Source organism: Plectropomus leopardus, chromosome 18 (assembly GCF_008729295.1).
Source record: "Plectropomus leopardus isolate mb chromosome 18, YSFRI_Pleo_2.0, whole genome shotgun sequence".
Classification (NCBI taxonomy): Eukaryota; Metazoa; Chordata; class Actinopteri; order Perciformes; family Serranidae; genus Plectropomus; species Plectropomus leopardus.
Genome location: NC_056480.1, coordinates 10,996,068 through 11,060,564, shown reverse-complemented (window position 1 = coordinate 11,060,564; position 64,497 = coordinate 10,996,068). Strand labels below are relative to the sequence as shown.

At 38.0% G+C, this 64,497-nt stretch overlaps 4 protein-coding genes across 6 annotated transcripts; 2 read left to right on the top strand and 2 right to left on the bottom strand.

The window, feature by feature from the left end:
• Positions 1–5,852: 5,852 nt before the first annotated feature.
• On the bottom strand, positions 5,853–8,656 carry LOC121958159 (G-protein coupled receptor 20). The gene is made up of 4 exons (XM_042507031.1): positions 8,471–8,656; positions 7,929–8,185; positions 7,690–7,822; positions 5,853–6,437 (listed from the first exon to the last, which is right to left on the bottom strand). The coding sequence occupies exons 1-4, from the start codon at positions 8,654–8,656 to the stop codon at positions 5,853–5,855; spliced, it is 1,161 nt and encodes a 386-aa protein (XP_042362965.1).
• A 6,618-nt stretch (positions 8,657–15,274) lies between these two features.
• Positions 15,275–18,933, top strand: cfap20 (cilia and flagella associated protein 20). The gene is made up of 6 exons (XM_042506915.1): positions 15,275–15,540; positions 17,744–17,823; positions 17,917–18,028; positions 18,170–18,358; positions 18,476–18,589; positions 18,760–18,933. Exons 1-6 carry the CDS (start codon positions 15,457–15,459, stop codon positions 18,763–18,765), a joined length of 585 nt encoding a protein of 194 aa, XP_042362849.1. The 5' UTR covers positions 15,275–15,456; the 3' UTR covers positions 18,766–18,933.
• Positions 18,934–20,384: 1,451 nt separating this feature from the next.
• Positions 20,385–38,044, bottom strand: LOC121958068 (diacylglycerol O-acyltransferase 1-like). The gene is given in 18 exon segments (XM_042506925.1): positions 20,385–22,138; positions 22,222–22,284; positions 22,558–22,645; positions 23,511–23,576; positions 23,660–23,772; positions 24,615–24,659; positions 24,847–24,888; positions 25,056–25,094; positions 25,208–25,311; positions 25,414–25,488; positions 26,025–26,153; positions 26,521–26,626; positions 27,183–27,235; positions 27,947–28,032; positions 29,123–29,163; positions 34,624–34,711; positions 37,610–37,801; positions 37,803–38,044. Coding segments are annotated over 18 exon segments (1,557 nt in total). The 5' UTR covers positions 37,883–38,044; the 3' UTR covers positions 20,385–21,991.
• Positions 38,045–40,762: 2,718 nt separating this feature from the next.
• Positions 40,763–58,333, top strand: zgc:63863 (uncharacterized protein LOC393372 homolog). Of its 3 annotated transcripts, none has more exons than XM_042506693.1 (10): positions 40,763–40,974; positions 42,116–42,170; positions 44,241–44,371; positions 44,484–44,564; positions 45,554–45,740; positions 45,863–45,964; positions 50,154–50,295; positions 51,115–51,299; positions 52,733–52,842; positions 53,760–58,333. In XM_042506693.1, exons 1-10 carry the CDS (start codon positions 40,905–40,907, stop codon positions 53,939–53,941), a joined length of 1,245 nt encoding a protein of 414 aa, XP_042362627.1. In that variant the 5' UTR covers positions 40,763–40,904; the 3' UTR covers positions 53,942–58,333. The 3 variants fall into 3 exon arrangements, with proteins under 3 accessions (XP_042362627.1, XP_042362630.1, XP_042362629.1); XM_042506696.1 differs by having other exon boundaries at positions 53,728–53,782; XM_042506695.1 differs by lacking the exon at positions 53,760–58,333 and adding an exon at positions 53,641–53,727.
• The last annotated feature ends 6,164 nt before the right edge of the window (positions 58,334–64,497 follow it).

Sequence of the window (64,497 nt, the reverse complement as noted above, 5' to 3'; positions counted from 1 at the left end):
TTAATTTTTTGATCTTTATTTGTGAACAAAAATGTTCAGTTGCAGCTTTTAAAATTGCAAATCAAGGGATTTCATTATTTAATTTCCAAAAGGTACATTTAAAACAAAGTGATTAGTGATTACTTTTCAAAGTAAAATATTTTAATGCTATTAATTCAGTAGTTTTTGAATTAAAAAAAAAGAGCATTTAGTAGCTGTTCAAATTAAAATGCTTATATCTCTTATTGTCTTTTACAGATGTTACAGAAGTGGACTGGACTGTTCACGTGTGTGTGAGAGCAGTCGTCTGCTCACATGTAAAGTTGGAGTGTGTTAAAAATGTCATCTCAGTGTTTGTTTTGGGTTCATGTTCTCTGTTCTTTGCAATCACCTGGTTTACACTCAACTCTGGAATCGATGGCTGCAATACCGGAGGTTATTTACGAGTCTTTATTGTCTCTGTTCTGGTGTTTTTAACTCAACTAGAAAAATGTCTTCTTCATTTTTTTGTATTTTGAAATTGAAGGCAGAGCCACACACAAGAGTTTGGCCTTTGCACTTTTGCAGTGGCAGCCATGTTGGCTCCACCGTCCTGATCATTGAGTGAATGTGGCGACGTGGTGATGCTGTTTCATGTTCTCAGCCAGCAGCTGTCAGTGGCAGCAGCACGACGGCCATACAGTTAGTCCAACCTGGCCAGACTCGGTGTGTGTGTGTGTGTGTGTCCGTGTGTGGCTCTGCCTCTGGTAAACTGTGTGGTGGTGACAGAGGAGAGAGATGCCTATACTTTGATCCTCACAGAGATTAAATCAAGAAGAATACTTAAAGAATGGGAAAGCAAGTATGCGCCGTGTACTATATATAATATGCCTTGTTATTGAAAAAAAAAAAAGATGTAAATATAAATATTTCTCTTTTAGTTTCTTCTTTTTTGCTGCTATAAAAAAGATGATTATTTTTGTTAGTAGTTTTGTTTTCTATATAAAGACTGTATATATCTTTATGTTCTGTAAATATGCTCGAGCCTTCATATGTAGGACTCTGGATGAACACTGTATGGAACGCACCTTTAAAATCTGTTCAGAATTAAACCAACAACGACTCATCTCATCATTTAATATTTTAAAACGTGACAGCAATTGAAAAATGAAAAAGGGACTCACAGCACATCAAAGTGCACATTAATACTTTCACATTTTATTCATCATACTTCATCAGAATTTGAATAGTGTGATTACAAGCATCCATCCTGTAGTGAAACTAAATTCTTATCACATTACACATAGCCTGACTTCTTAAAATATGCAGTAAATCAGGCTGTTCTGATTCACTGTTTGTATGTGATGCACTATAATTTGTGTATACTCCACACTTCTACTTACTGTTGTTATGTTATTATTATTATTTATTAATTTATTTTAATGAGTTCAGTTACAAAAAAGAAAACACCTTAAAGCTTCTTATGCAGAGTGAAGAGAAAAATGGTTTTAAAAACCTTAATGTAGTCATCAACAGTGTTGGAAGGAGTTCTCAAATCTTTGAAATAGGTATATTGGTATTACTAATGTACAGAGACACTCTGTTTCAAGTAAAAATCCTGCATTCAAAATCTTAGGTAAAATAAAGTTATGAGCATCAAAATAAAACCAACTTATAGCACTATAAGTAAAAATACTACTTACTGTATATGGGTAGGGTTGAAGTTTTTTCTTGATCTTAAATAATACATCAAAGGGTATTTGTTGATTATATTTTATATTTTGTATTTTGTTGACCTGAGTCAGCGATCCCCAGTCAATCTGAAGTAAAAAAGTACAACATTTCATTCTGGGATGTTTGAAAGTCGAAGTATTAAGTAGCAATAAATGGAAATACTGAAGTGATGGAGTCTACAAATATCTCAAAATTGTTGTTTGACCAGTTTGGACCTCACAGGGTCCTCATTCATAAGAAATTAGTCTGCTGTAATGTGTTAGGTACTGCAGGGGTTAAGTATAAACTCTTTAATTTCACATCTACGGAGACTTTGTTACATGTCATCATCCATGTGAATGCTGCTGAAGTAACCTGTTGGTCTGCAGTTTCAGGCCGACTTCAACTTTTCCTTTTTTTCTGGGGCAAAAACATCTTATCTCAGCATCTAGCTTCAGAGTTGTCGACTGGTTTCCCATGATGCTGTGTGGTCAGACCGCCGTGCGAGAAGAGGAAGATCAGAAAACTTTGTTCCTGCAGAATCAGATTTCTCTCTCGTACACTCAGGGTCACTGCCCCCCTCCCTCCCATACAGAGAGAGGGAACCTGAAACTGTGTGTGCGTGTGTGTGTGTGTGTGTGTGTGTGTGTGTGTGTGTGTGTGTGTCTTACCCAGACTCATCATGTGACTGCAGGACCAGCTGATGGTAAGTGTGTGTGTGTGTGTGTGTGTGTGTGTGTGTGTATGTGATGTACTTTTCCAGAGGTATAAAGTTGCAGGACCAGAGCGTCACTATAAGTGAACTATAATGACCTGCTGTGCCTCCCTTAAAGGGAAATACTGCTCAATTTAAGGCTGTGAATGACACTTAATTTCATATCTATTAAATCGAACAGCTTATCACCAACACTGAATCAGTAAAAAGAAAAACACCAAACAGTAAACCCTTTTCACACATATATGCAGCATCTTAGTTTATTTGACTCACGCTGAAGTCCTTGTTGTGTAAAAATTTGGATGAAATTTAGTTGAGGATTTAAGACAATATCTGTGTCAATGATTTCTGTTCCATTCTGGGATAAAATATTTGTCCTATTTGTCTTAAAAAAGTAGGTAGCATGATTGGACTCAAATGTAGACAAAAGATGAACAGCAGCAGGACAAAAATAAAGATTTATTTTACAAAAGATTACAGTTCCAAAATCGGGGAGGTGAAAACAGGCAACAGAACAGCAAACCAAAAATATGTACAAACTGACAAAGAGCAAAGGAACTGTGCAGGTATCAGGAGGAAGACACGAAGTAGGGAGAACAGGTGAAACTAATCAGGGCAGACAATCAAAAGTGGTGAGAAAACACAAAGGCAGGAAGAAAACAAGAGGAGATGTGAGTAACAAAATAAAACAAGAAACATTCAACATAAATGATGAAAAGAATGAATGAATGAATGAATGAAAAACATGACCTCATGAAGAGATCAGAGCAGATCCCAATGTTATTTGGAGTTTATCCTGAAAGATATCAACTTTCCTATATTTAATTCTGTATGAGCAGCAGCTTCATGCGCCTGAACAGCACAATTATCACGTTATCATCAGGTATGAGTTTGATTTGTTTCCACAGTCTGTTTTCATTTCATTTACTAACGTTGTACCCCCGTGAGACACTGCTGTGGTGAGACACTGTCCTCTGGTGGAACAGATCAGACGAGCTCTGCTGATCTGATTTACCTGATACTTATTTTTTTTTTTTTTTAACAATAATTTTGTTCCAGAAAATAAGCTGCTGTGATTTTTGGGTGTTTATGTCAGCTACACACACCTTTTCAGAGTGACAGTGAATGCAACAGTAGCATAAAGATGTGTCTTGGTAAATCCCCAAATTGAAATGAATTAGTAATAAATATAGTGTGAAGGATTCAGCCCAGAACAGAGAAAACAACTGTTTTCATGTTGGCCGTTGTAGTTAGTAGCCTCATCCAATAACTTGAATCTTAGTTAAAAAAAAAAAAAAGAAAAAAGAAAAACAACAACAAAAAACAACAACCCCTGAACAATAACCTCTGAATGAATTCTAGCCAGAAGTTAATGTTGCAAATGGGAGAAATTTCAGCTGGTGGTTGCAATCTTCAATCCTCGCCACTAGATGCCACTAAATTCAGCACACCAGTATTACTTTGTATGTATGTTCCGACAAACCTCACCTGACGTTCATTACCAGATGTTATATGAGCCCCACTAACGATCTTCGCCTATATTAGAAATATAAATAAAAAATTTGTTTAAACTCATAAGTAGTTTTGTTTTTTTTAATTCTCTTTAAAGTCAGTGTTATAGAGATGTAGGTTTTCTGTTAGATGCTGACGACACCGCTCCATTTAGACACTTGTACGATGATAAACACAGCTTCACTGTGTACTTGAGAAACGAACTGTTACAAGTGTTTATACTTCTGGAAAGAGCTTTGCTTCTACATAGCTTATTTAACATGTTGACTCAAGACTCTGGCCCATTGTGCTCTCTTTCTCTCCCTTGTTCTGCATTTTAATGTTCATCATTTTGAATGTTTTTAACCCTCACACTTTTCACAGCAACATTGGTCAAATATAGCTGGAGAAATGGACTGACATCACACAATGGAGTGTTTAAATGACACTTCTGCATTTTGGCATTTTTACCTTTATTGGACAGGTTTATGGTTACATGGTATAGTTTTAATTACTTTACAGTGAATATGTCCTAAATTATTATATATGTATTAAAAATAAGACAAAATCTGTTAGCAAATTTACATCAGCAGTCAACTTACTCACCTTGGCCACTTTATTAGGCAAAGCTTCATAATGCAAAGTAATCCAATACAAGATATCTGCCACGTTTTCTATCTTCATTTATGATAATGGAAAGTTTTTGTTAAAACGTTCCTTGAAGTGTTAAAGAATGTGTACGGGATTTAGTGATATCTAGTGGTGAGGATTACAGATTGCAGTCAACTTCATCTTCTTCCAGTTCATTGTTCAGGTTTTTTTTTTTTTTTACCAGGAGCTGAATTATCCGCAGAGGTCTCTTCCTCTACAAAACAAATGAACCAAGTGATTTAAACTGGTAAAATTTTATGCATAATTACAATGTCACTGCTTCCAGTAACAGGTGGGCGCCGTCCACAGACAAGTCGACAATTAAATAAAGCAGTTTCACACTAAAAAAAATTTCTAGAGCCAGTGTTTGGTTTGTCCGTTCAGGGCTACTGTAACATGGACAAGGGCCCACTCCCAGTTTAGAAATAAACTAATTCTAAGATAAAGAAACACAATTATTCTTATTTTAAGATAATTATAGAAATATACTTTTTATATCAAATGTCTTTTTTGCTAATGTATCCAAACACACCAGACCTTTAATTCAGCTGTATGTTTATTACTGAGGTTGTAACTGGACTGCATTGTGTTGAAATGTGTTTCTATCATTTTTCCTTCCATTAGTGAATTGACAAAACATTAGAAACGTCTCTCAATATAATGTAGTCCAGGTCAACAACAGTGCTAACTTCAACCTCTGTTATGTAATAACTCTCTAGTATCAAAATTGAACTTTATTATTTTTGTTAAGGTAAAATTCATTGTGGAGCTGTTGTAAAAGATTACATTTGTTTTTACAGGTGTAACTAATACAGTGGCCTAGACACCAGAATATTAACTCTTTACACGCTCTACAGTTTTATAATAAACCACCTCAAGTGAGTTTGCAGACCGAACTGTAATTTAAAGTTTTGCAATATGTTTGAGCCCAGTTTTGATGAGATTTTATTGCTGCTATCAACAATTTAATGTTGTCTCTTCCACAGTATGAGCACATCGGTTTCACAGCAAAAACATCCCTTTGTGGTCCAGTGTTTGTTATCACCAGTCTCAGGATAATATCCAAGTGAGGTTAGTTGGATGAAATGGAGAAATAACGAGATTGAAGAGAAAAAGGAGGCAGCCAATGACATGACATTTTATCTTTAGGAACATTTATTTTGATTTCTGAACTCTGACATCTGTCTTTGATTATTAACGTAGTTCTTTTCCAGCCTCTGAATCTTCCTCTGTATCTATTTATCCATCACTCTTGTTGGAGTCTTTCCCTCCAGGTGTTTCTCTGGATTGTTCCACTCACAGGTGTTGAGAGGGTCACCTGTATTCAAGTGGACTGTTCCATGTTGGCTGCAGAGAGGGGAGAGCTTGTGAGGGTGAGTGTGGCCACACTGTGAGCTATTGCCAGTGCTGTCCCCGGACATTTATTCACTGAATTTCTCTCCCCTTCTCCCCCACTTGTGTGTCCCGCCTCCCCGTCCCCCTCCCTCACACCCCTCCTCGTCCTCCACACTCTTTTGAAGCTGTCCGTCACAAAGCAGTAAACCACTGGATCCAAGCAGCTGTTCAGGCTGCTCAGGGTAACTGTAATATGATAAGCAAGAACATGCCCCGCCCCCTGCGCAAACCCCTCCCCTCTGACTTTGACGCGGAAGTAAACCAGCACCTGCCGGACGTGGAATGGCGTGAAGCAGATGGTGAAGACCACCAGGACGGTGGCCAGCAGCCTGACAGCACGCGCCCTCCTCGCCCTGCTCTGCTGGGGCATCAGGCCGTGACTGGAGGAGAGAAAACAAGCAACCCGCAGAGTGAAGCCCACCACAGCGAGCAGGGGGAGCACGAACTCCAGGATGGTGAGGTAGAAGAGGGCGGGAAGGAGCACACAGGAAGAGCTGAACTCCAACGCAGTGGTCTGCAGAAGGCAGGAGAGACCTCAAGTCTTAGTGCTCTTTCAGCTTTAAACACTCAACATTTTCACTAGTTACATAACATAATTTATAGAGCGCCTTTCAAAAGAAAGTGACAGTGTCCTTTTAAATAGAAACAAATTGTAAAGTAAATATGATTCAAAACCAAAAGATGAAAACAATATTGAATAATTACAACAAATACCATCTTTTCAGAGAAAGCCATAGGATGAAAGCAAGATTTAAAAGACAATATGGGTTTGTTTGCCTGAGATCCTCCTATACTCTAGCATCTATATAGTAAATAAGAGGGGACCCAGAATAGACCCCTGGGGAACCCCATAAGCTGTTCTCAGTTGTGAGCAGTTTCTGATTTTTCCTTCTGTGATTGTATGATTTGCAGGCATTTTAGAGGTCTGAAGAAGTAAAACAATCTTACCACCAGAGAAAATGTTGGCATTGAACAATTCTGCAAACCACAGGCACATTAAATGTACAGGTTATGATGCAGCGGATACATTGAAATTTTATGTTTCAACACACAAAAAAGTACTTGGTTTGTGTTTTGGATTAAAATACCCAGTTTGTGAAAAAAAACAAAACTTTTTTGACACTATCTCTTCCGACAGGTCTTAGCAACAAAGTTATACTGTTGAAGCTGTGGTTGGAAGTTCAGGATCTGCCAATTGTACCAAATACCGCTGAGAAGGCCTTTTGTTGGAAAAACCTTCAGCTCAAGTGATGCAGTGTGCATTACCAGTGACACCAACACCTTTTTGCACGGATTATGAAGTAAAGTGAAGTTGCCACAAGGACTGATACCATATCTGTTCAGGTAACAAAGTAAGAAGTACAGAGCAGCACAGGAGCTCGAATATTATCAGAAGAAACCTTATAGACGTTTTGTGCAAATCTATACTCTGTGACGGAGAAGTGATCACTGGATTTGAGAGATTTCCACAAAACTACAGCTCATAGTTGTATAAATTGGGGAAAAAAAGGGCGGGGAGATCAGAAAACAAAGCACCTCTGTATATCAGCTGACCCAAAGACTCAACTGTCATAATTCAACACTGTAATAACATGCAGAAGGAACAAAATGCAAGTCTTTAGCAGCACAAAATTGGTCCCAATGGCAAAAGGAGAGAAAAGACCAAACAGGAGCATGAGACAATAGAAAATATATTATTTTTAATCCACAATTTAAAGAACTATCTATGTATTTATCTGTTTGTGTTGTGTTTGTAGAGTCTTCACCTGGAAAGAGTAGGTGACCACTACTGCAATGAACCAAACTGTGGCGCTGACACACTTGGCTGTTCCCATAGTCCTGCACCGGTGGAGAGTACTGGACGCATGGACGACAGCGAGGTACCGATCTATACAGATACTGACAGATGAGGAATGAAGGGAAGTCTCAGAGGGGGGAAAAAAGGTTTTTGCTGTACATGCTATTAGTGTTCACTCATTTTAAATGTGACGGACTGGTTACCCACCTTGTGAGAAAAAGTATACTACAGTACATGTTAACAAAGTAGCTGAACGTATGAACGTAGGAGCAGGCCACACAGCGCCCCCCACTGTGGTACAGAGCAATGCGAGCAGGCAGTGACAGCGCCACCAGCAGGTCAGCCACAGCGAGGTTTATGGTGTAAACCACAGAGGCTGAGGAGTGGGTGGAGGCTCCACAGAAGACGTAGAGAGCCAGGCTGTTGAGAACCACACCGACCACCAACATCAGACAGTTACACACCTGCAGCAGGAAGAATGAAGCGTCAATGCTGTAAAAACAACTGTATTTATTTTACTTTGGTTGAATACAAAGTCAGTTGGGGTCACCAGGGTAAATTTCATTCAAGCCAATATAAATTCACAATATGCTTTTCAGTTCTTATTAACTGAGTCAATTTTTTTCTTGGAATTTAAGTATTTGATAAAAATCTAGTTTGCTGCATAAGTCTGACCCTTAACAGTGATGATAATAATCAAACCAGGGTTTATTTGGGTGGAAAAGTGGACTAACAGGATCTCATCTTACCATGAGAGAGATCCATACAGCGTAGAAGTCTTGGTACAGCTGCACATCCAGGTGGGCTAACCTGTGCAGGTATGGTGCCCCCCACCGCTGGTCCCACGTGCTACAGTTTGTTGGGTCAGGGGTCAGGAGAGGCCGGAGGGGCTCTGTGGTGGAGGGGGAGCTGATGTTGGTGAGAAGGCTCTCCATTGGTTGAAAAAGAGGAGTGAATGACCGGCTGGAGAAAAAAGACAAAAGAAGATACATGTGTGTAAAAACTTCATGCTTAACTTTTATGTCCACATGTATGAGAAGTCCTAAAAGTGTTTTGGGGTTTCTGAGCTTCTGAGATCGTGTTAACAGACTTTTCTTTGTGACAACTGAGCAAACTAAAATTGATGGTGAAGACCATGACTGTGTGATTTCTCATTCAACATGCCCTCGTTGACTCCCCCCGGCCCTTGCCCTCAGGGAAATAACCAATCTAAAATTGAATCTATACACATGTAAGTCAACCTAAACAGTTCTGTAATATATATTGGAAAAATTGAAGCTGATGAGCATTTCAGATTGCGAATTTACATTTTTTTTTTTCTTTTATCTATTATTTAATTGCTGTAGGAGCTAAGTCTAGTACTTGCAGCTACTGAGTTCTTTAACCCGGTCTGACCTGGCTGACGCGCCGGCTCCAGTGTTTCATCCAGAAAAAGATCTGAAGGCTCCAGCTGCAGTACAATCACAATATTTATTCATACCATAGTTCAATAAATGAAATAGTGAATAAATGTCCATTTTTCTGTTGTGACAAACCCAAAACACACAACTTAAACAAAACAAACCCTGAACAAAACAGCACAGACAACATTTGTGTGCAACACTCTCTGCTGTATCCTGATAGAAGCTGTTTTTGTTTCCACTCAGAAACAGTAATGGGACGGTGCCGTAAGAGCAGTAATGCCTCATCTGCATATGGGGCGATTTCGCGTTGTGTTTACTGAGTTAAATTGCTCTGATGTCATTATTAGCTTTTCTTAACTGTCAGTTATACGAGTCTTTATAGCAACAAAATGACTTTTGCTTAATTTGTGACTTTGTTATATTGAAGAAATTAATGTGGTAATTCTCTCAGACTCATTTGATTGTTTCCAGACGTGTGCCGCTGCTGTCTACATTAAACCATCTCTTAACAGGAATTTAATCTGATGACAAGAACTCCCATAATGTCTGCAGGAGACAGATACATCGGCCTTACACCCTGGAGTCAGCCGTAGATACTGTATTATAAATAGACTTAAACAGCTCAAGTCTAAAATGATGTGATGTGCTCCAACTGGCTTAAAAACAAATCAACATATTCTAGCTTGTTTCTGCAGAGACACGCGTACTAAAAACTAAAAGAAAGACTGATGACCTTTAGGGATGAAAAGTGGTCAACATCAGCAGAAGTTAATCCAGAGAGAGAGACTTCAGAAATCCTTGTCTTATAAACAACATCCTCTCGTACTGTAGAGATGACCAAATCCATCTTCATATGCGCTCTAAAAGGATGTGACACTTTCAACAAAGTTAAGTACGTGACCTCGTCTGTTACTTTAAACACAGCATTGATATGAACCGTGTCAGTGTGTGCTGCTATTTAACACACCGATGACACATGTTGTGTTGAACACGAGATATACGTTTGCCTCGAGAGAGTCACATATACTTGATGAATGTGACACGTCCTGTTTATAAGAGGAGAGGCTTTAAATGTGCAGATGCTGTTCACTTTTAAGAGGTAGGTGAATATACATCAAGCTAAAAATATACCAAGAATTTTCAGGGAACTCTGGATTGTCCTAAAGGATGCGAGGAGAGATGAAATGGTGAAAAATAAGACTTGCACGTGGATTTGTTGTGTAACTTTTAAGATGCAATGTCCAAAATATGTTGTATAATAGTTTAACAAAACATCACGACTCAAGAATTTTTTCTCAGGATTTTCACATGGTCTTCATCAGATGTTTGCTCAGTTGTTTTGGAGATGGATCTGTTGATATGCACGCTAAAAAACAATGGTTTGATTTTGTGAAACTATCTTGGAGTTTGAGAATAAGCTTCAGTGCTGATGCAGCAGTTTGATGATGTGTAAGAGTCATCTTGGCCTTTTATCCTTGTTATAGCTGCAGGAGAGCTATGCAAGGGTGTATGTTTTGTTGGGGGTCCTCTTCCAGAAATTTTTGAGCATCAGATACTTAATTTCCTTCATCCTGGTGTGTTTTATGCACCATTTTCTGGCCTTTTTCACCATTTTATGGGGTAAATGTCTTTTTTTTGTCAAACGATAGTCTTCTACTACTTTTGTGTTTTTACTGGGGGGACAAATGCACAGATACTACCTTTTGAAGGAGACGTGTCCTGACCGCTATCAAAAGTTACACCTATGGTGAACTGTGTTTAAGCATTAATCTGCTGTATTCTAGCTTTATAATTTACTGTCTTGTTTAGCTGTGGGTTTCAATATTTAAATAGAGAGAAATGGAAATTGATAAAATTCACCAACACACAGTACTTTTAATTTAAGTTTCATAGTTTCTACTTCACACAAAATGCAACTCTCCCTGTCACAGCCAAGTTGTGTTGGCATGTTTTGGATATTTAATTAAATAAAAGATAATTATATGATCAGCTTACCCTTGATGACAATGCTAATGAAATAATGATAGTAACAACTAATACTAATACTAACTTGTAATAAGATGTTCAATGAAATATCACCAGTTTGACACAAAAGTGTTTTTTTTTTCTTTTTAATTTTCAATCTGGACATGACAAATTCAGGCGAAGCACCAAATGGATTTCCCCTAAATCAGTGCTCTGCAGCTTATTGTTGAGCCTTTTTTGACAGACCCCAAAAATGTCTTTCCTGTCCTCATAAATACCAAAGATGGATGAGTTTCTATCTGTTAACACGTCCTGCAGAGGAAGGTCTTTCCACTCTTCATCATCGCACAGACAGTTGGATAAAACATGGCCGAGGGCCTGGATTAAAGACAGAAAAATACCGGGAACCTGCTATCTGGTTCCTGATTCAGACATCTCCTGTACATGTCATGTCCAATAAGACACTGTGTGCAGATTATTGTTACAGAGCAAATTTAATATGTGCAGAGATTGGATCATATAAAATCAATTATAAATTATCCAAAGCTTCCTTTAACCTAACCCTTAAATCAGTAAATCCCAACAGTTTTAGATAGAACAGTTAAATACGCTCAATGTGATCATTAATGAATGAATTAATGAATTAATTAATGAAATTTCTCATAATGTCTCATCCAAAATCAATAAGCTGCATAGGTGAGAGAAGCACTGCTGTGACTTCAGGGAGTTAGTAAAATTTCCCAACTGCTTTGGGAAATTTTACAGCAGTTGGCAAAGTGTTGTTGGGTGAAATAAGTATGTTTCATATTTCCTTAAAATATATATTATAATTATATAAATTATATATATTATAGAGGGACAATTGGGTTCATGGCATTCAGTCCCTTCAATATTAAAATGACCTTTTCTTGTCTGAAAAAACCCAAAAGTTTCTGAAACATACCTTGTGAAGTGAAAAGTCCCTTGCTCAGTAGATCCACTGACAAGGCTTTAAAGTTTTGATGTTTGTATCCTTATAATAAGTGAAAGAGTTGCTGGCTCTTCTTCTCTTTCTTCTCCCCGTGTCCTTTATTCTCTCTGTAGTTGTTTAGACGGAGAATGAGTTTTGAGTTTGGATTTGAACCTCTCTGGGCGGGATGATTCCTCGAGGAGAGCAGAGTGTGCAGAAAAACAGCTGGACCTCCTCCTTCATCTCTTTCTCGTTTCATCCCCCTATCCCTCTGAGGTACAATGTAGTAATGTAATGAAGTAAACACAAATGATAATAGAATACAGTAGAGAAGAGTCTTCCTTTTCTGTCATTTCCTTCAGTCATCATCTTCTTCCACCTCTCTTCTCATTGTTTTATCAACCTACCTTTTCTCTCCATCTTTCCACCCCTCTTTATCTCTCAATTTGTATCCCCCAAATTTTCCCAGTCTCTCTTTTGTTTCGTCCTCAGTTTATTTATGTATACTTAAAATAGCGATTTGGGAGGAAGGTACGTGGAGGCCAAACAGATCAACCGGCCCTGTAAAACATGATTTGGACCCTAAAAACTGAGTCAAACACAAGAAATATACAATCAAAGCAAGATTTGGTTGCTGAGGCAGGCGAAGATTGACAACAGGCAACAGAGGGGCAGTTTTGTGGTACTTCTCAAACACAATTTTATTTGGACTTGTCTTGGCCTCAGAGAAAAAAGAGGACTTGGGATTTTACTTCAAAACCAGTCTAGTCCACAACTATATTACACTACATATCACAAAATTGCCCTTAGTCCTTAATATTTGTTTGCTTATAGATAAAAAAAGGAAAACTCCCACACATAAAAATAATCTCTGCTTGCTTTTGGATTATTTTATTAAAACATTTCTTATGGTACACCTATATATATATATATATATATATATATTATAGACTGAGAATAACACAATCTGAAATAACAGCTGAGTAAGTCGATTTTTAAAAATGTGCAAAAATGTAGACACAGAAACATTATCTTGTCTTTGTGAAACAAAAGAAGAATAAACCGGAACAGACAATTAAATGTGTGTAGGTTGTCACTAAAGTTTATGTAAGGCTCTCCAGGGTGGTCCCACAGTGAACGTGTCTGCAGGAAAAAGAGATCTTTCCTTTTCTGTTTGTCTCTGTGTAAATACCTGACTCAATTAGAGAAGAGCAGGGGGAGAATAATGGCGGAGAAACAGCCAAAGAAATCTAAACCGTTTCTGTAGATGTTTTTAGAAAGCTGCCAGCCCGTGAACCAGTTTAATGAAATTTACACACACACTTCTAGGAAAAGAGAGAGAAACAAAGAGCACACGACGAGGGAGAGAGAGGGTATTTTACATTTATTTTAACAGCGACATACTATTTGGAGTAAAGCAGCACCTCATAAACCACAGTGACATAAACAGCTGGTGAGATGGACATCACTCCAGTGTGTATGTGTACATCCAGGCGCATGTGTGTGCAGCCGTGTACAGTACACATCAAATAAATTCAGATCTGGCCTGAATACTGGTGACATAATTCATCTTCCCTTCATATGAACTAGTAAGGGACTTTTGATTTATGTTACGTTGCTGGTGATGATGTCATTTTGCAATGGTCCTGGCTATTGTTTGATTGAGTGTTTCTTGGCGTGTTCAAATATTTGAAACCAGTGTCAGATCTATCCCGGACAGGCTTGTTTAAAGGCAGAGAGGAAGGATGTGTCCCGCTTGACACTTTAGTGGGATTTAGAGGGTGAAAGGAGTTATGAAATATAGTTACATGTAGGAAGTCTGTTTCTAGAGACAGTTGCTGTTCATGTGTTTTTCAATTTAAGGGGCACTCTAAAAATTTAACATATAGTAAAGTGTAGTATAGTACTACTGAAGTAACATTGCTTGATCATCTTGGACTGGACTTTAAACAGAAAACCTTTGATACAAATGGAGTTTACCAGTAAGGGTCAGATTAGATTTGATTAGACTTTGTTGTCCCAGTGGGAAATTTGCATACACAGTAAAAATACAACAATTAAAAACAGCAAATACCTTCATTCATCAGTTGCACATGCCCATCATGAAATAATGCACATATGTTACACAATACTTTGCTGAACAGCAAGAAAGAAATATAATTATACATTTTCAGTCTAGGTGGTGATGATGGCTTTAATAGACAGTGGGGCAAAGGGTTTTTTTTTTAGTTTTGAGTGTTTTTTGAGGTTGAAACCTCAGAAAGAACGATTGAGGAGGGATCCCTCTTCCAAGATAGACAGACTTGCATTAGATGTCATAAAAAAACAATAACATTTCAGAGATGAGGCCTTTCTTAAATATTTTAGTTAAATATAGGAAAGAGGATCGTTTCTTTTTTTCTCAAATTGCAATGCTGGCTGAGATGCAGGGCAATAATTCAAATAAGGAGATTAAAAGTGAAAAGGTTACTATGAATTGCAATTATATCCTTAAAGGGGCTGCACTTTTTTTATCTGGGGTGGCTGCAATGTGCCTTCTTATTTTTTTTTTAATGTATCATGACCCTACCTTGTAGTAACAAATATTTTTCCTTGAGCCTCCCTGACTGACTGAGGGGAAATGCATGACCTTTCCTCCACCATACATATTAATATTTAACAGTTTTTGGCTATGATAAATTTTCATATTTTTGATAAACTCCACTACCCCACTAAATATGACAATTTAAAGTTGAATGTCCCTCCTCTAAGCCGAATAAAAAGACATAACTGCCTACCCAGCGCCTAGATCATTATTTAAAGTGTCTCCCCCGTTTTGCATAATCCCCTTCATTCTCATAAATAACCAACAGTCCCTAAAACGAAAAATATTTGTTCCATTATTCACAAAATGACAGCTCCTTCTATAGCTTCCAGCTTGATTAATTGACAAACTTTAGATGAAAATATACGCTATGGTTTTATAATGAGGTTGTAAGCGTTTATTTAGTTATAAGTTCGTGTAAATATAGGTTAAAATGTTAAATATAGCGGACCATTAATACAAAACGTTCAGAAAAGTCAGGCTTTTTGTTGCCAAGGCGACCGAGTTGCGTCACCATTTAAGAACCGACGTGAACAGCGCTAAGAGACTCTGTTCCCTAGCAACACCAAAAATACCGAAGATGTGACTCTTTTTTATTTTTACGCCCCCAAGGAGAGACGTGTGGGAATACTACAATACACGACCAATCTCATTTTTATTTAACCGAAACGTTTCATTTTCCTGCAGCGGAACCGTTTATTTATTGTAGCACACGGAACCGGTAGCGTTGGGGACGGAAACTAAATCTGTAAACAAACGTAACACTCGTTAGCTAGCAACAGCTTTAGACAGTAAACACATGTGCAAAACGTCTGTGGACTGAGCGCAAACAAGATGTTTAAAAACACGTTTCAAAGCGGATTCTTGTCTATTTTGTACAGCATTGGCAGCAAACCACTTCAGATATGGGATAAAAAGGTGAGCAGCCATTCAGAATGAATGCTTTTGAAGCTAATCGAGTTTCCGTACCTAGCTGTGCTAAAGCTAATGTGTCTTGGGCATTAAAAGTGTCATTTCTGTTGTGGTGTGTTTGGGATGCACTGTTCAAATGACTGATTAGGCTTTTGTTAGTTACATGTGACACTCTTATTTTCGGTTTTATAAGTGGAGTTATGCTGCTTCTGCGAAGGAAAGGAGATAGAAACCAAGTCTAGATCCAAGTCTCTAAAGCGTTTTCAAGTTTCATCCCAGGTGATATCAAGGAAACTATCTATATATTTATAGTTTACGAGTTTGATATTTTCTGTTTTTTATATTTTAACTAAATAGGCTACGGGCTAGAGAGGTGATTAAAAGCACCAATATTGATCTGGATGATATTTCGGAGACTTGAGGCGTTGATAAAATATGGAAATTTGTATTACGGTGATGCTGCAAACGAAATATCCTATTCTGAAAGCCCGAGGCTCTCCTTGATTGTTAACCCTCTGAAACCTGCAATGGGCACTTTAACAGGGAAGGGTCCATAATAAGCAAGAAATTAGTAAAAACGTTAGAGTAACATTACCTGAAAATAAGACAAAAAATAAATAAATAAGTAAATAAAAAACGAAAACAAATTAGACAAAAATATATGTGTTTTTTCTGTAACATAGTTTTAAATATATACTTTTAATAATTAGAAATTTACCAGAAAAAAGTCTTGACATTTTTGCCTTATTTTTTCATTATATCAGAGAATATCTAATTTTATTTCTTTTTTTGTCACCTTTTATTAAGTTTTTGCAATGTGTGAGACATTTCAAGTTGCTAATTATATATTTTAAAATATATAATTAGTTAGTTAAAATGCTTATGAAAGGCATCTAAACGTAGCACAAGAAAACTGATGTCAATTCAGGTGTTAAAAGGTTAAATATAATATAGTATAAAAGGTGGTCCGAAAGGTGCTGTTGCCAAGCAGCAGCAGCTAAGAATAGAAACAAAGGAAGATATCATTTGTTTGAGGCAGTTTAAGGTTAGCTATCTTACAACACTTTGAAGATGTAAAAGAACCCGACAGTATTCACTTAGTTCATCGTCCTGACTCCCACATCAGCATCTGAGTTATAGCCTGACTGAGACATGATTATAGAGGCCAGTACCATATTTGAGAGAAATATATATCATCAGGCTTTCGCAATTTCAAAGTTATGTTTTGTCAAACCAACAATTATAAGAGCAGTTATTGCCATTAAAAGACTTGGGTCACAGACTTCCTCTAAAAATGTGTTTCTCAAAATAATAATATATAATCACATAAGTAGAAACAAAATAAGAAACACATTATAAGCCAGTAGTGTAATTTAAAATAAAGGGTAAAATATCACAGGAATGTGCTATGCTAAAATGTATGCTTAGCAGGACTGTAAATATATATGTACATACAGAGGTGCAAACAGGTTAGTTTAAAGAAAGGTTTAGTGACATTTAAGTATATAAAGCTGTCCTGAGTCTGGTGGTGTGGGACTGGATGCTGCGTTTCTGCCTGCCAGAAGGCAGCAGGTGGAACAGTTTGTGGCTGGGCTGATTTAGGTTCCTGATAATCCTGATGGCTTTCTTCCATCACTGACGGGTGTGAAGGTCCTTCATGGATGGCAGCACAGTCCTGAGTGATGGATTTGTAACATCAAGTGTGTTTTGAAGACTTAGACAAAGTCTCAGGTTTGCAAAGTAGTAATTGTAAAACTTTTTCTAAATGACCTCAAACACATCTTTGGCATGTCTGTACTGCAATTTCTTGTCATTTTTGGGTGACTTATACATCAAGACAGATGTCTCTGCAATAAAAAAATATTTCTCTGATGTTAAATGATGGTGACAGTCAGTGAGATACAGCTTGATTTCTCCATAGAAACTTGAAGAAAACAATATTTTGTTAGAATAAAAATTAGTGACTGTCCAGTTTACTTAGTGTGAAAGTCCATGATACCAGCTGGCTGTCCAAAATTGCATCTGAGGCACTCTGATTGTGGTTAAAAATCCTTTATTAATTCATGGCAGCCATTGCTTTTTATTCTTATGTGACTTCTTGCCCTATCCTGAAGAGCACCTGATTTTTTACAATCACTTACACATAGTGTCTTGACCCGGTGCAGCACTCCCTAATTTATTTTCTTTAAACAATATTTTGTGTTCACAGGTGAGAAACGGACACATCAAGAGAATCACAGACAATGACATCCACTCGTTGGTGTTGGAGGTTGAGGGGACAAATGTCAGGTGAGTTTGTGTCTGTTTTAGCTGAATCCTCATGCAGGCTCTACTCCCCTCACGCACCTCCCTTTATCTTTTTATTTCTTCTGCTCCCTGCAGTACCACATATATAACATGTCCCGCAGACCCCAAGAAGACATTGGGCATCAAGCTGCCATTTCTTGTCATGATCATCAAAAATCTCAAGAAGTATTTCACCTTTGAAGTCCAGGTAGGGAAGATAGTGGCCATTTCCATGTCTTGGTAACACAAACAAAACTGTAAACTCTATCGGTATATGCAAACAAAATACAGCACGTTTGTTAAGAGTCATGGTCACTGATGCTCCCTCCACGTCTTTTACAACGTTTAGGTGTTAGATGATAAAAACGTTCGCCGGCGGTTTCGGGCGAGTAACTATCAGAGCACGACCCGAGTGAAGCCGTTTATCTGCACCATGCCCATGAGGCTGGATGACGGCTGGAACCAGATTCAGTTCAACCTATCGGACTTCACCAGGAGAGCCTACGGGACCAATTACATCGAGACACTGCGTGTACAGGTTAGTGCACAGAGACGGACGAGACTGTCTCCAAATGCTACTTGCACGAGTGTGACTGTAGAAACTCTTTAGTGTGTATCCTCTTTCTGTTGCTAATGTCTCACGTTTTCCTCTCAGATCCACGCCAACTGTCGAATAAGGAGAGTGTATTTCTCAGACAGACTGTACTCTGAGGACGAGCTCCCAGCAGAGTTTAAACTCTACCTGCCAGTCCAGAACCAGAAAGCTAAGGTAAAACACACGCACGCAAACACACACACAACACACAACCACACAATAACAGTATTGCTACATGTTGGAATATTTTATCTTAATTGTGAGTCAAATAGGCGGTTTAGAAAGTGGATAGTTGGACTTTTAGACGTCTAAAACTCTTCCGTTTCTGCGTTTGTGTCTTGCAGCAGTAGAGATTCTCCCTCTGCACTGTTCTCCCAGACCTGATGTGGATTTTAGCTGTAAGATTTATCTCTATGTCGACTCACGAGGAACTTTAAAAACTTTGTAATGTAATTTTGGAACTTTGAGTTTTGAGTGCCGTCTTGTGTTGCGTTCTGCACAATAAAGTTTTTTATGGACTCATCTGTCCTCACAGTTTTCAGTGCACACTTTAGTTGTTTGAAAGTGACAGCGTCAGTTTAGAAAACCACACAGCCGCCACTGATATGAACTGTCAAATAACCAGAAAATCGCAGAAACTCTGCTGTTACCAGCATATGGATTGAAGTCTCAGTGCTTGTTTTTAAAAGTCCAAAGAAAAGAAGACAAGTCCATTCATCAAATATAAATAATCTTTATCAAATGACACAAATAATTTCAGGTGAATGGCTATGAAAATGATTTGCATTGCCAAAACATATCATTTTTGTTTCACTTTGGATTTCTGTGTATAGTATGAACAAGTAAGTAATACATTCATTTTACTACATATTGCATCAAACAATCATCCAAAACCAAAATTAACTCTTAAAGGACAGTTCAACTTAAAGCAGCACCCTCAGCATTTTCAACTCATATTCCAAGATCAGTAATAATATGGAAACAGGAAGTGCTAGACAAATATAAAACCAAAAAACCTGGGAGATGCAACATATTCTCAGAGGAATGTTCGATTGTCCCATTTCAAGCTGTGGTGATGATGCTTCTCATGTTAAACAGAAAATAAATCTCAAAAACAAATTAAATCATAATAATTAAATAATTTTTTCACAGGAGAGTCATACAAATAAGAGGGAATAAAATGTCTATTAGCAATTTTTGATTATTGAGTTCTGTTTATCATTGAATGTTAAAAGTATTTTCAAAAACAGTTTGACTCAAATAATTTTATTGTTTAGTGTTTACATTTTTCCCACAATTAAAAAGAGAATGCACTGAAACATGAATTTTGTGTTTTGCCAAGAAGCTGCTCAGACAGCAGCTCTCGTCATTGAGATCCAGGAATTGTCAGTTTAGTACTCAAGACATTGTTGCTACGCGTGCTGCTTCAGGAATAATCCTCACATGTTAACTCTAATTAAAAAAAAAAAAGGACAAATGGCATGAGATTCATCGCTGTTCAGTTAAGAAAGTTCATACATATTTTTTAGCGAAGTCACACATGACTGTTGAATAAGGCTCTCCAAAAATACTGCTAAAGGTTAGGGTTAGGGTTTAAACTACAGGCAGTAAGTCTTCAATTCCCAAATATTTTAAAACACCATGAATATAAATGCATAATGAATATTTTGGCTACATAGAATATAGTTAAGGAAATTTCATTCCTTTAAGTATTTGGCCGCTGTGGCTTTTTTCACATAATTTTTTGGTATCTACCATACATATTGAATTTTATGCATATATAAGCATTTCTTTTTTGAAAGAAGGCACTTATTCATTTTAATAAGGAATGCCAACACACAAACACACAGTCTTTTTGATGACCGGTGTTATAATTTGACAAGTGTTTTCCTTGAAAAGTGATTAATAAAGAAAGGGAGTAAATTTTAAAATGATAGGGCTCAGATTTATCATGTTCATTCAACTGTCATTGTGTATTCGGGAAGTAGATTAAACAAACAAAAAAATATAAAATAACACAAAGTCTGACTAATATATGGCAACATCCACAATGGCAACTTAACTTAAATCAGTTCAAACTAAGAAATAGTCTTTAGAATTTAAATACTGAAAAAAAACTTCTGGCAGGAAATGGCTGTTTGAAACTCTCATTTTTACCACTGCGGCTGCTGTCTTACTTTAAAATAAACTGAAATTGAGGCAACCCTTATACCACAACAAAATGTCAACATGCAAATTACAAAAAATACAAATAATTTTTACAAAACATATTTTGCTTACTCAACTGATATAACTTAAAGAATACATTTATAGAAATCTATTGCTTTAGTCAACAGCATGCAACGCTTTAAAGTGCAAATAACATTCATTGGTTCAAATCAGTAAATCAGCTACTGCATTAAATCATTTAAAAGAAAACAAAAATCATAATTTGGCACAACAGACACTTAAACTTATACAAAGTATAAGCTGATGAGTCAAATGCAGCACACAAAAAGACACTGACATCAAGACAAATACACCTGTAGCATGTACTGTTACACTAACGAGAGCTTGCATTAATGTTTGGAGATGAGCGACAGAAGAGAAGAGGCTGCCTGGAGGTCCACATGTGGTCACAAAAACGTCCTTTTACAGCTTCTCCTTCACTTATTAGCTTATTCTCCTCTATAATACTCAACAACTGCACTGCATCATAAAGAAAGGGGTACAGGATGTATTTAAAAAAGCTCAGTCCGGTCAATTCGAAGACCTGCAGACATCCTCAATTAGAATTTTTAAGTCCTAGCTTACGGAAGTTGTTAAGCTTCAAAATTTCTATATTGCCTTTTGGAAAAAAAAGTGATTTATAAGCTCATAATAAAAGAAACATTTTCAGATGCAGTGCAAGTGCAGTGGCAGGATCCTCTTCTGGCTTGTGCTCGCTCGGCAGTGGTTCACATTTGTTACGCATAAAGATCCGTGCATTTTCCACAACTCGAGGAGTGCTTGGTTATGCAGTGTTTCCACTTTAAAATTTAAGAAATTGCACATCATAAACCAACAATAGTAGTCACTCTAGGAAACCTCGACGCCACATTCACTTTTGTTTAGCAAAATCTACTCAAGATAAAAGTCATACTTCTAACAAATCTGACAGTCAGGGATCAAGTCCAATAACGGAGATCCAAGTGTGATTTCACCTTGGTTCCAGGATCATTTGTTTGAAGCTGAAACGTGCTGGCTACAGATATTAAGAGCAGGTGGTGACTGTGACACCCGACGTTTGTTAATACTGGAGGCTGACTACAGAAGGTCTGCTAAGTGGATTGCCTCTTTAAAGGGAGCACTTCTCATGCTGTTGGAAAATTTCCTCCAACTCATTTCTCTTTAGTGCAAAACTCAACAAGTCAAAAACAATTTTCCTGCTGTTGCTGCTTCTCACTGACAGATTCCTATTAGCAGAGTTTCCAAATAAAGTAACCTTAACTCACTCTACAGTCAGTCGTTTAGTTGTCCTGCAGGCTGGTGTGTGTGTACATGATTTGTACATGTTTATGTGTGTGACTTATTGAACATGTGTGTTCTTGTCCGGTACTATGTAGTGGTCCCGTAATGAATGACATAGTAGTCGTGGACGTACATCAACACAGCAACAGGCTGGCCAATGATGAGTGACATCCACACAGCAGCGTTGCCATAGTTTCCATTCAGGTATCGACCCACAAACCAAGCCAGTGGCACCTGAAGGGGTTAAAGTTTAGAGGTCAAAGTATGTCTACAGCAGAGGAGAGAAAGATTTGTGAATTAGATTCAGTGTGTCTTACCTGAGCTGCCATTCCCATGAAGGCCCAGAGTCTGAACATCTTCAGAGGAACACTCACCAGGTACTGAAGAGAAATACAATAAAGCAGACACTTAACTTTTTAAACATTTATTCAAAATGTGGGAAGCTACACGCTCATAGCTCAGATGCACTCTTTTTATTTTTAGCTTTAGGAATCAGAGTTTTGTCTGAGTGACTGACTTAGTAACCCAACATCACAACTGTCAGCTAACAACGGTCGATAACGGGCCATGAATTCAGTCAAAGATATAGCTGTTTTGAGGCTGAATTAGCGCATTTTAAGTGTTTTGTGTCACACTGAATGCTGTTAGTTTACCTCGTGGAAGAAGGCAGACACAAGGAAGACGGCGCACTGAGCAAAAAACTTGTTGATCCCCTTCCTCAACATCGGCTTATAGAAGTGTCTGTGCCACACAAAGACACAGGATTATCAATCGATCAATCAATAAATCAAATTTTATTTATATAGGACCTTTCAAACAAATCAAAGGCAATTCAAAGTGCTTTGCAGAATGATTGAAGAAACAAAAACAAGATCAACGTAGGAAATAAGCAAAAATGGGTCCTAAAAAATAGAATAAGTATAAACTATAAAATTGTGATAGTAGGACATTATATAAAAGGCAGACTAAAAAGATAGTTTTTTAGTTTTTTAGTTTCAGTATTTCCAGCTCGTCTCAGATCCTCTGGCAGGCTGTTCCTGTGTTTTGGAGCGTAATGGCTAAAAGCAGAACCAACAAAAGCTTTAGTTCTACTTATGAAACAGCTAAAAAAGAAGAGTCTGAGGATCTGAGGGGCTGCCGAGGTTCATAAACTAAAAGCATCTCTGAGATGAAGTCTGGTGCAAGGCCATGCAGTGACTTAAAAACTAATGAAAAAAATCTAAATCACTGAGAAAACTGACAGGAAGCTGGTGTTATGTTTTTAAAACAGGCGTAATGTGTACTCTCCTTCTGGTCTCGGTCAGAACTCGTGCTGCAGAATTCTGAATTAGCTGATTAATTGTATTCTTTAGTCGACCAGAAAAGGAGTGCATTAAAGTAGTCCAGCCTGCTAAAAGGGTAAATTAGTTTCTGTGTGTTGCTCAGAGAGAGAAATGGCCTGACATTGTAAATATTTTTAGGCAAATACACAGACACTCAACAAATTACTTGCATCTTTATCTCCTGACTCTGGCGGGATATACTCTCAAATTCACTCCTTGATTTCTTTTATTATTGTTGTTTATTTCATATAGACTACAATGTGAAAGAAAGTGTGTGTGCTCACCTCAGACACCACTTGTGAACTGGGATGTTCCAGTTGGACCAGAAATATGTGACAGTCTCTGAGTTCCTGCAATCAACAAAAATGGCACACTTTGAAAATCTGACATTAAGCTGACGGCTGATGAATGACTGAACGTTCCTTCAACTCACCACCAGTCTTTGTAGAACTCTCTGTCTCCAAACTGCAGCAGCTCTGCCACAAAGTTCATAGAAGAGTGGAAAAACCAATAGAAGAATATTAACCATATCAGATGGTTAGGGACCTGGGAGAGGAAGAGGACAGGGAGCAAGGAGTGAGGAAAAGAGGACCAGTGAGGAAAAGAGAAGGAGGACGGGGAGAGAAAGAGGGGTGAGAGGAAAGAAGAGGGTCAAGGGAGAAGTTAGGAGAGGAGGTGTCCGGGTTGCTATGGTTACTCTATTGTTGCCATGTTACTACCAGTTCTTCTATGAGACAATGTCAGAGTTCAATATTCAAGATTAGGAAGTGAAAGTTATTTTTCTTTCATTTTTCATTATGAGGTTTTGACATATGGCATAATCCAGAAACAGAATCACTTTTATCGGCCACATATGTGAACCAATACAATTAACTGGATACAGGTTTTTTTTGCATTGCATTGCTCTCAATGTACTTATACTTATACATACTTAAATAGATATTACAGCTGAGAACAAGGGGTAACAAATAAAGACTTACACCGTGATGATATACTGTATATTATTTTATCTAATTTAAATTTTTGTAATATTTTTTTAGTACTCCAATATGAGCAACAATAAAATAAAAGGTAATTGTCTATAAACAAGTCAAGTGTTGTGTAAGTTGTAAATTGTACAATTAATGCAAAGAAATACAAACTGAATGGTTTAAATGGACTAGATGGTTGAGTACAAAAACCCATTATGTTATAATCTGGAATGGGAGCAGTGGATGTTTTGGTGTAACACTGCATGCTCATTGACAGCGTGTGACTGACTGTTGAATTTTTTGGCAGTTTTCTTTGGTGCCTCCCAGAGCGGAGAAGTTTGAACATGTTGTGTTCAGGGTGTGAAGTGCTCTTTAATTGTACGTCCCGTGTTTAACACAGTACATCATGATACTCACAGCTAACTTAAGGAGACGCTCCACCATCCTAGAAAAGTCCATTTCCTGTCAGAGACGCAAATAATTAATTATTTTCATTAACAATGCCTTGCCCTTAAGACAAAATCAATTATAGTTTATATGCAGTGCAGTACAGCAGTGTGTGTGTGTGTGTGTGTGTGTGTGTGTGTGTGTGTGTGTGCGTGTGCGTGTGTGTGTGTGTGTGTGAGAGTGAGAGTGAGAGTGTGTGTACCTGGAATGGTTTCATTGAGTTCTGTACGGTGGGAACCATCCACTGAAAAACACAAATTAAAATTGAATTTGCATTATTTGAGTGGTAAAAAAACACATTTAAATAGGCAAATATTTCCAGGACTTTCTGTTTAACCTTGTGTTTCAACGTGTGTGTGCAGAGTTTATTCTGAAAGCTTGTCTGAGTGATCTTAGTCGTAATAATGTTACCTGCTGTATCAATCCCACTAACAGCTGCATTAAGAAAATCTACAAGCAAGAGAGAGACAGAAAAAGGTTAATATGCATGTGTTTGTGTTCTCAGTTTACATAAAGGACAAATATGTGTGTGTGTGCGTGTGCGCGCGCACGCTCCCTCTCACCATTTCAAAAAGTCTTCTCATCAGAAACCTTTTGCGTATTCGAGGTGAGCGAGGGAAGTTGAGCTGGTAGCAGAGAGTTGGAGCAAAGACAAAGTAGTACATGTCTAAAGACATACAAAAGAAACAATATGTTACGTGATTATCTATCATTATAATGTTTCATTTAAAAATAATGCTGTTTTTCTGTATGCGGACATCATAGTTACCTCTGTGGGTGAGGTTGCCTGGGTAGGAGACATGAGTATGAACTGCTGAACCGTTGGATTGTGCCACAGATGGACCTTAAAAAACGCAAATTCACAAGCTTGTTTTAAAAACGACCATTTCCATGTTTGTCTGCAACAACTCTTCAAACTACATTATAAATACAACACACAGTCAGCATGTAGGATTTCAAGGATTTTTGTGTGCCAGCTTCTACAGTGAGGAGATAAAGCTATTAAGTTGCATTTGGGATTAAATTACCTTCAAAACACACAACTTTGACCTGTGTCTGTGTGTGTGTGAGACAGTGGTTTATAGCTGAAAGCTGCACTTTGTCATGTCAACACTAGATGGCAGTAGCAACACAGCACTAAATGAAAAGAAACAGTATAATTCTGTTAATGTGCTATAATATTTGTGTGTGAATCCATTTTTTAAACCTTTATTTAACCTGATCTACTGGCCACTGAGCTCTGCTGCAGCATCTCGGGGGTTAAGTGCACTGCTTGAGAGCACCTCATACCTCCGCCCCCATGTGGTATTCTATGTGTGTGAGCCTACTCACAATCTAGATAACATTTCTTTGACAGTTTGCGTGTGTTGATGTACTTACATGAGTATGATCGTGTTAGTCTCTTGGCTTTCGCTTGTCTGATTTCTCTGCACCACCTGTTGGTGTCTTGGTAGGAGTACAGCTTGAGAAACAGCACTGTGTAGATGATAAGGGAGAGCACACCACCCACTGACACACAAACACACACACACGCATGCACAGATGCACACACGCACAAGCACACATGCACACACACACACGCGCACAAACACAAAGGGCCATTTAATAAGAGCAATAAATGACAGATTTAAGGAGCACTGTATCGCTCTCTCTCATTGTTAATGTTTACTGCAGTCATTCTGCTGTTTTCTGCTACTCAACAAGAAAAAGAAGTCATAGTCATGTGTTAGCCTTGTTATATTTATCTTTTAATAAAAAAATTAACATTATGCCCTCAATGTCAATAAAAAAGAAAGATATAAAATCTCAATATTTTTTAAAGCATTGTCACTATGTTAGAAATTCCAGTATCATGACAACATTATCTAGTGTGTACCTGGGGTCATGGAGGTCACAGTGAGCACAGTGGCTGAAGGGAAAATCAACAACGATGTCAGGTTAAAAAAGTGAAGAATCAGTCCCGTCATTTGGGAAATGGTGCCCTAGGAATGAAGAAAGCAAAAAGAGTCTTTTCACTGTAAAACATTTGACCTCTAACTGTAGATTTTCCTTTATCAAGAGAAACACAGCCTTTTTCACTATGCAAAACTAGATCTATTGTGTATTTTACAAATAAAATATTGCATTTGTAAGAGTTTTAGATCGTACGTAATCTAATCTGAACCAGGAGAGGTGTTCTTATCTGAGTTCAGAGCAGGTATAAAGAGGAGCGGTGCTGTGACACTGTGTTTACTGTGTAGACTCCAGGATGTGTAATAAACCCATTACAAGCAAACATCCTTGATGGGAAATCTCTGAATTGTAAATTAAAAACAAACCTACTCTCTCTCTGCAGTTCATCTAAAAGTGCAGCACTATTTTCCACAAAATCCTCAAACAAAGTTATATTATCACCCTCAGCGCTTTGTAGTTCAAACAAATGTGAAGTCAAAGGTTGTAGTAGTTTATAAGCAAATGTTGCAAAAGAAAACTAAAATTAGACAACATATGACCACAACAGTTGAGTGTAGGAAAATGTATGCAAATCGTTGTGCTCACCACAGCCAGGCGCCTCTCTGTGTACAAGGCTGCTAAGATGAACACATTCGACACTGAAACACAGAACAATCGACTGATTCATTCGCAGCAGCACAAAGATGTTAACCACAGCAGGTTGATTTTAGTTTATTTCTCAGTGTAGAGCCATTTAACATAAACAGACGGAGAAACTGGTGGTGAATACAGATAGTCCAAAATGATGGTTTCAGGTATTGAAATTACAGTCTAGAGTTTATGCTATAAAATAGCCTTTTATTCAGACTGATTGATTGTTACCCTGTAGAGTAGGTCAGCTCTTCTCCCTCCTGTGACCATTAAATGTTTATTCACCTCTGCATTGACTTGTTTTACTGTGTTGATAAGGTTAGTTGTTGCTGGAAAAGACATCATGTCAACCTTCTTTGGGTAAATGATCAATAACAGCTGTGCTCGGATAAACAGGACAGAAAGTCGTGCTTACAGTGCTTCTATGTGCTATCTTTGAGCATCTGGCTCATTAAATCTGCTGTATCAGATCTGCCATTTGGAACATGGAGAGGCTGTAAAACATGTTTTCAGACACGTTTTATTACAACAATAACACTTTGTGTTGATGTGATAGAGACTAGTGTTTCCTGATTTAAGTATGAGAAATACAGGTACAGCACTTGTTTGCTAAGTTCAACTTGAACATCAATCCTGAGATCACAGAAGGACAATTGACTGTGAGTAATTCAACATCTGTTTACATGACACTGAGGCAGTAAAAAAAAAGTGCTCCATACCGATGATGAGGCAAGGTGCCGGCCAACTATAGGGGTCCTTTAAGAAGAGAGACACTACTTGGATAGGGTCCACCAAAATACCATATCTAGACAAGAGAAGAGAGACGAGAAAGCATTGATTCTATCGGGCATCATTTAAAATGTCATGTTTTGATAAAAGGCTAAAACTGGTTATGTGATGTTTAATTTGAAAGGATACTTCACCCAGAAAATGACTGTTTGTAAAGCATTAGTTTTGCAGAGTTACTTTAAATTTGTGAAACGAAACATTGTTTTACTCACATGCCTTCACAGTGAAAGAAGAATCCAAAAAGGAGAACATTTTTGATGAATTAAAGATGTTTTTATGTAGTTTTGCTGTATTTAACTACAGCAAAACTATATAAAAACATCCATCTTCAATCTCTGACACAGAAGTACTTCCCAAACACATGCATTTTCACTTAAACCTTAATATTTAAAACACATATACATATGAGTAATGTTTCCAGGCAAGCTCGTGAATTTCAACTTTGGTTGTGAATTTCACTGAGCATTGATATTGACCGTTAATGCGAAAATGTGTTGACCCCTTTCATGCAGTCCATCAAGAGTTTTGTCCATTTTTGGATTCTTTATTTGAACATGCAAAACAAAAAAGTCATTTTGTGGGTGAAGTACTCCTTTAAGGTTTTAAGATTGTGGTGTGTGGTGAGATAAATGTTTGGTGTGGTTAATGTTATAGCAAAAATTACAAATATATATAACGACAGGATTATTTTTTTAAAAAGTAGTCGAAGCTCTAAGATTGTCAGGTAGCAAAGAAAGACCTTTCTATCTAATCTAATTAGAGTTTCTTGTATTTTGGAGAACACCTGGACACACCATGCTGCTGGCACTTATGTCTCAATTATTTGGGAATAAACAAATAACACCGTGAAGTGCAGGTGCTATAGCACTAAACTCACTTGTAGTTGTTTATTTAGAGTAATGCACTTTAAATTTTTGGTAACACAGCTCTGGCTCCTATTGAAAAAAGTGGCAAATTAATGTATTATAATGTAATTAATTAGGGGTAGTGGTAAAGTGGAAGATGAGAGGAGACAGCCCATTGTGTAATTGAATGGGAGTTGTAACAGCAGCTGCTAGTGTATTTACATCACTTAATTGTGTGTTCGTGTGTGGGTGCATACTCACTTTATAATGTTCTCTAGGAAGAGACGGGCATTACTTAGCACCTGAGAGAGAGGACAAAACATCCAACAGGAGATTATGAGCAGAGCTCACAGCATCAAGCAAAAATGTTGTTTTCTATGTGGCCATTCATTGACTCTGGCCTGTTTCAAACCCAAATAATATTTTTTTGCCCTCTGCTATAAATCTGTCTTATCACTTACTTTGCCCACAGCTCTGCTCATGATTAGTCTGCAGATTTCAATGTGTTTGTTGGGTGAGTTATTCAACAACAAGATCAGGATGTTTCCTTTTAAAAACAACAGTGACTTTAGAAGGAGTTAAAGAGTGACTGCCCAGAAAGTGCACAGATAAACACACACCTGTAGTGTGTGAAAGATGTTTTTTAATGCAGAGAAACCTACAGAAAGAGCAACACGAGTAATTAAAAGTTACAAATTGATATCTCCGTAATCTGTTCGAACTACTGCATTGAAAGGATCTGTTTCATTTAGCAACCTGCTCCTTGCACCTTGATAACTGTCACACCCTGCTGCTGCTCACTCTGTCAAAATGTGTCAAGTAAAATAAGTTTATCATTATATTGTGTATTAAAGTTCAAGGTCCAAGTCCAGCTCTATCCCTGCCATCAATTATCTGAGCTTTCTGAGATAACCCTAACCACCTGCTCAACATAGAGAGCCAACTCTGCATATGTACAGCTTGCATATGTTTTTAGATCATTTTAATGGCATGTTCAGTACAAGTTAAACAGACAATTAAGATAATGAGGACAGTGAGGGTTTGACGTGCGATAAGGTTATCCTGTACTGATCATCTGGCATTTTACACCTCAGCCCGCTGGCCTGCCAAGATCCTGCAGCAATGTGATTTTGATTCAACTATTTCTTTTGTCTAAACCAGTTACCTTTGCCTCAGTAACCTTCAGCCTGGACAAGAGTGGACAATCAACACCATTACAGGGACAGTGGCCTGTCCAGAGCATTTATAGAGAACATTGCAAAATCTGATTTTGTAATGATTCAGCTGTACAAATGTGTCTGTCTGTAAAAACTGTATATTGTCCCGGTCCAGAGAGAGGTCAGTGTGCAATGTCAGATATAGAGCAACACTCAGGTAGCTAGCAGGAATTTAGTGTCTTGCTCAAAGACACTTTAGCAGTGGGTATATTAATGCACAAAGACTGTCTGGTTAAAGATACATTTCTAAAAGGCTGCAAAATATGCAAAAAGTCATAATGCAATTATTTTGGATGGATATTGTGACATTGATATGTGTCGCAATTTTAGTAGGAATGGATATTTTTGCATTTGTTCCCTTATGTCTTGAATATTTGTAGGCCAATACTTGTAGGCCAAGGCATCTCTGTAGCACCACAGTGATGTTGTGACACATTTTACTTTTTATCAAAAGACTGGAGCTCCTGTGATTTGCATATTGCTCTGAGCCATATTGCGATTTTGATCATATTTAGTTGAATTATGCAGGGCTAATTTCTGTCCAGCTGTAATTGCAGCTAGAGAGTGTCTCTGCTGTTATCTGCCTTATAGTCAGTAATATCAATTGCATTGCTTAAACTCAGGAATGTTATCTTGTTGTATGACTAATTCCAAGATGAAAATCTTTCTGTTTGATTTGTTGAATCACATCTTTTAGCACCCAAAGATTAGAATATTTGTACTCTGAGTTGAACTCATTTTCTTATCTTGTGTTTTTTTTCTTATAATCATTTACAATTTTCACAATGATAAAACATTAATGATGAGACATTAAATTGTTTTTTTTCCCATGTTGAAGAGCAAAACGTCACTATTTATCAAATAATATCCAATCTCTACGTACCTTTTTTATTTACCTTTGAATAATCAGTAAGATGCTTATAAACAACAAAAGTGATTCTGTATTAACTAGGTGAAATAAGATGATAAAGTTTTAGTAATAAACTTAATTAAACATAGCTCAGTGTCCTTAGCTGTTGATAGAAGAGACATATCAGATTCAAGGGAGGTAAGTTTTAAAAATAGAGCTGCTGAAGCTGGCTGAACTTTAGGACCCTGACATACAAATCCTGAGAAATGATCTGGTGCAAACAAAGATGGAATGATCAAACATTTTGCATTGGTCCAGGTCTTCTGTCAAAGGTTTTTTTTTCAACTCACAGCAAGGATTATAGCTGACACGAACATGTTCTGCATCTACATAACCAGCCGGCAGTTTGTATTCATAATACAAATAATATTGTAGAAAGACCAACTAAACAAACCAGCCATTAATTCATCCCTGAGCGAATCTGTCTGTTTTGTCAGTCTTGATAAATGCTTGGAAACTGAGTGTGATAACAAATCTGCAGCTGGCTGTTAGGTCTTGCTTTGCTTTGCTCTGTTCTTGTGGTCATTTAAGCTGCTCACATGATCTGTTTGGCTGCACATTAAAGGGAACAAAGACATGAACCAGCTGCGACATCAATTGTTTGTACCACATCCTGAGTTTAGTTGTACTTGTCAAGAATCTTCTGCCAGATGTCATTCATATCTTACCACATCTTTCTATCATACAGGCTCGATTAACAAGGTACAGTATCTTAAGACTCTCATGTTTTTGTTGGTTCAGAGCACAGATGTTTTAGCACCAATTTAAATGAGCTTAACAATGTGTGTATGTCTTTAGTAGGAGCTTGAAACCTTGAAATAGGCAGGCTTATGCATACAGACCAAGGATAACTTTGATGCTGTATGTTATTGTCAGAAGCCATTACAAGTTGACAATGACTTGTGTAAGACAAAGGACATGAATGAGACCATTTTAGAAGTTAATGCCTCTCCATAAATCCACATGTTATGGAAATATCAGTGATGTATGCGGCTTACGCTTTTAGTCATCCTCCAAACAACTGGAGAAAGTCTTGTTCAACAAAACCAGTCATATATCACTCAAAAACAGGCGCTAGCACTTTTTAGAGAACTGAAAAGGGAAGCGTAACTGTTCTGAAGGTAAAGTGGATTTGTTTTTATTATTTTGCAGATTGCCTATATTTTAAGGTATTGTATAAATTAAATTATTAATATTATGTATAAACTTTGGCCTCAACATTCAAAGTGAAGTATAACAACACATGTAATCTCTCATCTTTAGAAATGTGCTCCTGCAGCTGACATTTTAAGAATTTAGCCGACGGTCCTGCTTATTGAGGACAAATTACACAACTAAGCTTCTAAAATGCACACACAGACACAGACACACATACACACACACACACACACACACAAGACTCTATGGTTCCACTTCACACTCTTACAGCCTAATCCTCGAGGCTTCCTAAAAACAGTCTGAACCGAGTCAGCCGTCCCTGGTGACCACAAAGTAGAGGACGTGGTCGTCACAGCAATATAAACGTTCAAAGATGGGGATTAATCCTGTCACAGAACTGCAAAATTAGGCCTGATGTGGAAAAAAACACAGAGGAATACACCACAAAACACACAGAGACATAAACTGTGCAAGTGCAGAGACAAATAACCATTTTGCATGTAACCATGCATGTATCCACATATTTAAAGAATGTCCACGGGTTTGCACATTGACAAACATGCACCTGCACCCATGTATAGAGCTCTATTTATAGTATTTTTTTTATTTATTTCATTAGAGTTATGGCAATATGGTCAAAATCTCTCATCATCAACTAATAGTTCATTATAATCATTCTTTAATCAAGCTGACATCAAGTTTGAAAAGCCAAATAAATACCATAGGCCAAAGTACATCCTGAAACTGGCCTATTTTCCTCTGCATCTTAAACATGGTCTGGAACAGTAGCTTCACATCTGGACAGTATATGTAGCATAGCTTATTTAAAAAGGGAGCCCCTGCTAATTTATTTTCTTGCTATATGGAGTGGTGCTCTGCTCTCATATGTTTTGGCAGCCAGCTTCTGTTGCTGCTTTTAAGTTATTCTTCACACTTTGTATTAGCAAGCTTAAGATTTGTGCGCATAAACTTTCATGCACACAGGTTTTTTTTTTTTGACAGAGCTATAAATAACAATGTCCCTGCTCAGAGATTAATCTTTTGGGTTCATGTTTTATTTTAGAATTTCAGAAAGAGAAACAAAGTCATTGGCCAAGCATGCTGACTCCGCTTTGAGAAAACGATACTGTAAAAAAGGAAACTAAAAAAAAAACTATCCATCAGGCATGTAGGTGATGTTATAATCTATTAAAACACGCAATTATTAAAACCAAGGATTTAAAAAAAAAAAAATATATATATATATATATAATACTGATAGATATGGGTCAAATCAAAGAAGACACTTGAGGTGCAACACTTGTTATTTTTGTACCATGTTGACAGACACTTCATACTTTGCAGCCTGTAATCATCTCACTCCTGAAACTTAGGGATGATTGAAAATTTCTTCACTGCATTCATCACTTCCCTTAGTGAGTGCTCGATGTATGAACCTTGTCTGTCAGGTGTATCCTTAGGATATTCACTGCAGGTACACCACACCATTAATATAAGTACAGCTGTCAAAAAGTCTCTTTCTGATTAGAGGGAACGCTAAACTTAAAAAGGAAACTCACTCACTGTAACGAATCAACCCACTTAATCAAAGTTAAGAGATGAGAAAGTACAGGAAATTGCATACCCGGACATGAGGGAGTAACTGTGCATGCATATGTACTGAATCTACCACTGTGAAGAGAGATAACATTAGAAACAACTTATCTTCTCAGAGACTTCTGAGAAGATAAGTTTTCTGGGCTTACTGCTACCCTGTTTTTTGTTGTTGTTTGTTTTAGACTTCTCACAACACTCACATGTCACATAAAGTCACTTTAAAAGGCTCAATTCCACATCCCAGGAGAATATGTTTTATACATGTATGTGCAGTCATTTTTGCATTTGTTATTAAAGCAACAACCAAAACACTTGTGCAACAGTTTGATGGTGTTTGGAGCAACCAATATGCTGACGTACGTAAAGCCACATACAGTAATTTGAGGCAATGTCCAGATGAAAAAGAAAATTATAAATTGGATACGTTCCTCTTATGTTTTCAATCAGTTTTTATGAGAAATTCAAATATAAAGAGGGGCAATATCTAGCTATGTCAGGGTCTACATTAGGCAGCCCAGAACAACATTTTTGGGGCATCGAAGCTTGGTTGAGATATATTTGTGAATAATCGAAGCTTAGAGGGGGGCATGAGAGACAAGGGGACATTTTTTGGAACATAAGTGTTCAGTGATTGCATGTAAAATTACCATAGTTACTAGAAAAGAGGAGTAATTTATGAGACGGCTAAATGATGTTGTATTATTATTTCTTAATTAATGGGCTACTGGGGATTTTTCGGGTAATAGTATTTAAAAAAAAAAAGGTGCATTCTAATATGCTACTGATTTGGACATTGATAACCATGGCAACAATCGAAGCTTTGAAGCATCCCAGTCAGCCCTGCAGTGCATTTTCACCTCTGAATGGACGGTCTTACTCACCAGCATGACAACACACCAGTTGAGGATTCCTCTGTAGTTGCTGTAGCCACTGGCCGAACTCAAGAGAGACTCCTGGAGGACGTGACAGCTGCAGGGAAAGACAAAGTCAACAGTTTATATACAGTAATGATTTTTAGGGCTGATAAAGCTCGTTACATTCCATCCCGCCTGTTTGTCTCCATGAGTTCGGGGTAGAAATAAGTGGGTGCATCCCTCGAGTCACTCTCAAACCATGTACAGAATTTTAAAATTGAACTTAACAAGAAAATGTCATGATGAAAAGAACAAGAGTTTAATTTTGATGTTGGTCTGTGGTTTAGAGGTTGTGTAATTTAAACTGACAGGTCCTAGTGACTCATAGGGTCAGGTCTAGGGGTTAGGGTGGGGGTGTACTGAGCAATATGGTAAAAAATAAATGCACATTTTCACTTTGAGAGAGAGTTGAGGACCCATGATGTAGCACAAATGCTTATGTTTGTGAAATATTAAGTACCTCTATTTGTTAATTGTATGTTTACTATTTGACTTTCCTGTTGCAGTATTTACAAAACACTATGGCTCATGTTCAGGCATTTGGTTAACTGGTTGCATGGTGCTTTTACTTACACTAAAGAAACCCAAAAGTTGGGATATATTTTTTTATACTAGCCCTACTGGCATTTAAACTGCAATGAGAGTTGCGAAATGTAGGTTAAAGGTATTGACCCCAGTGTCCAAAGGGCGTTGTGAAAACTGGGCCTATTCATCAGGCAGAAATTTTTACACAATCATACATGACATAGAGACAGCAGAGTGGAGATGAAAGCAAAGGGTGAGTAGAGCAAGATACAGGAATGAAAAAAAAAACAGCAACAAAGAAGGAGGGGATACTTTTAAAGATGTACGAGGAGAAAGTGGATGAAGGCAAAGCGCAGGAGAGAATAGACAGAGAGGTGAAACAGGATAGAAAGATAAGGTGGGGCAGCATTAAACAGAGACAGGTATACAAAGAGCAAAGGTGAAATGAGGTGAAGAGACAGGGGTGGATTGAGTAAGTAAAGAAAGAAGGGAGCGTTTAAAGAGAGTGAATATTAGTGGGTTTCCTCAATAAGTGCCAGGACACTCATGGCAAGACCAGACGAGCAGAGAAACGTGCAGACAGAACCGTAGTAAGCAAGCACAGGATTGCAAAAGCAGACACTGTTGTTTCACAGTTGCTGTAATACAGGAAAGTGACACTATATGCATGCCACACACAAATCATCCAGTTGGCAAGACCAGTCTTTACATCTTAAAGTCCAAAAGATGAAAAAAAAAACCCCAAAACAACTAAGCTCTTAGCAGGTCATAACAATATGCTTCGCTTCTACGGAAATACATGTTTTTAAAGGTGAAGATATATCTTTGGGCGTGTTGCCATAAAATGTTCAGGGTAAGGGTCAGTCTATTGTGTCTTCTCTCACAATGCCTGTTCTCACTCATGTACTATATCTGTTTATCTGTACTATGTCTTTAGGAGTACAACTGTATCTGGGCTTACTGCTGCCCTTCTTTAAAAAAAAGTTTCATTTAAAGCAAAGTGGCTGAAATGATACTTTACATGTAAACAAAAATCCACAATGCATGATGATGACCATAGAATACTTATAACCCAATAAATCAATATATTGTAGAGATTGTGTTATGAGACTTGGTATCATCTTAGATTTTGGATATCGTAATATCATAAGTGTTGGCTTTTCCTGGTTTTAAAGGCTGAATAAAAATAAAGTGATGTAATTTTCTGATCTGAACTGATAGCTGATTGCCTTTACCACTTAGTAATTATATCGACATTATTGATGATTACTTATTAAAAAATCTCATTGTGTAAATATTTTGTGATAGCACCAATGAGAAAACCCTGCAATATCATGCAATATTGATATGTGAGGGACTGTGGTTGTGGCAACAATGTGATATTCACAGTACGATACCTGTCTCAGAAAATGTCAATGTTTTCGTGATATCACAGTATTACACAGTTATTTATGATTATCAGTTAAAAGTAGCTTAAAAGGCATGAAAACCTAAGTTTTTCAAGGTTGAGCAAACATTTAATTATAACTGAAACCGGAGATTATGTTGTCAATGAAAATGAAATAAAATGGCAATGAGGGAGATAAAGAGATGGACATGTGTGGCAGAAATTCACCATCTGATTGCACTGATTGATTGCAAGGAGCATAAATAACAGGGTATGATTACCTTCAACTTTCATACCAAGCATATCTTGAAAGTGGTACATCTCCTGCAACCTTATGAGGTCCTTGGTCAAGATATTGTAATATAAGATTTTCTCCATATTGCCCATGCAGCTTACCCACAGTTATGGTAGTTTGTTCAGAGCTTGCACCAAATATATACCACCAACACACCACTAATGTGTAAGTAATTAAGTTTTTATTTTATTTAAAGAAAATTGTTGGACATGTCCTGCAATTTGGTTTTCTATTATGTCAATTGTGTTCTGTTTTATTGCTGTTTGCATCTGTATTTATCTGATTTGGTATTTTGTGCATGTTCAGCAATCTCGTCAACTGTGGTTGTCTTTATTTATAAATGCACTCTATGAATAAAGTTTGACTTGACATGGAGGGTGAATTTCCAATCCTCAAGGTAAAGTTATTTTGTATAGAAGTATACAATATTAGGGGACAGCATCTTTGGTTTTTGTCACTAAACCTGAGCTACAGGACATCACAGTGGCCCCATGGTCTGATAAACAAGCTAATATAACCCAGTCAGAAAGATAATTAGCTAAAGAAAAAACAAAATAAAAGGAGGACGTTACACAAATGAGTAACATCTGCGTAAATGGCATAGCCTATAGTAAAAATGAAGACAGAAGAAACCCTTTAATGTTGTTATGAAATACAGCTAGTTTCTGTCATTTCAGTTACCATTAGTTTGCGCACGTGACGTTGGCACGTAGCATTAATGTCTTTTAAATAAATGTAACGGTTACCTGAGTCTCTCGTTAAAATCTTCCACCACAGTCTTCTGTTTCCTCGGACTGGTTATCATCTCTTTGTCCGCCTCTCTGTTCACCTTCCCGTTATTACTCACATGCCCAGACACCTCGTATGTTTTGCCTTTAGCGGAGTACTGTGGGGATTTCTCCCCGGCATCGTGCCACTTGCTCCCGTTGACTTTGTTTCACCGCTCCGCCTCCGCTACCGGAGATGGTCGTTCTCCTCCGGCGGGTTGCGGGCCCTTTCATTTCGCCTCTGTCGCTCATTTCGGCGGATTTAATTGCGCAGTTTTTACCTGCCTGACATTGCTGGTTAACCTGCAGTCACTTGTTTGTGTGTTTCCAGCCGCTGCGTTACATCGAGAGCTAAATGAATAGTCCCAAGTCGTGTCAGAGCTGCTCCTTATGAATGATAAGACGTTTCATCACTACAGCTCATGTTGCAATTGTCATAAGGGTTGCCAGGTCCTGTGTTTTCAACTGACATCCCCTGTGGAGCATAAGTCATAATACACTTCCGGATTAGCTGCTGGATACCGTATATATATATATATATATATATATATATATATATATATATATATATATGTAATGCAGGCAGGCTATTTTATAGTTAAACTGTAATCTTTACTGTCAAAAGTGTATGTATAGTATGATGTTAATTCCACTAACTAATGGTGATCACTGCAGTTAGGCGGGGAAAAAGTCATACCATCCCTAATTTAAAAAAAAAAAAAAATGTATCATGCACATGGGACAACAATTAAGCTGATACTGATATATATATACACACACACACACACATATATATATATATATATATATATATATTATATATATATATTATTATATGTGTGTGTGTGTGTGTGTGTGTGTGTGTGTGTGTGTGTATGGTTATAAAATACTTGTGACAGATATATGTAATGCAGGCAGGCTATTTTATAGTTAAACTGTAAACTTTACTGTCAAAAGTTACATCGGTTTCCTGAAACAGTAAATTTCATTGGGAATTTTTTATTCTAAATTACCCTAAGCATCTTATTCTGCATTATGTTCTGTCAAAAGTAGGGATGCACGATATTGTGGGCATGTCCTCGGTATTTGCAGATATTGGCTTAAAAATGAAATATTGGATTTTTTTTAAAAATTGAGTCTCAAAATGAACATGCTCTAAACATCAGCCTTAATTTGAAGTATTTTTCCTATTTTACACAAAGAATGAATATTATGATATTATGAAAAGCATTGAATTTTATGTCTCCATCTGCTGGTGGGATATCACGATAAGAGTATGTATAGTATGATGTTAATTCCACTTAAAGACAGACTTAATGATCACTGCAATTAGGTGGGGAAAAAGTCATACCATCCCTAATTAAAAATAAAAATTTGTATCATGCACATGGGACATCAATTGAGCTGATATATATATATATTATATCATATATATATATATATATATACACACTTACATTTATGATCCTCAATCTTGGTTTTTATTTTTTATTTATTTTCTTTTGCATAAAACAAGGAGGCAATTTACTTGGCTGAAAACCAGATTCTTTAAGTTCACCTCAGGGTAATCGAACATTACCCTGAAGTGAGCTTTTAAGATAGCATTACTCGCAACACAAATCGAATGAATGAACGAATGAATGAATGAATGATCACTATGATCATCTGCTTATGTTGTTGCTAATAGCATGAATGTGTTGATTGACAGTAGAGCATATGAGAATAATGTGAAGGGGAAGCAATCGTGGTCCCAGCGCCTATGCCAAACCCCCTTTAGTCAAGCAGACATTGCAGAAATACTTTTGCAACATGTGCTCCCTCTAGAATCACACCAAATCCAGTGCTGGTCTTCTTTTAGTCTACAGTTATTTTTTTTGTCTTTACTTAAACATGAAATTTGTTAGGATCAAGGCTATAAACGGGGTCTTGATTTGTCTGTAAGATTTGACATTGTGGGCAATTTGTATGCAGCCAAGCACAACCTGAGAAGCAAAACTCAGGGCTGCAAAAAGCTCTACTTATACTTCTGTATGTCCTAAACTGTACCTGCACCAAACATCCAGGAAACCTAGTTTGCAGAAGCAAATTAGTGGCACTTGTAGGGTGGCTTTCCCATGATATCCCAGCAGTATGGTTTGAGATAGAGCTGTAAACCTTTACGCCACCACACTGTCGTTTACTTTTAAAAACTCTTTTATAAAATGGCCTTAAATTAGTTTTTGTTCACCTGTTTATTCTCAATTTTTAATTATTGTCTTATCATTACATTCATTTTTTTGGCTCCTTTGAATTTGTGCCAATCTTGTAATTACACTGCATATTTTTTCTGAATTTTATGTCTGTAAAGCACTTTGTAAACTTGGTTTTGAAAAATGTGATATAAATAAAATTATTGTTATTGTTGTTTATATTGCTCTATTTACATAGCTTCAATGGAAACACAAATAATGCAATACAATCATGCCTTCACAATAAAACTGACTATTGTATTTAAATCAGTTCCAGGAATTAAAGTTGGTCAACAGTCAAACAATTTAAAATTATACAAATTGGCATTAAATAATTAAAATGGGTAGGCATACTGTGGTTCTGCTTTGTTTCGATCCACATGTAGGATTTTAGTGCTCCATATCAGAATGAATTGAATGTATTTTTTCATGCTAAGAAACTCTTTTACCAAAAGTTGGTAAAGAAAAAAAAATAGAAAGCCAGTGAGCAAATTGTCAAGAAATGTCCCTCAAGTTGCAAGAAATTAGTAAAAGGGGAGTATTCAAAATCATTATATTATATATATTAAATTATGTTACAGGAAAGAAAAAAAGATATACATGTATCTTATTAGTTTCCAGCACTTTTTGGGTCCTTTTCATTTTTCTTTCTTTTTGTGCCTATTTTCTGGTAATTTTCTCTTTACTTATTTCTTGCAAATTTTTGCTAAAAGGGTTATTTCTAAACAGTCAGCATAAAATTAAACAAACACTGCCCACTAATGCTCAAATTTCACTATAAAACTACAGTCAAGTCTGCTTGCGGTGCGAGTCGATGAGAGCCAATGGTATTCGTGCACCGGGTCACATGTCAGATCAGGCCAATCACAGCGCAGCCTGGAGATTACATGGTAGGTTGATTCTTCCAGGGACAGCTGTTGAGAGAAACGCTAACGTTTAGCTAAAATGTATCAGTGTTTTTAACTGTTTTGATACATAATTTTATTTTTTAACTTGCCTATGGCACAACACAAACTTCGCCATTCAGTTGTCAGTTTGTAAAGGGGATGAAAAGGCTCAAGAGGAAGAAACAAACCGCGGGAGTTGGAGTGATTGAGAATGGTTTTGTCTCAAGAGGTAAGTCAACCAACAGATAACGACAGCTAACGTGAGGTAGTGTTTAATAAACGTACTTTACAAACAAATACAGGCTAGCGACACAAAGTTAACGCTAATTCTAACATTAAAACCACCTTGTATTCTCATTTATATCGACACACTGTACGTGTGGCCATCAGACAGAAACTTGACCAGTCGAGTCTATGTGGCAAAAAGCCAGAGAAGTTAATAGTATTACTGCAGCCAGCTGACACAAACTACAAGACACGAATCACGAGTTATCCTCTGGTGTGTCCTTAGCTGTATCTAACAGCCGTTTGTCCTTTTGTTGACACTGTTGTCAAAGTAAATATTGGCCACTTATATGCCACTGGTGCTTGCGTGGCAGCCTGTCAGCCAAGATGGAAAGTTGCAGATGGTCGCCTGACAGAGAGAGGTGGATATGATTTTATTCACTGTAATATGAACTAAATAAACAAACAAACAGAAAGAAGACATCACTTAATAATGGATATTGGTTTAACCTTTCAAGCTATTGAAACACTCAGCACCTTATTTTAAATTTGCTCCAAACTCACTCAATCCAGCAGCACTTACATAATAAATATTTTGATATTTATGACTCATTATGATCAACCATTTATTCATTTTAATTGTAGCATTTTTTGCATGACTAAGTGGATGAGTCGAAAGATCCATTCATTAAAGAGACGCTTCAGATCTTTTCTGTCGGCAAATTATGTTGAGCAGAAAACAACAAAATTTCCTTGTAAAAGTCGTACTTACATTTTTTAATAAAAACACTGAGACTTTACAGTTCATTTATTACAAAATTTCTATTAATTGTGTGTTAATTATTTTTTCCAGCCCTAAAACTGCATGTTTTTTATTCATAACATCTCCAATATCTCTCTCCTTCCTCAATTTCTTTTTTCTAATTTTTCTCCACATTGTTCTGTCCCTCTCTCCCTCATCCTTTTTTTTTTTTTACTCTCCTTACCTTCCTATTTGTCTCCTTTCTTGTTTGTTTTCCATTTGCTTTATTACTGCACTGTCTTTCTTAAATCCCTTAAATAACACTCTCACTGTTATATATCATCCCTCTATATCTCACTATGTCTTTTCTCTTTCCTTCCTTGTCTCTGTCTCTCTTTTACAGAACCAGACTGTGGGAGGAAACAGAAGTTGGCTGAGATCCATCAAGCTTTGATCAGGTTAAAATAACAATTATCAGCTACAGTTTGCTTGTTAAGGAAGATTTTTTTCTTGCCCTGTTTGACATCCAGGAGGACATGTTAATTAATCTTCCCCCTTTGTCATATTCAGTCAAAACATCCTCTGGATTGCAGTTATATATATTTAAAGCATCCCTCATTTGAAGCTGCTACAAATTAGCTTTTTTTTTTTTTTTTTTTTTTTACTAATGAGGCTGATTGATGTCTGTTCAAGAATGGCGAATAAGTAGTGAAGTACAAATACATAAACTCTTTGGGGTTTAGTGAAAGAATAAAAGTGAATGAAATTATCCGTCTTTTACACAATTGGTCTTTTAGACAAAGTTCTCACTCCACATCAGCTTTGTTTAAATCTAAAAAAAATGACAGTTTCCATTGTACAAAATACCTCTATTTAGCACTCGAGCACATGGCCACAGGATGTGTTTTCCCCAGGTGGGAATGCTCCTCCCTCTGGTGCTCGCCGTTCCACAATTAGATGGTATGCATTTATCCGTAGACAGTGACCTTCATCACTCCCTGCTAAGCTAATTTCACACATGAAGATTACTCACATGTACCCGGAGGAATACCGTGACAAGGTTCATGAAGACATTTGTGTTAGGAAGCATGTGGGACTTGATGGAGGGATGGCACAGGAAAGCTCATGCAGAACTGAGCTGGCTGACGTTTAATTGCGCGAGAACAAAAATCAGTTTTCTATGTCCATTTAATTTCGACATGTGAACCCACTTAATGCTGCCACAGTGTCAAGCTGACATGAAGTGAATCAAAAAACTGAACAATGAATTTGACTAATTGAGTGTAAGATTGTTGATAAAATTCTTTTAAAATTGTGTCTCAAAAAGGGAACGTGTGTGCAAAAGTGCTTTTGGAAGAATAAATCAATTTTGAAGACTGAGATTGTTATGATGAATTATTTATAAATTAGTGAATTGACAATCAATAAATAAAAATAATTCCCTAAATTAACCGTTCACATAAGGAGTTACCAAGTATTTAGAGATTATCACCACAAAGATCTTTTTTAGTCTCATTCCAGGCTTTCTTTAGATAATTGGCTATTTTTTATGTTTCATGTGTGAATAGCTATCTCAGTCTTTCTGTGTCTTCCATATTTACTAAACCAAAGTATTTTATGTTATTAAACAAAGTATTGTGCAGTTCGCAATACAAACAACAGCTGAAAACAAAATGGGACAACATTTTCTATGACAACGCATTTGACAGATCCGTTTTTCTACGTTAAAGTTGTATGGTTATCTAGACGGTCAAAGGTAAAATACCAGATCTTGGCCGAGCACAGAGCGATCTTTGCTTTTCAGACGAATTATTTACAAAATAAATCTCAGCGCTAGCTTTAATTTTTCAGCTATTTTGCCTTTTTAAATTTGTTTTATCTTTAAATCTTGAATCTAGGTAATGTGATTCTCTTAAAAAATAAAGTAAATCAATTAGTTGTACTGTGTTACCTTGAATTTGTGGAGAAAACTTTGTTTTTCTCACACGCCCTCCCTGCAGTGGAGAACATACTGATTTATAGATTTATTGGGGAACCCTTTTAACAACAGAACAGCAGAACCATATAAAAAAAAAACACAGTTTACAAACTCTCAAACAACTCATGCAGTAGATTCAAAGTCTCATTTAACCAGTCATACGGTCAAAATTTCCAAACACATGCATTTTCACTAAAATCTTAGGAGGCTCTGACGAGAACATAGATAAGTTTGACTGTGAGTTTTAAATGGTAAGGTTTGGCTAATTGATTAAGAAATGGCCATTTTGAGTGTGAAGTTTTCCTTAAATATTTGGTCCCTTATACACATGTAACATTACTGCACTAAAATTAAGAAAATTACACTTAATTTGTGGAATAGATCAATTTGTAATGGACACAGTTGTTAATGTTAAATGGCATTAACAGATTTTCACTCATTTTGAGAAATTTGTTTTTGAGGACTGGTTAACATGGAGATAATGTTGCTGTGTCAGCAGACTTTGTGCATCAGCTGGAACAATGTCCTATTGTGATGTTTGAATGTACAGTGATCCAGTGGACATTGAGACTCTGAGGAGAGCAGCAGCCAGTAAGGGAGGACTACTCACTGATGAACTGAGGAGGAAAGTCTGGCCCAAACTACTGAACATCAATGTGTACGATCTACCACATAAACCTGGTTAGTGGTTGATTAACACTGATATTTACTGGGTAAATGTATACTACATAGAACTACAGAATACTTTTACTAATGCTGGCAACAATGATAATAATAACGTCCTTTGTTGTAGGTCGAGATGTGAGGGAGAACCACAAGGACTACAACCAAGTGGTCCTTGATGTCAGGAGGTCCATGAAGCGGTTCCCTAAAAGTGTGTTTGTGTGTGTGTGTGTGTTTTATCTCCAAAGATAGCAGTGTAGCTCACAGTGCCTTTTATCAAAGTGCACCTCCATACTTACATCAACATGCAGATATCTGGCAAAGTTTAATAATTAATGAACTGAGAAAAAGCTGCAATGGGGAAGATTCTTGTCACAAGGTGCCTGTGTTGACAGACGAAATCACAAAGTGGGGAAAGCAACAGAGAAAAGTGTCTTATCTAACTGAGAGGCTGTCAGTTTAGTCAGTTAATTGCGGTTTTGGCTATATAAACATTTCTGCCAGGAGGAAGCAACACATCAAAAAAAAAGAAAAAGTGAAAGAAACAGCAGGGAATGAGGGGAAGCTGGATTCTGTCTGTATACTAAGCCGCTCAGCAAAGTCAGTATTTGATTTGTCTGTTTGCTGTTAAAAGGTGCAAGAAAAGTAAGATGTCAAGGTATACTATGCAGGATTTTCCAAAAAACAAACAAGATATAGACACATGCGAAAGTAATCCCTCTCATGACCCACTAGAAGTGTGGGGGGTTATATTTATCTGCAGAGACTCTGGTCTCTGCCTGTATTTTTTCAAAATGTCTTCTTGTTTTGCTATGTCTGGGATGTTTATTCGGGACTGAAAAGATAGCTGCAGGCATGCAAGAGAGAGCTGCAGAAATTGTGGACACACAGTAAAAGAATGCAAATATAATGAACAAGAGTGAATCTGCTGATGGCTTTCGCTTTCGCTTTTACCGGTGATATTGCTTACAAACATTACTGACCATTTCAGCATAGTTTAACTGTAAACACAATGTTTTATGCACATGTCCGAGTTTGGTCTGTGTTAAGCACTGGTCACAAGCAGTCAGACCAGAGTCAGATCATCTGTGTTCCCCTATTCACTACTTTCACAATCACAAGCATTTTTAGGTGTTTTAAGGTGTGTTGTTTTATTGACTCAAATTTTATGTATTTATGATCCTCTTGGTTCTCCTTTAGGTATGCCAGCTGCAGAGAGAGCTGTGCTTCAGGAGCAGCTGATTGACATCATACTGGAGGTTTTGAAACGCACTCCTCAGCTCCATTACTACCAAGGCTACCACGATGTGGCCGTCACTCTGCTGCTGGTAGTTGGGGAGCGGATGGCCATCGCCATGCTGGACACTCTGTCCAATCACCATCTCAGGTCGGGACTTTTTGAATAATAGATTTAATTAATCCATCTATCTTGGCATTTTAATCAGCTTAAATTACAAATGATTTAGCAGCAACGTTTATTTAACCTCTGTCTGTTTTCTCTGTGTAAAGGGATTTCATGGATCCAACCATGGACAGCACTAAACACATTTTGAACTACCTGATGCCTATATTGGAGCAGGTCGATACAGAACTACATGACTTCATGAACAGGTACGTGCGTGCGCGCGCGCGCGCGCACACACACACACACACACACACACACACAGAGGGAAGCAGAGAGACGCCGGAAGCAATTAGAAGAGTGGAAAAAGACATGGAGGGAGCAAACAGAGAGAGGGAGTGTGAAATTAAGAGTTAACTTAAGAATTAAGATGAAAGATATTAAATAAAGGGAGGACAATGAGGAGAAGGTGAGAGGAGGGAGGGAGGGAGGGAGGAGACATGGAGGAAAGAGAGAGATGCTGGAAGGATGGAGAGGCTGACTGAAAAAGTTCATATCCAAGCCGGCGGACAGCTGTGAGTGTTGCTGATTGAGTGTGGGAAAGAAAAAATCTGCTTCATCTATCATCAAAGCACTCATTTCACACACACACACACACACACACACACAAGCATACAAACGCTCACATTTTTAAAAGGTGCTGTTGCTGAGCAGTGGCTGCTAGCACTTAAGCACTGAACAGACTTCTAGCCATTTATCACCCCAGACCCTAGGTTGAGCCTCCTTGGATCAGACTTGGCTCTGACCTGTCGAGTCATGGAAACAGGACCTCTGGGGTGGTCCTGTGGCTTCTGGCATCAGGGTGATGGCGGTGGATCCTTTGTGTGCTGTGGGTTGCGAGTTGGAGTACCAACACGTTCCACTGATTCTCAACTCAGATTGGTATCTAGGTAATATGCAGGGTTTCCACGGTCATGGAAAACCGGAGAAAAGTAATGAAATTTCACAGTTATGTCATGAAATTAGAAAAAAACATTGAAAGTTCCAGAAAAGTCATGGAGATTTCCTTGTGTGTAATGAAATTTTTACACCAACCCCCCATGGATAACCTTCCATTTAAAGTAACATGACAGCAAATTTATTTTCTGTAGCTGTCGACAAAACGTCGCTGTAACAGTTTACAGTCATGTACGTTTCTCCATTTGTCAATTCCGTCTCTCTCTTCATTTTTGCCAGTTAGCTGAAATTATGTTTGAATAGAGTTTGAATCTGATATGTTTGAAAAACACAGGGAAGTGGAACAAGAATAAAAAAAAGAATAAAAGAAAAAAGTCATAAAAATTTTGAAATTTTGACCATGAAAATGTGTGGGAACCCTGAATATGGAGGCCAGGTCAGTGACTAGAGGTTTTTGTCATTTTCCACGGGTCATTCCTGAACAGCTTTTTGCAGTGTGGCATGGCACATTGTCCTGCTGGGGCGGCTACTGCCATCGCAAAGTGCCACTGACATGCGATGGACTTGGTTTGCAGTGGAGGTTGGGTGGGTGTTGCAGGTCAAGTGGCGTCAACATTAATGCCAGGTCACAAGTTTTCTCTGCAGAACATCGCACTGTAATTATATGATCAATGTTATTTACTTCACCTGTCAGAGTTTTTGATGTTTTGGAAAATAGGTGTAGTTATTGTGAGTCACTTTGGAAAAAATATAATGTAAGTACCAACCACTAGAGGGCATCAGTGTGTTGATCTTCACCTGTGAGTCTCACAGAGAGACAAAGATTGAGTGTTTTGTTTTTGAATTGGACCCCAATTGAAAATGCATCACTAGTGGTCTCGTTGGGGAGTTCTCGTGTCAGATGGTCCAACAGCTGTTTCCGAGTCTTTTCTGTCCCACCAAGGTGTGCAACACATTTACCTTTATCTGTGAAGTGTAATTAGCCAAAAAATGATTCATGATCTTTTTGCTTTTTATTGAAGCAACAACAAAAAAGGATTTTAAGATAAAACCAGTTACTGTAGGTTAGGGTTGGGGTGTGTAGTGACGGCTGGGATTCAGGGTGTTTGTAAGTCAATGATTTGTCCTCAAAGGTATTTCAATACGTGTGCATGAGTGTGTGTGCGTGCCTGTGTGTGTGTTGACAGTACCTTTGCTGCCTTGTTGCCTGTTCATAATTGATGCTGTGCTGGCAACCTCCATATTTGCAAATTACCCATCTACTCACATACAAGCTCACACAAACAGAAGAAGCACAAAAAACAAGACATTGCACTCTCGGAAAAACGGCTGGATAAACAACAACCGACTTCAAAGTTTTTTTTTTTTGTTGTTTTTTTGTGAGCACTTCCACTTCCCCTTACATGCCTTCTTATCTCTGCCTCTTTTCTGCTGTCCCTTTTCTCCTGCTCCCACTTCTTTTTTGTTCCTTTTGTTTTTTCTCTCTCCCACTTCATCTTATCTCTTTTATGTCCCTCTCATCACATGTGCTCCCTGCCCTTTGCTCCCTCTCTTTACCCCTCCCCGTCTGTCCGTCACTCCCACCCATTTCTTTTCGCCTGTCACTTCCTCCCCCTTGTGCTCATCCTTCTTCCTTCCTGAATGTTCCTATCTAATATTTATCAACTACCTCTAAAAGTATCCAATTTACTTGAGACTCTGTCAACAATAACAACCTCTATATGTCTGCACACAACAAAGAGCATCGGAGGGTTTTTAACCGTATGTGAAGGTAAAGAAAATGTATTTTCTTCAAAATTCACGAGGCTAGTTCTCTACAAATTGATGTGGTCATGTTTTAAAACCTTATTAAATTCCACAATTCTAGATACCCAATTCAACACCATGGTTAAAAACACAAAACACAACAATAACTTAAACATACACTGCTTTGTTTAAAAATTTTCAATTAAATTTAAATTTGATTACTAATCCCAGACGATCCAGCCTTAAAGCAAAGTACCAGTCTATGTGGCCTCATGATTTTGATATATGAATATATAGCCTACAGTATATTAACACAATTCTCCTTCATTGTTGTTGTTTCTTCAGCACTTGTTCATGGAAGATGTGATTGTTGAAAGGCTATTTGTTACAAACTTCCTCCTCTGTGATTGGATGTCTGGGTATAAAGTGAAACTGACAAATGCAGCATTTTACCAAAGTTGAATGTTTTTTAACTGTAAGCGACCAGGAAAAATGACAAACGATCAGCACACAATAGCTCAGTGCCTCGTCATGCCGCCAGGATAGTGTAAATACGTGGCGTTACATGCAGCTGCAGCTGTCACTTGTTGACTCAGTATTCAAAATCTTTTTTCTTTTTACCAATAAACTAGTGGTGGAAATTGAAAGGAGGTAGCCAGTGTCTGAAATAAATTAGGCCAGTTTCTTCAGTCATTGACAATTACGTTGGCCATCCAGCAACGAAAAGGAATAGGTGATACGAAATCAGATAATCTTGCTTATCTATCTTGCTTCGCATTTAGTGATTAGGCCTGACCTCCTGCCTTCTGAGTTATTAATCACTTACCGAAACATCGTGTGAATTGTCTTACTTCCATCTTCTCTCTCCCCTTTCTCTCTTACACATACGTCGGTGCTGCTGAAGTTGGGTCGGGTTTGGGTGGTTGATAGGCATTCATGATTATGATTGATTACCAGGGATGCGCAATATTGGGTTTTTTGCCGATGTCCGAGATGCCAATATTTAACAGCTCATTTGGCCGGTAAGCAATACCAATATTGATGTATCCACTTCTTTCCCGACCTACTTTTAGTGATCATCAATTTTTTTGTATAGTCATATTATGCATACTCTTACCATGATGGCCCTCAAGCAGAAGGATGCATGAAATACTTTTCACTGTATGTAGTATTCATTCATAGAATAAGATAAGATTCATAAAATAAGAAAGACGCTTTAGCTTAGGGTTGATGAAAAACATTTTTTTGATAACTGCAGAAATCAGCATGGTGACTGATTCCGATATTTTTTATTTTAAAGCCAATTTCTGCCGATAATCGATGTGCCGATATTATTGTGCATCCCCTTTGATTTCTATTTTAAACTATGAATATTTGAGGGTAATTATCACTGAAAATATCCCCCCAAAATAGTATGTGGGACAGCCTTAGAAACGCTTTTTTAAAGACATGTTCGAAAGTTTAAAAAAAAATTCATTTTCGATTATTTTGTTTACAGTGAGTCAACTCAGGGAAACTTGATTGTGACCAGACTGTAATGAAATGAAACCACTAGCTGCCTGGAAGATAGAAAATCAGTATAATTTGAAACAGAACTTATTGTTGCTTATCTTTGCCAGGATGTCTCAAGAAGGACATTGTTAATATCAGCAAGGCTTTACTGGTTAAATTAAGGTCGCATTAAAATGAAAAAAGTACTTGTGAGTGGCCTGTTTTTGTTTACATCTCTTCTTATATTTGCCTTTTTTCTTTTAGAGCGGAGGTGGGAACCATCTTCGCACTGTCCTGGCTCATCACATGGTACGGCCACGTGCTTTCAGACTTCAAACACACCATGAGACTCTACGACTTCTTCCTGGCCTCGCACCCACTGATGCCCATCTACCTCGCCGCCACGGTAAGAGAGTGTAGAAGCCAACAGGAAATGAACAAGAGGCTGCGACTTTGTTTTGTCAGTAATCCAGGATGCTCACTTGTGAATACATGCTGCCATACACACACACACACACACACACACATTGCACACTCATATACTCATGCACACAGTGAGGCAGAGTACTGTGAAGTCACTGGACTAGTTAATTAGATACCTCCTAATGAACAGATGAGAGAGTGAAAGAGGGGTACAGAGGGAGAGATAAAAAGGGAAAAGGACGAGGACTGCATCAGGAAATAGAATGACAAGGAGAGCCGACTGATGTTTGACTGAGAAGGAGAAACAGATTACAAAGGAAAAACATTTTTATATTTGTGACTTTTTTCACTCGTTCCTCTTTGAAACCTGTTCCTCTGGGTGCTCACACCAGCTGTTTTGGGAGAAATGTTTACTGCTGGAGCTTGGATGCGTTATTTGTGTGTACATGCTTCCTGTTTTTAGGTGTTTATTTGAGTGTTAAAAGCTCTTTTTTAACAGGACAGTTTTGTGCATGTTGATTAGTGTGTGCAATGTGTGCATTTTGCTCATTTGCAGTTGAGGATGTTTCCGTATTTGTGTGCAGGGGCTGGGCAGAGGGAGAGGTCTGTTTGAAGTGTGTGAAACAACAAAGCAGAATGTAGTTCATGTTTCCTCCAAGGCTGAGTACAGCACACAGCATGGGGGGTTAACTCTTCATCTGCCTCACTCGAATAACTGAAACTACCCACTGAATGTATGCTCCAAGGTTAATCAGACTGCACAGTGTTCAGAGTTTACATTTTTAACATCTCTCTTCCTCAGATCGTTTTGCACAGAGAGAGGGAGGTAAAGAAGACGGAGTGTGACATGGCCATGGTCCACCACCTCCTCTCCCGCATTCCGCAGGACCTCCCATACGAACTTCTGATTGGCCGAGCCCAGGACCTGTTCAGCCACTACCCTCCATCTCTACTGGCCAAGCGAGCGGCGCTGCAGTCTCGCAAGAGGTGAGGGGAAAAAACAAAACTAAAGGGGTGTTCATGATAATAATGTTAATACTATTTAATAAACTTTGTGCTTTTGGACACATGAGAAGGGTCATACAGGATCATACTTTCAGTCATGATCTCAATTATGGACACTTTAATTCATATGCTTGAATCTTAAGTTATCTATATCAAAGGTCTAAGGATAGAAGATGTAAAGTTCATGCTGCTATTTAACTAAAATGTATTTCCTTGCATTCTGCTTCACTTTAAACTGGCCAAACAATTTGTCTCTTACTTTTTGATTAATTCATTAACTGATTAGTCTACAAAATTGTAAAAATGCCCATCATAACTTCACTGCAGTATTATCTCCAAATGTTCAGAGATATTCGCAAATGTTCACATTGAAGAAGCCAGAAACATTAAAGGTTTGACATTTTACTTGATAAATGACAAATGATTACATTCATGTTATCACAGTTGTTGTCTGTTAGTGTTTTGGCAATCAATTGATCAATTACTTGACTAATAGCTTCTGTACCTTCACTTTTTTATGCACATGGATTTAAGAAACAAGACTCTACTACCAAGGTTTACCACATGCAAATATTTTGAGATGGTGTATATTGACCAGTGGTGAAGTACATATTACGATCAGTTATTTAAGTAGAAGTACTTATACCACACTGAGAAGATACTTTGCTAGAAGTTAAAACCCTGCTCTGAAATCCTTTCAAATAATAATGGTGTGCAGCACTGTAGTGGAGTAAAATGTACAGAATTTCTCTCTGAACTGTAGTGGACTAGAAGTATAAAGGAGCATGATAAGAAAATACTCAAGTAGAATAAAAGTACATCAAATTTGTAATTTGTTGATTGCAGGTAGTATGATGTAATTCCCTCAGTGACCAAGAAGGGGTGCTCTAAAAACACATCTAGACCGTGCTGCTGCTGACATGCACAGGTCATTTAGTGTGTGTGTGTGTGTGTGTGTGTGTGTGTGTGTGTGTGTGTGTGTGTGTGTGTGTGTGTGTGTGTGTGTGTGTGTGTGTGTGTGTGTGAGAGACCCTTTTTCCACTTTTTTTTTTGTTGAGGAGGAAACACAACTACACTTTCTCTCAGTGTATCCATAGTCTCTCCATCACTCTCCCTCTCTTTGTCCTTCAGCATTCCTCACAGTCATTGTTCAGGAGAGGAAGTGACATCACTGACACAAGGCCTTGACTGAAAGATGTCCCATAATGCATTATTCCTATAGCTTCTTATATACAGGAACTACTGAGTTAGCAGATTTCCCAGATTGTCTCTCACTTTTCCCCTTTGCCAGCAGTTGATTGTTCAATCTGTCTCTTACTGTCGTACCAGCTGTTCATGCTTCACCTCAGACCTGACTGTCGGCCTCCTTTTTTTTTTTTTTTCCATTTTTCTCTTCCTCTGTTTTCTTTCTCCAGTTTGTCCATGAGCACCTTCCAGGCATTTCAGATCTCCACCCTCCACCAGAGGCCTGACTCTATTCTGCAACGCCTCACCAAGGCCCAGGGCTCCACCACCTCCAGACACGGTAAAAATAGTAACTTTAATCTTATTACTGACACCAAAGAAGGGCTGCACATGTGCAGACACACATGCAGATGAGTGAAGTAAAAGTGAACATGTGTTGGATACTTTTTCAAGTTGAAAAGACATTAATATTGACTGTAAGATATGTAGAACCAACATTTCAAACATCGTAATCATTTGATGGATCCACATTTTTGGGGTCCCTTATAAAAGAACACAACTCATCTAAACAAGGCAATAAATATGTCATCCCCCACAAACGCTGTCCCCCTTCGGGCCAATCAGTATCAAGTCAACAAATGATGTAGTACCCCCATCAGACCAATCAAGTGCATATTTAAATATGCCATAACAGAACAAAGAGAGGCTTTATTCCCGTCGGTTTTGTGGGAATCTGATCAGTGGTGTCTGACATATTGTCTGTGATGTACAGGCAATCAAAAAATATGCTGTAATTTTCCCCTCAGGCCAAACAGTGTAATATTAAAATTGATGCACATCATTCCCTGTAGTTTCATCAAAATTCAATTAGCGGCATTCAAGATGAAGTGTGTAATGGCCAAAGAATGGGAGTCGGTAAGAGACAACCCGCTGTCTAAATGTGCAACGTGAGGAATGTTGGCTGATGGGCAAGGAGAAACTTTAAGTGGAGTTCATAGCTCTTTGGGCCTCTGGTTAATTAATGTGATGTTTAGTGAAGATCTCGGAGCAGGATTGGTTGTTTAATACTTTGTCTCCTCCTTGTCTCTACTCCGTGTGTTTTGACATCCCTTGACCCCCATTTTGTTCTCAATCCCAGTAACATAATGCAGCTTGATCCTCCTTTTGCTTGAGCTTTCTGCGTCTTGAATCCCTCTTGACCCCTCCGTGTCTCCGCTCCTCACAGTCTGACCCCTCCTCCTTATTCTGTGCTCATAGCCCCTCGACACTCAGGTCTGGAAGCAGCTTTGCCCCGAGACAGAGGCCAGCTGTGGGGGAAGGGGAACAGGATGGTGAAGATGGCAGTGTGGGGGCTGTCCGCTACGCTCGGGGCGGCCGTGTTCGCTGTGGCTCAGACAGCTATGGACTGGGGACCCGAGGTGTTACTACAACTGTTCTGACGTGACGGTGGGGACTTGGACTGTTAGACCCACACATTAACACATGGTGACAGTAGACACACATCGGCTCTTCAGATGGATTCACTATAAACGAACATACACACTCAAACAAAGACGTTGAAGACTTGAAGCTCGTCTCTCCTGCTGAGAGGAAACATTGGAGAAAAAAGCAGGAGGAGGTCAGTTATTTTAGTGCCAAACAGGTTGTTGCTATTCAACTACAATGAACATATGTTAGCCACTAGCCAGCCTCGGGGTGTGTGCATGCGTGTGCGCGGTTGTATGTGTGTTGCATGTTTTTGAGCGGGTATTCCATCCAGACCTCATATCACACATAAACAAGGATGGATAACTGTAAGGGCCCACTGGGTCCCCTGACCTTTTGAGCCCCTGGGCCCAAGTGTGAAGTGATAGAAACATTTCTTTATGAAAAGTCAAGTGAACGAGACCGAAAATAACCAAAGAAGAATCACAAGACACAAAACAACCAAAGACAGGTGCAAAATTACCACAGAGAGATGCAAAAAGACTACAAACAGATGTAAGACAATCACAGATTGACGTAAAACGACCACAGAGAGATGCAAAAAGACTGCAGACAGACAAAGTGAGTGCACAGAGATATATAAAGACTACAAAGAGATGCAAAAAAACTACAAAGTGACAAAATGACTACATAGATACTTAAAATTACCACACATGCAAAGGCTTCACAAAGACACAACTTGACTATAAAGAGTCATAAAACGACCACAGAGAGATGCAAAATGACCTTCAAAGAGACAAAGTGAGCACATAGCGATGCATAAAAACTACAAAACGATACCAAACACAGGCAGATGCGAAAGGACTACAAAGAGACACGAAATGTCTGTGAGATGTGGAAAAAGACAACAAAGAGACACAAAATTACCACAGACAGTAGAGCTGCAATGATTAGGAGATTAGTGTCAACTATTAAATTAATCACAGACTAATTTTATAATGGAATTGGTTTGAGAAATGTTTTTAAGAAAAAAAAGTCAAAATTCTCTGATTTCAGCTTCTTAAATATGAATATTTTCTTTGCTCCTCTACTACAGTATACTGAATATCTTTTGGTTTTGGACCAAACAAGACATTTAAGAACATCATTTTGACATTTTTATAGGCCAAACAACTAATCAAATAATTGAGAACATGATTGACATATTGATTAACAATGAAAATAATTGTTTTGTGCAGTCTTGCCATGGATGCAAAAAGTGTCTCCTGGTCTGGAGGTCTTGCTCCTGTGCAGTAGGACAAGTGGTGGGGGGGGGTGGGGGTCACTAGTTTGTGCCCAGGGGCCCATTGTCTCAGTAACCATCCATGCATGTGTGACACTAACACATCTTGCCTTCTCAGGCTGTTGCTCACACGGTGCCGTTGGTGTAACATTTTACACGTGTCGCTGTGTGTTTGCAGTTAGCTGATTATTTCTGCTGATAACTCGGTTTTAGACTGTCATGCTTGTTTCGTTGCATTTCCGTTGATGGTGTTTTAGCGCGCTTGTTGGATCAGCATCCATATCTGGGAGCCAAAAGTGCCCGTAGCCAGCACAATGACACATGAATACAAATTATTAAAGAGCGGTGTTTTCTGTGAGTGGAGAAGGAAAGCGGGAGAGAAATGGGAAACATGGAGGGAGAGATTTTGCCTGTGAGCTACTGGTATTAATTGCTTCACTCCAGGTGTCAGCCAGTTACATTTACGGAAGAGTTTGATACCCAAAAAAATGAGCTTCTGCTGCCCCAAAATGTGAACATTGCAGATCAGTTTGCACGCAATGCAAGCAGTGGGCATTGTGCAAATGCATTCTGCTAGGGGTATTGAAATACGAATTTTTTAATGTGGTATTTTTCCGTAGCAGTTTTCTGGCTGTTGTGGCCTACCACTGTTGAACGAATATAGAAAAGACAGCACTACTTTTACATTCTTAAAATATTTAGCAGGTTTGCGTCAACATCCACCCTGAACAGCCGTCCACAGAACTACATGGACTCACTTCTTCTACATCACATTTCTTTTCAGCATTTTACAGCTGCCGCGATTATTTTAACATATGTGAAGATGAAATTTGTATTTTCTATTAGTGGAGGAAGTTAACTACCTGCTGCACCACACAGCCTGTAGTTATTGTTGAACCAAACATAATTATTGAGTTTCAGCGCCTGAAAAGTGAATATTAATAATTGAGGCTGTTTCCAACTGAGGTATACATATGTACAGCACACTGGGTTTCTCCAAACAGCAATGCATGCACTGTGTGTCGACTTTTATTCTGAAATATTTAGTAGCTTTTTACTAGCATGCTGCTGTGTTGCATCTGTTAACACAACTTCACCGGAGTCACAACACACTCATCCATCCTCTTCCTCCGTCATCACATATAAATGTGTGGCTTCTTTGCACAGTCGGATTGAATGTGAAGTTATCCTGTTGATTATAGTTGCTTTGCAGCGCATGAATTCAACTGGTTTGTGCTTTGTTGTGAATGAAATTGCAGTATGTTTTGTACAAATCTAGCCTGTAGCCTCAGGCTGTTTGAGAAGGTAATTAACAAGACAGTCTATTGATCTGTCACTCCAAGTAGGCATTCTTTAGATAATGGCAATTATTGCGATTTTAATTGGTGATAATCAGTCAGTCATTTTATTAGAGAGTCAAAAAATCGTTCAAAGGCCTGTTACTCAGGTGGGCGGCTGGCCTGCGGGCCAATTCAGACATCAAGTCGGTCTGTGGTGGCTGTTTGAATAGCCTCTGCATGTTCCGCTTTTCAGTTTGACAAGCTGTACATCTTGTAAAACATCACATGTGTATGTGTGCAGTGATTAAATGTAATAAGTGTGTGTGTGTGTGTGTGTGTGTATGTGTGAGAGATGGCAAATGTTGACTTTAGTCACAGGTCAGTTTATTTTTTTTTTCCTTTTAACTCGCTGGGCATCTTCTGCTTTTTATTACATTTTTTTTTGTTTTGGTATTTGAAGTATAAACTGTCACCAGTCTAAATATTTATTTTAAGATCAGCAATCTGATTGGCTATTTATATAATAATGAATCTGTTAATTGGATTTTATGAATGTGTATTTAAAATGAATATGTGGGGCATTAAAAAAAAAGGTTAATAAGGTTTGTAAGCATCACCATTGTGGGGTTTTTATTTTTAAAGGTGATCCAGTTAATTTACTTATAAAATGCTGCATCTGGTCAGTCAGTATGAATCAGACTAGAAGTAAAAGAAAAGTTTGAGATTATTGGAAACACGCTTCATTGCGTTCTTGCTGAGAGAAGATTGTTACCGCTCATGTCTAAATGAAAGGCCACTAAATAAGAAGCTACAGCCAGTAGCTAGTTAGCTTAGCACAGAGTAAAAATGAGGGGGAACAGCTAGCCAGGCTCTCTCCAAATATAACAAAGCACCTCTTCAGTTTACTCGTTATATCTATAGATGGATTACTGAAAGGCCCGATGGGCATGGCCCAGGGGCACAAAATATCAGCGGGGGCCCTGGCCTTTACCCGCAAAAGGTATCTAAAATGAATTATACTGAAAGAAAGAGACTCAAAAAAACTACAGAGATACAGAGGAACCACAGAGACTCCAACAGACCAAAAACGATACAAGCTACTGACTCTGCTGGAGTATTTCTTGTCCAGTAGAAGTCTGTTTGTTAAACTTAAAATCTTCTCATCTAACTTTCAGCAAGAAAGCAAATAAGCTTATTTTCCAAATCTCTCCAGCTAGTCCTTTAAATGTTTGGCTTAGATCACTTGTTAGATTAAAATAGCAATAAAAATAGACATTACAAAGGGAACGTTTATTGTCTTGTGATGTGCATGGTTGGCATTGATGTGCATCCTGCTCCTCTTACACAAACAGCTCATTCTGCAGAGAAGTTAATTCTGTTATCTCTGGCTGCACTTTTTAAAGTGACTGTATGTAATTGTGCATCTATAGTCTGACACTTGGAAACAGGTTAAAAGGTTGGTTAAAACAATTTTTAAAAGACGTTTTTTTTTGCATGTAATCTTTGTTTACACTTGATCAGCTGCCTAAGACATAAATATGCAGGGAAAAACCCTTTGACCAGTCAGTGTGTGATCATCAAACATAGCTCAAGTTGCCACTTCGTTGTAGTATTATTAGTACCATGTAGACCTGCACACACACACACACACGCTCATATAGTGAGAGAGTGGTGGTGGTGCCAGATCATAATGAGGATTTAATTCCTGCCCCTGGCTCTTGGCGTGCTCAAGACACTTTCTTCTTGTCTTTTTTTCTTTCTTCTCGCTTTCACACTCAAACACCTACACAAACACCTGCACTGGTGTCAGCCTGGCAGAGGCCTTCGATGAAAAATGATTGAAGCCTGTTACTTTGTTTGATGAAACCAACCCAGCATGTAAAAGACAGAAGATGGATGCTGTTGAGCCCCAGTCTAAAGCTGACTGAAAAAAAGTTAATTTTCAGGTTTAGAGACATTAAAGTCCTAAAGAACTCTTCTAGAAGAGGTAAACACAGAAAATAGAGGTGATACATAATTTTATTTGACTGTAGTGCAATGATTTACTTTTATTAGCTCTCTTGATAGTAGTTTAAAAAATTCACTTTTAATCAATGCTTTTTCACTTGCATTTCATTATCTCTTTGTCTCACTTGATATCAGCCCACATCTGCAAAGATTTTTAAGGCTATTTTGCACTCCACCTACTATCCATTCTGTTAAATCTATTTGCCAAACAAACAAACAAAATTTCATAGATGATTCATTCCAGAAAGTTTTAATAATTTGACCAGATCTGCTCCGGTTTTGTGTTGATTATGAAACTAGTGATGCATCTTTATGAAACATGCATTTGAAACAAATACTCATTTTGCTGTTGTTGAATGAAACAAACCAAAATAACATAAAAGAAGAAATAATAAAATAAGAAACAGCTGAATGCTGTAGATGTTATTTGACAGCTACTCATTCACTTTGATTCAAATCAAAAACACACTCTCTGTAAATCAGTATACCTTGAATTATATGCCAAATTATGAATTCACTGTGGTGTGATAAGGAGCCCAAAGTTGAACTCCCAGCAAGCTTTTGTCGAGCCTCTCATGACAGCTCTGTCCTCCCCTCAGGTCTAAAGAATTTCCCAAAAGACTGTATTGCACCAAATGCTATTAATTTGTGATTCTGTATGATTTCTGTCTGCATTGTTTTGCATGTTTCTCATATCCTGGTTACCAAACATTTGCTACTAACATATCAGGTTCTAGGCATCTTGTACTTTTGCTGCAGCTGTGCTGACATATCTTTGACATTGCGATAAAGCTGTTTTTGTCTATGAGGTAAAACAGTGAATAAATGATGAAGAAAACACTTCCAGTTACAGAGTGAAAGTCAATTCTTGACCTTTGAAACAATAGTTTGACCAAAAACCAAAAACAAATCAAAATTCAGAGAAAGTCTTATTGCCTTCTCGGGAGCTATTTGTGAACTGAACAAATGAAGAACTGAACAAGCTGCACTTTTAATGCATGTGTAATTAGAAGAGTTTGTTTGCTGTTTTTGTCACTATGCAGTTCTAAAGACAAAAACGAGGACAGCCCGGTTTTCCTTTGTGTCTATTTGTACAGTACAGCTGTTGTCCTTTTCATAGGCTCTGTTAAACTGGCCTCCTTGGAGAAATTAGGTCAGAAAATGTGTTTTTGTGCGTGTGTGGGGAGGACAAGGCTGCGCATCTGTCCGTCTGACCTCCAGGGAGACGACAAGAGCGCAAATCAGAGACATGAGGTGAGGCAGAAAGGCGAGGGTTAAAGAGGAGCGAGGGATGAGATGAGGGGAAGATTCATACTGTAGAAAAAACACATCTGGTGGACATGTTTAAGGTAGACGAGGTCCTCAAGAACACGTTTTTTAAGTGCAGTCCCTTGAGGGTTTCTAATGAGCAGTAATAGAGGTGAGTGCAGGTCGGGTTAGAGTTGAGAGCAGATGTGTAGAGGGGTGTTTGAATTCATGCATGGAGCTGTCTGGAGGTGTTATGGCCCTAATTTGAACACTAAATGATGTCCCTCAGCACGCACATTGACACACACTTTTCTCTGAACCCCCATGTCGGTGCTCATCCCCAAAAGCACTTAAGATTTTTACATCTGTTGGTAAATGAAACCTTTGATTCTGGCTTTCTGTGAGGTTGCATAAGCCCAGCAACAATCTGTGTGTGTGTTTAGCTCAAAGCACACAACTGAAGAACACAAGGAACAGAGTGGAGTTTGGAAAAGAAGTATTTATGTGTGAGTGCAAGCAGAATAACGTACTACATTTCTGTGTGTGTGAAACACTGGGCACGCTGGGGACAACAGCTGCTCCAGGGGTCTGTCTGATGTTTTTTTTTTCTCCCTAGTGACACAAACACACATTCACACACACACACACACACACACACACACACACACACATGCTTGCACTTACACAACCTCAGTGCCACTAAAAAAAAAAGCAGCAGCACCTCGACTTTCACCGCTGACTTTAATTTTAATCCATTCGTTGGACTCTGTTGTACAAACAAAATAAGCTCCATGTTTTTTGAATTGATTGAGTTGATCTCGTCCCTGCGGTTTTTAGCCCTGGAACTGTGCCAGACCTTTAATTAATAGGCTTCATGGTAATGTTTGAAAAAATGCATAAAAATCATTGGTAATTATCTTGAGAATGGTGATATTTGGGGTGATCACAGTATGCACTAAAGCCAGACACTGATTAACTGAAATTTACCACCTTCGGATTATCTCTTTTGCTTGCTGGGAATTCGTATCTGTAAGAAAATATTCTTGGACTCTCTTTTTGAGTTATCGAAATTACAACACCAAAGAATATCCATGAATGATTCGGTCTGTGGTTGATGGCTTTGGTGTATTATCAGTTAATTTTGCAGCTGGTTTTTGGTCTGTTGTTTGCAGATGGCCAATGTTTGATTTTGATCTCTTGCCCAGAATCGTTGCTGATAAAGGCAGTGGGTTGTTGCCCAAATTAAAGGGGTCCCACTGTGCTCATTTTCAGGTTCATTCTTGTATTTTGGTTTTTTATTAGAACATATTTATGCTCCAATGTTTAAAAAACACTTTATATTCCCTCATACTGTCTGTGCTGGAACATATTCACCCTCTGTCTGAAACGCGCTGTTTTAGCCACTGTTTCTTAAGACCCTGTTCCTGAAAAAGCCCAGTCGGCTCTGATTGGTCAATATTTCCTGTTCTTCTCAGCGTCTCTGTCAGGGTTACCAACTTTGTGACTTTCATGCTAGATTTAGCGACTTTTCAGACCTTCTTAGCAACTTTATTCCTAAAAAAGGAATTTATCGACTTAATCAGACCATTGGGAAAAAAGTGATAAATAATTCATTCCCATGCATGCTTCTCAGAGTAATTGCAGTCCGTCCATGATATCACAAATATGCAAATGAGTGTATGCCATCTTCTGGTGACACTTAGCAACTTTTTGGGGCTATTGCTAGCTTTTATCAGAAAAAAGCTGAATTGCTGGCAACTGTTTTCTGCACCACTATTGCAGCCGGAAGAATGACTGCAACATAATTTAATGGCACTTTCTTCTGTGAAAAATCATCATTAAAAGCTTCTAAACCAGAATCTTCATAATCACACGTTCCAGATTATCCATGAGATTGCATGTTTGCATGTAAATAAGTTCTAAACCAAAATCTTCCTAACCAGACATGTTCCAGCAGGAAAATTATCGGAAATAGGGCAGAAATTAGCAACATTGGTAACATAGATTATATGTTTCCCGGAAGTTAGCATGTGGCAACAGGTAGCAGTGTATGCCCTTTAAACAGTTGCAGTAATGTGCAGTAATGTGTAATGTGGAGCAACTTGTCTCGAAATTGGAAAAAAAACGTTTTAAAACAGAATTAAGAACGGCCTGAAGCCTGAGGTTTTTACTCACAGGGATTACTGTTTTATTCATTTACTTCATTATTTAAAACTTTAGCCATGTTTATAAGAACATCTGACATGGTAACGTTACATAAATGAGAGAAAAGATGAGAAAGGGAGCATTTTCACATAATGCATGTCATCGTTTGAACATAAATCCAGGCTGTTGCAAGCATGTGTGGACAAAACTATCCTGATCATCTTATTGTTTGACTGTTCACAATTTCACCATTTTTTTAAAACAATAAATCAGTGCTAAAGTTTATTTCACAAAGTCATTGTCTTTCAGTGGCACGCTATGTATATCTCATAGCTACTGACTCATTTTTTTAGCCACTTGGTTTAATACTGACGTATCTGACCTTTAAAATTCAAATTGTGGACTGCAGACACATTATCATTCACTTAAAGTCATGTCTCTGACCACCTGATGGATGCTAGTCCAGTATTCACTCACCCTTTAGCTTTGTGTTTGCTTTGTTTTTCCTTCAACTCCTGAGGGAAATATCTGGCTCTTTAGCTGCTAACTGTTTTAGTATTTTAACCAGCTTGTTGCTAACTTTGTCTGTTTGGATGCTGGGCAGGCAGCATACAGAGGGATTATCAGAGCTTTTTTGCTGCCTGAAACAACACTGATGAGTGAAGTGAAAGTAAACCAAAACATTTGAATTTTAGGCCATAAAATCCAAAACAAAGAGTTGAAAGAAGCTAAAATATTATGCAGAGCTGAGGGAAACAACTGGGTTATTAAACAATTCTCTGCTGAGCTCCCTATTTCATATTATTATTTGATCCATTGTTAATATACACATACTGTTTATACTAGAAGATCTGATGAAGGTTGATTTTTATTTTTAATAAGTCTTCCACTTTGGCCATGAGAGTGTGGTACCTTAATTCCTCAGATCAACAAATCAAAGAATGGCAGTGCACTGATAAACTTGAACATTTTGACCACATCACAGTTAATTTACATTGAAGCTGCATCAATCACAGTGACTTATGAGGCTAGATGTGCCCGTGTGGAGGCACAGTCAGACACTCCCGTGCATACCACACACAAACTCTCTTTGTCTGCAGCCCTTTTCTCCTGCTCCATCCCTCCCTCCCACTCAGCCCTTCACTCTGTCATGGATCAGAGAACATGTCCCACAGTGCTTTACAGGCAACACACGTGCAGCATGTCCCCGCATGCTGATGTGACTTTACAGCTTTACAGCAACCTTGTACAGTAAATGTGTGCGTGAACATCCAGCGGTGACTACTCAGACTGTGTGAAGGTCTGCCGTGCACTCTCTGACATTGTGTGTGAATATTTCAAATGGAGCAACCTCCCATGTTACCTTGAACACTGGTGGGAATGAGATGTATGACCCAATGCTTCTAGATTTAGACGCTGACTGGTGGGTGGAAAAAAGGATGTTGAGAGAGTGAAATGATACATAAATCTTTTCACGGAACATGAAGTAATGGCTGAGCAGTCGTAAACGACGGGAAAGAAAATGCTGGCATCAAAGTAATTCTCCTTTGTGTTTTATGACTGATCTTGTTTCTCATGTTTGTAGTTTTCACATTCACGATAACTAGAGCTGACGTGATTAACTATTAATCGATATTTTAACTGACAGAAAATAAATCTTAAACAATTTTAATAATCTTTTAAGTAATTTTTCAAGCAAAAATCTGATATTTACAGGTTCTTGAATGTGAGGATTTGTTGCTTTTATTGGTCTAAATTATGGTAGACTTTATGTATTTGGGTTTGGAAATGTTGGTTGGAAAAAACAAGACATTTAATTAAGTCACAGGATATTGTAACAGACTTTTCTCACTGTTTTATAATGTTTTGAAGACCACAATATTTATTTAGAAAACAATCTACAGGTTAAAGGGTGACTTATATTTTTTGACCTGGACCCTATTTTGCCATGTTTTTCTGTCAAAGAGACTAATGGGAACAACAGTTTTTGAAATTAGTCAAGTATGGAGCGAGCTGGTCTAAACAGGTGCTATTAATGTAATGTATCTGTTATGGGCATTTGGTACCATCAAAAGTGGTTGTGATGAAACAGCCTGCAATGTAATCTCTCTGGGAAAATATGCACCGTCGAGGTACATCCATTGAAGGTGCTTGTTTTGCCACTGACAGGCTCAGATTGTATCTGCCAATATTATGGAAATGATCCCTACAGAGATATTGTTATTGTTAACGAGTAAGATCTTTTTTGTTAAACCACAAACAGCCCTGAAATTGCTATCGCCAAACCGATCACACTCCATTCAAATAAATTGTCATTTTAGCGTGTATAGAGGCAGCATATTTTCAAATCAAACTGGCTGAATTAAGGGTTTAATTCAATCAAGCCAGACTTGATGACTGTTTGAAACAGTGGAAAGATAAAGATTTTGCGAGTTTTATTTAGTTTCTGTCAACTTGATAAAATTACTGTTAATTTATATGGCGTCTGCAATTTCCACGCTGTCTCTGGTTAAACAAAAACCATCCTAGTCTTAACCCAAAAAGTCTGTCTCTGTAGAAATCATTTAAATAATGTTGTCAAAGACTCAGAGCCTGTCAGGGGCAAAAA

What these genes read in the sequence shown, in the direction of transcription:
- cfap20 (XM_042506915.1), top strand. Translation starts at nt 15,457, where the DNA reads ATGTTTAAAAACACGTTTCAAAGCGGATTCTTGTCTATTTTGTACAGC. An exon ending in TTCAGATATGGGATAAAAAG is followed by an intron (nt 15,541 to 17,743) that starts GTGAGCAGCCAT and finishes TTGTGTTCACAG; the next exon opens with GTGAGAAACGGACACATCAA. An exon ending in ATTTCACCTTTGAAGTCCAG is followed by an intron (nt 18,029 to 18,169) that starts GTAGGGAAGATA and finishes TACAACGTTTAG; the next exon opens with GTGTTAGATGATAAAAACGT.
- zgc:63863 (XM_042506693.1), top strand. Translation starts at nt 40,905, where the DNA reads ATGAAAAGGCTCAAGAGGAAGAAACAAACCGCGGGAGTTGGAGTGATT. An exon ending in CTGTCCAATCACCATCTCAG is followed by an intron (nt 45,741 to 45,862) that starts GTCGGGACTTTT and finishes CTCTGTGTAAAG; the next exon opens with GGATTTCATGGATCCAACCA. An exon ending in CTCCACCACCTCCAGACACG is followed by an intron (nt 52,843 to 53,759) that starts GTAAAAATAGTA and finishes CTGTGCTCATAG; the next exon opens with CCCCTCGACACTCAGGTCTG.
- LOC121958159 (XM_042507031.1), bottom strand. Translation starts at nt 8,656, where the DNA reads ATGGAGAGCCTTCTCACCAACATCAGCTCCCCCTCCACCACAGAGCCC. An exon ending in AGTATACTTTTTCTCACAAG is followed by an intron (nt 7,823 to 7,928) that starts GTGGGTAACCAG and finishes CTCATCTGTCAG; the next exon opens with TATCTGTATAGATCGGTACC. An exon ending in TGGTCACCTACTCTTTCCAG is followed by an intron (nt 6,438 to 7,689) that starts GTGAAGACTCTA and finishes TGCCTTCTGCAG; the next exon opens with ACCACTGCGTTGGAGTTCAG.